Genomic DNA, 72089 nt, shown 5'->3' on the forward strand with positions numbered 1-72089 from the left:
AACCTCAATTGCAGAGAAGCAGAGAACAGAATTGGATCCTATTCATCAAATTGCTTCAGTGGCCAGGAGGTGGAGCATTAGTTCTGCAGCACCATCACCTGGGCCAGGTTCCCTGTCAGAAGCCATTAGATCACCATGTTTTCCAGCCCCATCCCTGAAACTGTCCAAAAGGATATGATGGTCTATGGCAGGGACAGTAAACTTTTTTTGCTGCTCTACAGGTTCCATAATCACTGAGCATTGGCCAAATTCATTGGGGCTGATGGGAGTTGGCATCCAGTATCTGGAGGGACACAGGTTCTGGTACCACAGGACTATGATACTGAAAGTTCAGAGAATTAATAGAGTGGCACTCCCTCTGTCCATCTCCCAGTGTATTTTGTCTACACAAGGTAGCTTCAATTATGGGCCAGGAATGTGAGTGATAATGATGTAGATAATCAGTAACTTCCAGGAAGACCTGGAGATAAGATGCCACTATGAACTCCATCATCTTGCTCGAGAATGGTAAATTGGAAAATGCCCAGTAGTTAGTCCTCCAGGATGCACTGAAAGCTTTTTCAAGCAAGATCATACAATGTCCTTCAAAGGGGCAACAATGGGCATCACAAGCTCTCCCTCCCAAGATGTCATTTCCACTCTGGCAGCTTTAACCAGCTAGGAAAGGCAAGAATCAAGAACATAATTACTTAATTTCACTCCATCAAGAATCCTATCTACATCCTCTGGTTGCAGATACTGCAAAGTATCCATAAGACGACAAGATGGAACCCTTGCCTAGGTACATTCAATGTTATCTTTTTCATTGTGGAGCCGAAGTCAGAATGGATACAACCAACTTTATCTGCCAAGTGTGCAGCAGACTGATCTTGGCATGTTACTGAGGTTTCCATTATCTCCCCAAACAGGCCAGAAGGAAACAGCTTTTCCAGATGACAAAGGAAATGCAATGAAGACACAGAAATAGAACCCCTTTGCCGCAGTCACTACCATGCAGTAGTATCCAGCAGCAGTTCTATATGCAGTCAGATACATCACAAGTTTTCTTTGACCTTCACTCGGGTCATTGGTGCAACTGTTTCAGAATCTTCAGATCCTCAGTAAATCAAGGAACCAAGCAGGCTTTGCTTAGGGGAGAGTGTCTAGAAACAATTGTTTCTAGTCATGATTACAGAGACTGACCACGGCATTAGCAAGACCACTAGTCCTATTCACAGAACCCTCTCCTCCCACAGTATTTTGTAGTTGCTGGTCAGATGCAACAAAAGGGAAAGAAATTATAGAAAGGCAAATTTTATGATAGGGGAATGGTGTTCAAGGAGATGTGATGTGTCTGTTTTAAATTGTAAGCTTCTCAGGGCCGGGATCCAGTTCTCTTCTCTTCAGCAAAGCACCATGCACACTAATGGCACTAAATAAGTACATGATAAGATCATCTGCCTGTGGCTCATCTCTGACACTTGGACACAGGCCAGTGCATTAAATTCCATTTATAGATGGCATTTCTGCCAAGAGACACAAAATAATCTAAAACTACAGTCATCAATAAAAATAATAAAACATCCATCATGATCAATAAAACAGCCAGTGAAACTCAGAGAGCACAGCCAGATATAAAAATTCATAACCAGAATAAAACAGCAGCAATTAAAGACATCCAGTTACACACACTCTGTATCTCTGTTCTCCAAAGGCTTTCTATGCTATATATAAACTTGCTCCATTGGAGGCAAAACCTACTTATGTTGATGCCAGGGAGGCGGATCTGAGATAACATCTAGGATTGTGTGTAAACTGTGATCTAGAATTTGCTCATCTGTCTGTGTGCAAATCTAAAAGAAGCATCATTGGTGGTACCCAGTCCACCTCCATGAAGATTCATCAGAATAACAGGACTTAGAGACCCCTATGGCAGAACAACTTTGGGAAAACTGACTCTTCTTCCATCTGTGGTGAAATTGCTACATGACCTAAATATTATTTGAAATGGCCTATATGAGCAAAGCTGCTTAAACAGCTGTGAGCAGAATCAAGGTGAGCACAACCTCCTACAGCCTTACCCCCCCCCCCACCACACACACACCTTGATCCTGGTCACACCCCTGTCTCCAGAAGAGAGGTTAAGGGACCAGGTGGAAGAGGGCTCCTTCAGAGATAGTAAAGGCCCACTACCTTCTCCTCTTTCCTGGATTGTAAGTAAAGCATTTACTGTTGGTGTTTAGGAGTTGAACTATAACAGAGTTTCTGAAAAGGAAAAATATAGCCGAATGTCATCATGCCAAATCTCCGTGGTTACATATAGATATTTAAAAGTGCTGGGTCAAGATGGGGCTTTGTAGCATCCCACAAATCAAACTCATGGGACACAGCAGCAATCATCCGATGATGCTGACTTACTAGATGAGGGTGGAGACCCTCCAAAGCCCAATCATCTCTAGAAGTCTAGAAACGTTTTCTACTGTATAACGAGAGTGGGAAATGTGTGTCTCCGCAGAGGTTGTTAAGACTCCAGTTTCCAGCAGCTGCAATCAACAAGGTCAGGGATTGTGGTAGTCCAAAAACATCTGGAGGGCTATGGCTTCCCCACCCCTGTTGAATAGATCACACACCATGAGGAGATCAAGGAAAATGAGCAGGGTCACCCTCCCCCCTAACAGATGAAAATAATCAATCATGGTAGCAAATATGATTTTGGTCTCAAACCCTATTCTTATTATACAAATATTTCATTCAGTCTACAAATTAAACCTTGGAGCCAGGATCTGAAATGTGGAAGGTTAATACTGAATAGGGATGAAGAACAACTCTTGGGTTGGGGTAACCGGCTAAAATGTTTGGGGTTTTTTTAAAATTAAATGGTTCTAATGGGATGCGGGTGGCGCTGTGGTCTAAACCACAGAGCCTAGGGCTTGCCGATCAGAAGGTTGGCGGTTCGAATCCCCGCGATGGGGTGAACTCCCGTTGTTCAGTACCTGCTCCTGCCAACCTAGCAGTTCAAAAGCACACAGTGCAAGTAGATAAATAGGTACCGCTCCGGTGAGAAGGTAAATGGTGTTTCCGTGTGCTGCTCTGGTTTTGCCAGAAGCGGCTTAGTCATGCTGGCCACATGACCCAGAAGCTGTACGCCGGCTCCCTCAGCCAATAAAGCGAGATGAGCACCGCAACCCCAGATTCGTCCGCGACTGGACCCAATGATCAGGGGCCCCTTTACCTTTACCTAATTTTGATTCCTCTGTTTTATTTTTGTTGGGTTGGGGTTGGTTAAATGTTTAGTTGGGGTTGGTGATTATTTTAATTTGGGTATCTGTAAACTGGATGTTGTTGTTTTCTATTGATTTATTGACTGGTTTGTTGCTTGTTTTGTTGTGTTTTTATATATGTTGTAAGCCACCCAGGGGGCTGGGGAATCCCAGCCAGATGGGCAGGATATAAATTTAAAAATTATCATCATCATCTTCAGATGCGCTTGATAAATGCTGTATTAGCAGATGTGCCACACCCTGAATAGCCATGCAGTCCAATCATGAGTCATTGTTCTGGAGATGATTTCTATCAAATGATACTAGGTTGACTCCTATTGTCCCTGGATGACATTCCAGACACTAACTCATTTCCCTTTGGCAGGACTCTTTTGGTTTGCATGCACTTGGATTCCTGAAACAGTTACTCCATCATATATATTTGCATTCCCATGGGAAATTCCTAGAGCTTTACATCATGTATCTCTTATTTAACGGTTTTAAATGTTTTAATCGCTTTTAATTTGCAGCACTTTAAATGGTGGTTGTTGTTTTTTATAATATTATATTATTTCATTATTTTATTTTTGCTTGGGGTGGGATAAGCACTGAGTCAGCACTATTGTTCCTTGCTTTGTTTTGTTTTGTTTTGTTTTGTTCTGTTCTGTTTTGTTTTATTATTATTATTATTCTGTTAAATTATTATATAGTTTGTATTTTGCCTTTTAAGGGGAAGGGTCATGGCTGCCTGGGAGTGGGCCTCAGCCAATAAATTGGGTGGGGCAGGTTCCACAGGGGGAGATGTATAGGGACACCCGATCTCAGTGATTACGGGCAGGAGGAGGAGTTATGCTAAGACCAGACCATGTCATTACCGAGGAGGCAGGTTTAGTCGTTGTTTGAGGACTATCCCTGCCTCCAGGTCTGGTCCTGACCGGAAGGATACAGTAATCAGCAAGGGAAACCCACATGACCTGAAAGTGTTGCTGTGCAATGCCAGGTCAATGATGAATAAAACCACTGCCATCCACGACCTGATTGTGGATGGAGGATTTGACCTGGCATGTGTGACAGAGACCTGGTTGGATGAAGCAGATGGGCCTGTCCTTGCCGCTGCTTGCCCACCAGGTTTCTCTTACGCACAGCAACCCAGGTCATGTGGGCGGGGAGGGGGGGTTGCAGTGATTTTTAGGAAGTCATTAGTCTGCACCAGGCGTCCTATTGGGAAGACCCAGTTTTCTGAGTGCATGTTCTGGAAGTTGGGCAATAGGGGCAGTACAGGATTCCTACTGGTGTACCGACCTCCCCGCTGCACCAAGGATTCCCTGCCCGAGCTGCTTCAGGTCGTGGCGGATATGCTCCTGGAGACACCTAGCTTGGTTGTCCTGGGGGATTTTAACATCCATGCCGACACGACCTTACAAGGGGCCGCTCGGGACTTCGTGGAAAGCATGGCCTCCATGGGGCTGTCCCTGAATAAGTCTGGCCCAACTCATAGCCACGGACATGCCTTAGACTTGGTGTTTACCTCTACGGATGTTGGTGATCTGACATTAACTAAAAGCGAAACAAAAGAAGTGCCATGGTCAGATCACTTCCTGGTGCAACTGGACTTCTCCGCAACCCTTCCCCTCTGCAGGGAGGTGGGACCGATTCGGATGGTCCGCCCCCGCCACTTAATGGATCCAATTGGCTTCCAGAGAGTGGTAGGGGATGCTTTATCCCAAGTTGATGGCCTTTCAGCTGATTCCCTGGTGGCACGCTGGAATGCGGAGCTAACCAGGGCAATTGACTGTCTGGCTCCGAAGCGCCCTCTCCGATTGCATGGAGCCCGGACAGCCCTTTGGTTTTCCCCGGAGCTGAGGGTGATGAAACAATCGTTGAGACGGCTAGAGCGCCGGTGGCGGAAAACTCATTCTGAATCAGACCGGACACGGGTTAGAGCTCAACGTCGAGCCTACCAAGTGGCAATGGCGACGGCGAAGAGGGCCTTCTTCGCCGCCTCCATTGCATCTGCAGAAAACAGCAGCAGGAGACTTTTTCAGGTGGTTCGCAGTTTATCGGAACCACCTGTACCACCGGGGCCTGGTAGGGACCCCAAGATCTCCTGCAATGCTTTTGCAAAGTTTTTTGCAGATAAAATCGCTCAGATTCAGAAGGAGGTAGACTCCACCGTGGGAGCAGGGCCAGGGCGGGAGAGTGCTAGAGTTCTGTCTGGTCCTGTTATATGGGATCAATTCCAATCTGTTACCTCCGAGGATGTGGACAGGCTGCTTGGACGAGTGAAACCGACCACCTGTCTCCTTGATCCTTGCCCATCCTGGCTGATAAAAGCGAGCCGGGAAGCGCTGGGCGATGGGCTCTGCGGGGTGGTGAATGCTTCCCTCTGTGAGGGAGCCTTCCCAGACCCGCTGAAAGAGGCGGTCATTAAACCGCTTCTTAAAAAAACATCTTTGGACCCGGCCAATTTGGCCAACTATCGCCCAGTCTCAAATCTGCCATTCTTGGGCAAGGTGATTGAGCGGGTGGTTGCTGAACAACTCCAAGCACGCCTGGAGGAAACGGACCATTTGCATCCTTCTGGACCGTCTAGAGGGGCTGGGAGCTGGGGGCACTGTCATACAGTGGTTCCGCTCCTTCCTCCTGGGCCGTGTCCAGAAAGTGGTGGTGGGGGGTGAGTGACCCCTGGGCTCTCACTTGTGGGGTGCCTCAGGGTTCTGTCCTCTCCCCCATGCTTTTTAATATCTATATGAAGCCGCTGGGAGAGATCATCAGGGGGTTTGGACTGGGTGTTCATCAGTATGCAGATGACACCCAGCTCTACCTCTCCTTTAAATCAGAACCAGTGAAGACGGTGAAGGTCCTGTGTGAGTGCCTGGAGGCGGTTGGAGGTTGGATGGCGGCTAACAGATTGAGGTTGAATCCTGACAAGACAGAAGTACTGTTTTTGGGGGACAGGAGGCGGGCAGGTGTGGAGGATTCCCTGGTCCTGAATGGGGTAACTGTGCCCCTGAAGGACCAGGTGCGCAGCCTGGGAGTCATTTTGGACTCACAGCTGTCCATGGAGGCACAGGTTAACTCTGTGTCCAGGGCAGCTGTCTACCAGCTCCACCTGGTACGCAGGCTAAGACCCTACCTCCCCGCGGACTGTCTCGCCAGAGTGGTGCATGCTCTAGTTATCTCACGCTTGGACTACTGCAACGCGCTCTACGTGGGGCTACCTTTGAAGGTGACCCGGAAACTGCAATTAATCCAGAATGCGGCAGCTAGACTGGTGACTGGGAGTGGCCGCCGGGACCACATAACACCGGTTTTGAGAGATCTGCACTGGCTCCCAGTACGTTTCCGAGCACGATTCAAAGTGTTGGTGCTGACCTTTAAAGCCCTAAACGGCCTCGGTCCTGTATACCTGAAGGAGCGTCTCCACCCCCATCGTTCAGCCCGGACACTGAGATCCAGCGCCGAGGGCCTTCTGGCGGTTCCCTCATTGCGAGAAGTGAGGCTACAGGGAACCAGACAGAGGGCCTTCTCGGTAGTGGCTCCCGCCCTGTGGAACGCCCTCCCATCAGATGTCAAAGAGATAAAGAATTTCCTGACATTCAGAAAACATCTTAAGGCAGCCCTGTTCAGGGAAGTTTTTAATATGTAATGCTGTACTGTTTTTAACACTGATTGGGAGCCGCCCAGAGTGGCTGGGGAAACTCAGCCAGATGGGCGGGGTATAAATAATAAATTATTATTATTATTATTATTATTATTATTATTATTATTATTATTATTATTATTATTATTATTATCTTGTCTCTCAAGGTCCTACTTGGAGAGCAGTTTTATACAGTGAACCCTGTGCAGGTTTTGGGCCTGAAAAGAGTTTTACTGTCCCTTAGGGATTTTTGAACAGGCCAGCCCCCTACACGAAGAGAGTGCTTGCCAGATGATTTCACAGGTGCATTTCTAACATAAATATCCTTCTAACGTCTGGGTGGGAAACCAGCCCAAGGGCCACATTCTCTTCTGGGGACCATAGGTTGTAGCCTGGGGAGAATCCCAAAGGTTAGACAGAGAGGCCTGGAGGATCATATTCAGCCCCTGTACACGAGGTTCTACGCCCGTGTTCTAAAATGTTACATACCCATTTGGTATATGACATATACCATAGCCCAAAGGGGGCATTATGGGGATATGGCAGGGGTGGGACATGACAAAGGAAGACTTGTTCCTTTTCCAAACCCATTCAGCTTGGCCATTTGACCTTGCAACCCAGCAGAAGTCACACTGGCAAAAACATTCAAACTTTTAAAGGCTCCCCCTGCCCCCCCGCAAGGTTTGAACTAATTCAGCTGACAGTAGCCTCACTTTTGAATGGAGTTTAAAACAGGGTAACTTGTACCAACATAATTTACTCTTGGTAAATGATGCTGACTTCCTTTAGTTTGGATTGTTTCGTGAATTGGATCCCCGCCTCCCCAGGAAAATTGTCAGAAACCTTCAAAGTTAGCACTGCTTCTGGACAGTGACTGGGTCAAAACAACTACTAAACTGATAGCCAAGACAGGATTTTCATTTGATTGTTTATTAATACAGGGAGCAAATAAAGCTTTGAACTTGGTGAATCAGCATACCTTGAGTTTAGATTTTCATGAATTGTTGGCAGAGATTAATATCCAACAAACGTTTTTCTCCTCCCCAAGAATGGATGTCAGGACTTTCCTTCCACCATCCAGAACAAAACCTGTTTCCTAAGTGCTAAGGAGGCATCATCGTGACAAGATAGAATAGTTTACCTTCTGCTGTTATGTTAGGAAAGTTTCAAGGGAATCTCCCGGAGGCAGGCTGATGCCAGTGTAGACAACCAAAAACGGAAACCTTGGAGCATATAGTGATGTAGTTCAGTCTATATAATTGCCCAAGACAGAAATTTATAGCAAAGTGGTTGGGAGTCAAAAGAGATTGAGCAGAAAAGGATGTATTGGTCCTTTGGCTGACAAACCAGACCTAGGATCAGATTTGACTTAGCTAGCTTTCTAGTTATGGTTTTGTCTATTACAAAGGAATGGGCCAAATCTCATATGATTGATTGCCAGCATGATTTAGAATAATGAAGGGGGATGAAGAATGCAGGGGACTGTCAACCCTATTGTTAAAGTGTTGAGCTAAATTGTAAAGGAGTAGGATCCTGGGGTATTTTTTTGGAATAAATAGGGCTTTTCCTACTATGGTAAAAGAAATCGGATATGCATTATGTTATTAGTTGATTTTGATCATATTTTGAGTTGAGTGCCATTTTTGGATTATTGTATGATTGATGATGGCAAAGCAATAAACATTAGTGATTTGTAATTACAGTGTATATTTTTGTTTCCATAATGCAGATGAATGGGCTGAGGCTTGTGACTTCATAGATAAGGTTAAATTTGAACCAGAGATTTCCTTGCTCCCAAGTCACATCCATAGTCACTGTGCTATGCACTACAGGTGTGCACCACCCATGAGATTCAATTTGGAGTCTGATTCTCAACTATTATGGAGATCATTAATTTTTTTACAAAACTGGATAAAATTTACAGGCATAGTAGTCCCTCCTGAATGGATAAAACTTGGCAAATTTTTAAAAAGTTGATAAACTTTGGAGGTTCCTGCTTCAGATTGAGATGCATCACAGAGATTCCAAGTCAGCTCAGATAAGCCCTAAACCTGTCCAAAGTGGTCCACTTCATTTTGGGATTTGCCCAAATCTGATGCATACCCCATTACACGCCACTTATGATTATGTATTGTGAGAGCTTTTCAAAGGTCATTTCCCCTCACTTCCTCATTGAAAAACTTTACCATGTAATTGCCAAACTGCATTTTGATTTTAAAGAGGAATTTGAAGAGTAAATTTGGGTTTCCTTCTACAAAGGTAACTTAGGCAAAATAAAAATAAATCAGATTAATCTGCAGAACATGTCTATGTATTCCTTTGATTATTGAGTACTGTTCCTGAACCTAGATCCCAAGAGACTATAAATAATACCATTGTATGCTGCTAAGATTCAGCTGAAGGATGTAGCCAAAGGGCTGAACAGCTAGACACAATAACAACACACACACAAATGCATCACAATGTAATAATCAATGTGTAATCCAAGCTGGGGGGTTAGTTAAATAAAATGTGAAGGCTGTATTAATGAAGCTTTTTGGTGTCCAACACAGCATTTCATTTTCTTTCACAGGCTGCATAATGCAGAGCCTGGGAATAAATTATAAATGAAATCCCCATCATATGTTTATAAATACACTAACATTAGCATTTTACTTCCTCATAAATCTACACTAAACATTCAGGCACAAGATCGAAAGCCCTGTAAAACAATGATATATTCTCGGCTCGCAAGCCTTGACTAGTGGCCCATTCATTTCTACCGCTGTTCTTCAAACATTACTTCTTTCGCTCATGCCCCCTCATTTAAAATCCATTTTAATTTAAAGATGCTCGGTGCCGTCCTAGTGGTACATTTACTCATCCTAGTTATACATCATGGAGCAGGGAAAAGAAAATTGTTTAATCTAGAGATACGGTTCAATGTGGTCACCACTGAACAGTGGAGTAATTACCAGATCAGCTCCGCTAAAAATGCACTCAGGGTGTTCTGTGACCTATCATCTTCTAATCTGCATAGTGAAGTATAGCTTCATAACTATAAATTGCTGACTTAATTAAAACCAGGACCTTTCTGTCATTTAATTACAGGGAGAAAGGTTATTGCTTAAATGCAATTTTCCAAATGTGATTTCTTAACAGTTATTAACTGCTTCACCATCATTTATTGTTTCAGATTTTTCAATTTGAAAATAGTCCCTGTGACAGAAGTAATGACTTCATGAAAAACTCAATCTAGATGGAGCTGAGTAGACCCATTTGTTTCTCGTAAGTGGAGCAGACAGAAAACTTGAAAATGTCACCAGAGGATCCTCTGATTGCTCTCAGTTTGCAGGAGTAATTAAAAACCAAGAGGCTGTATTAGAGGTGAAGGGAAGAGGTTTATGACAATTTCAGGGTTTTATCCCCCATTGCCAGAATATGGAGCTTGTATTAGCAACTCTTTCAGGGGAATGGATAGTTTCATAATTATTGATGGATATCAATTCAATATACATTACACGGAGAGTACCTAAGCCATGTTATAGATCTACTGGAGAAAAAGTGAAGTTTAAAAGGAAGAAAAAAGGGTTCTTTATAGTTCTCATGTTCCCTCAAGACTTTCTGTGCCCCAATAATTATGGTGTACAAGTTTTTAAAAAATATTCTTCGAAAGTGATTTTTTATTCCCTTTGGGGGGAAAGTTTTTTTTCTCCAAGCAGTTAATCAAATGATGGGAAAATCGCTTCAACCAAACCCCAAATTAGCTCTACTATCTTATTTTAAGCAGTGGAAGACAGGAGTGCCTGTCATGCTCTGGTCCATGGGGTCACGAAGAGTTGGACGCGACTAAACAACAACAATCTTATTTTACTCCTCAGGTTAAGAACATAACCAATAAAGACCTTATCCTCTATTTATTAACTGCAGGTAGATTAGGATTGGGGAAAAAATTGGAAATTTTAAAATGCAAATATTTTTGAAGCCTGGATTTCATGTGTATGGGACATCACGATTATGGACAAATTGACCATTTCACAAAAGAAATATCAAGTTGGGAGGGGAAAGATTCACCCCTTCTCTATGTTTTGTTACTTGAAATTAATGATTCTGGATGTAGGAGCAAAAGCACCTCTAATTCCCACCTCCCTGAGCTGTTCTGGAAGGATAGTTTGTTCAACAGTATCAAAAGGTCATGCTTCTGAGGTCCTCATCTGAAGACTCCCACGCAGAACCCTCACTGAAGCCACATTTCCCCCTGCACCCTTAGAGCCAATGGCTTCTGTAGCAGGCGAGGCCTCTTTAAGTGGAAGAAATTGATCCAAGGAGAAGCATGGTTAACCAATCAGACTGGGTTGCATCCCAGTTTAGGTCTCAGTCTGGGCTGTCAGTGTCTTAAGCTGCTTGTATGAATCTCCAGCTCAAGCGCCTCTTGAACTTTGTCTTTTTGTGACTTACTGGAAACTGAACATTGACACGCTTTGCTTGCCTGGACAGAATTCAAACTTTTGCCTAGAACCCCCAGCTGGAATCTCATCTGACAGAGATCACCTCCACAGAATATCTTGCAGACCCAGGCATTGCCAAAGTGCTCAACCTTTGTGGAACAGAAAGAAGCTCACAATTTCTCAGGCACAATTTTAATATAGTTTCGCACAATGCAATTTCAATATAGTTACCTACATACAACTGTATGCAGAGAACAAACCCTTCTTTGTTCTGGTCTTCATCTGCATCTGGTCATGAGCATCATGAGTTGATTGATTCAGGTAAGTATAGTTGTCACAGAACTGTTTGAGAAGGCCTTGAATTTCAATGGTATAGAGATGTGCTTAATTCCACTCCAGGAGTTGAGAGGGCTTTGATTATTTCTTCCCAGGAGTGCTCATGCTCAGAGTAGAGAGCATATCTCTGAAATTAAGATCAGTTGGGGGAAGATAATTCATAGTTGCAGCCTTTAGGAGTCAGGAAAGAGAGGCCATCCAAGATGGAATTCAAGGGTGGAACTTTGTGCTTTGAAACTACAAATTAACAAGCCCAACTCCCGACAATCCAAAATGATACAGTAAATAAAGTAAAACCACTTTAAAACCATGGATTGGAGCCTAACCTTTTGTTTTGTGAATGGAAGAAACTTCTATTCATGGAAGGACCCATCCTGTGGGTATAACGCTTCTTCCTTAATTGGAAGCTCCTTCCATTCCTAAAATCCAAACTCATTTTTAAAGGAGGGGAGAGGAGGGGTAAATAATTCATGCCGAAGAGAATAAAAGATGTATCTCTTCCAATATCACTTGGAGAACCCACATGACTTTCCAAACTTGTAAATGTATGGCAACAGTTTCCCTTTAACCTAATCTTATAGCAGGGATTACAAACCTCAGGCCCAGAAACCAATGGTATCAAACCTCATTTTGTTTAGCTAGCCCCAGGACTCTGAGGTCACCCCTCCCTGTGCCACACCCTTTACCCGAGCTAAAATGTGTTCTTGAACTACGATAACACCTATTGTTTGCCTGGACAGAGGATACAGAGATGTGTGTGTGTGTGAGTCCTTTGAATTTTTAGTAGCTGGGATGTAGCCTACTGTACAAAGGTAAGTCAGATGAGTTGCTCTGTCCTTTTTTCCACCTGGCCCCACCTACTTTATTCCTCTGATCCTGCTCAACCACTGGCACACATCCTCCATAGGTTGCTCATGAATGAATGTGGCTTAAAAAAAGACTTCCCTATATTTTGCACATTGCCTTGTGACATGTATGGAAGGCTGTTTAGATCGATCGATCGATGAAATAATACCTTGTCTTCTGTGACTGAATGTATGGAATGGGTGTATGGCAATAAACCTTTCCAATTTCACTGCAGAGAATACAAACATGGCCTGTGTCATTATTTTCAAAGCAAAAATTGAAGGATGGAAAGAAAGAAATGACTGGGATCTTAACTAGGCTTCTGGAAGTTTCACTCAGCTCGTGCTCCCACCAGCAGAAGGGAGAGGTGATTTTCACTGATCCCCTTTTTCCTCTGCAGTCCTTTTTGCCCCTCCTAAATCTGCTCTGGAGGGTTGGGGTGGCCCCTTGGAGCAGCACAACGGGTAGCATAGGGGGATGCGGGGGTAAGGAGGAATAAACTAAAATGGTCTTCCCACTTCTGCTGAGATTCTTTCGTGGGTCTTGGTCATCTCCATGAACAACAGGAGTCTTTCCATTTGCAGATGGCTACTTAGGATCCAGGTAAGAATTTCAAAGACTCCATCAAGAGAGAGAGAGAGAGAGAGAGAGAGAGAGAGAGAGAGAGAATGAATTATGCCTGCTTTTCACAAATGAATCCAATTTGAATAGACAGCTGAGGTTTGGTAATGTGATACAGGAGTGTGTGTTTACAGATTGGCAGACTGTGTTGCACTCCTGAGCTTTTCCATGTGCATAATGTACAAAAATACATGCCTATCACATGAGCAACTCATGGGTTGCTGACCACATTGTACGACATTCAGGTTAATAGCCTGAAAAATATAGCAAACCTTGTTCTGGTTTGTTCTTTTGATAAACTGTGACAAGTCAATTGTCATGCGAGATTATTCTGAAGTCTGTAGTCCCAGTTATTTAATGTCTTCCAGAAGCGGTTTTGGAGACTTCAAGAACTTAACATTCTAACGGCAAGTCCCTGACACCATTGTCTCTTCCCACAATTCTAATTCTATGTTCTGATAATAAAATTTCATTAGTGTCTGCACATTCCCTTCCATACCTTTGAAGGACTGTCTTGTGCTGAAACAATTAGCAGTACTTTTACGTCCTATCACTTGACTGTTTGACAAGCACTGTGAGTGAACTAAATTGTGAGGAATTAAAATTTCTGACAATTCCCATTACTTCTAAATTGCTGATAAATTAAAGGATATTTACTTCTACAAATATTAAAGGTTGTTTAAAATTTAAACTGACTTTATTTTATCAGGAGGTTCTACAATGTGCTAATTCAAAATGACTACACGCCTTTATTTGAATAAATTACCAAGTCATATTCCAAACGCCAAGGACATTTCCTCCAGGCAGAGTTTTCTTTTTTTCTCCCCTCTTTTTTTTTACTGTTTGTGTTCAGTATTTAAAAAGAAAACAGAAATACATATGAAGATTTCTGGATAGAAGGTTGATGAGGAGCTTCCTTGTTTTTAGTTCAGGAGAATAATGCTGAAGATTATTAGCATACATCTAATATTTAAGGGACCAACCCTATACACAAGAAGCTGGTGTAAAACAAGGTGTATGTTAAGCAAGTACCAAGTTACACTAGAGCCAAACTCTGTTCAGCAGTGTGGCTACCACTGGCTGAGTCGGCCTAAGTCTGGCAGAAGGAAAACAAGCCTTTAAAATAGTGTTTCAGCCACATCATCCTTTTTGATAGCTTAACCATCAAGCCCCCCTCCCCACCTGTGGAACACCCTTTTTTCAGGGCTTATGCCATACAGTGGTACCTCAGGTTACATACACTTCAGGTTACAGACTCCGCTAACCCAGAAATAGTACCTCGAGTTAAGAACTTTGCTTCAGGATGAGAACAGAAATTGTGCGGTGGTGGCAGGAGGCCCCATTAGCTAAAGTGGTACCTCAGGTCAAGAACAGTTTCAGGTTAAGAACGGACCTCCAGAACAGATTAAGTTCTTAACCTGAGGTACCACTGTACTAAGCTCATACCCCCCAACTGTCCTGTTTTAAGTGGGACACCCCACGATCACAGAAATCAATACCGGCTTTTATTCTTTGGTAGATTTACAAAAAGATAAACACGCACCAATAAATAAATTTTAGAAAGGGGAAAGATTTTTTAAAAATCAGGACTCCTTGTGCTCTGCTCTGCTCAGCTTCCCCTTTCTTCCCGCCCAGGGTGTCCCTGCCTTCTGCCTGCCCCTCAGAGCTGGTGCACACACGAGGCTGGGGCTCAGTGGTGGCAGCTTCCCCCCTTCCTTGCCTGCTCTCCAGCAGCCGCTATCAGCTGCCCAAGAGAGAAGGGTGGCAGCAGTGCCCCTTGAAAAGCCTTGGAGACACAACGGGATGCTTCCTCGCTGCTGTCACTCAGGACAAGTGCCGGCTCATCCTCCTCCCTGAGCTCAGTGGCAGCAGCACTAGCAGGGCAAATAGGGACATTCCAGGATCAAATCAGAGGCCAGGATGGCTTTCATAATTCTGGGACTGTCCCTGGAAAATCAGGACACTTGGAGGGGTTGGGGTCATTACTGAACTCTACATATCTTGATTTAGACTGGACTCACTCTTTTCAGGCAGAGAATTCACATAAGAATATTGGACTTATTTGGAGAATTCCCCTCCAAGCTCAGAAATACCCAGCAACCTGCTGAAAATAACAATGAGGAAAGTGTTGCCTCCTTCCCCTTTTCTGTTGAGGACTAGAATCTTCCCCAGAAGCTATCCCTCCCTCTCCCTAGGAAGACTCCTCCCATGCTTTTTGATATTGAGCTAAGTGATGCTGCCCATGCATTAATGGTGGTTCCTGGCAATGTAAAGGGACATTTTTCTATAGCCATTTGGCCTCTGGAGCACACACACACACACATCTTCCCATCTCAGTTCTTTATCATTTAGCAAAGTACATTTTAGATCATAAAAGCACTGGAAGACAAACTCTGGGATGAAAAAGTACTCCCAGAGAGCAAATGATTCTTAACTTATTATGCTAGCTTCTGTTCAAGGCTCTTTTATATGAAGTCCGTGTTTTGAATGAGGGAGTGCAGGGGAGCTTTTACATTGCTGCTTTATTGCTTTAAAACACACACAAGCCAATGACTTCTGCAGCTTGCATTTGTTTGGAGTCATCATACATATTCTAAATGCTAAAAAGGGAGAAAGAATAGCATGTCTGCGTGTGAATAAAGGGTGATTTATATCACGGAAAAGCAAGCAAGCCAAAGTTCCATTGTTGAAAGAGCGCATACGCCAAGAGACAGATATTCAAATATAGAAACTTTAAAAAGTTTGAAGCATTCTGATTAAATGGAGGCCTTCATGAATAATGTAAATAGTGTAAGAAATCTTGAGGCAAGGCTTGATGAGAGGCTCTTAAAGGAGGACGATTACAATGTTGTTGATGCCTTTTTGTTGCTGTTGTTTTGAGCAAAGAAGAGCAGTTGGAGTGCTGGCAAGTGGAACTTGCTCCAGACACCACTGTCAGGGCTCATTTATTCTCTTTAAGAGGTGTTCATGCACTAAACATACCAATTCACAGTAAGCAGTTCCCTGGTGGAGATGTTGGGGAACCAGTCAAACATTTTGCACAAAAATAAGGGTTAAAGCAGTGAAATACCCGGCTTACTGGGACCTCTTGATGCTATAATCTTCAGGATAAATTAATTTTCTATCATGTATCAAATTACATTCATATAATTTTGTTTCTATACCATATGTTGCTATGCCCTGTGCTTCTTGGATTATTGATTATATGGTATATTAGAAATCCTGGATGATTCTGTTTCCCTTTTTCTTTTATTTTGTTAAGCTAGGCTATGTTTATTTTTATAGTCTCTTTCATAAAGCTGTAAAGTGGTACCTCGGGTTACAGACGCTTCAGGTTACAGATGCTTCAGGTTACAGACTCTGCTAACCCAGAAATAGTACCTTGGGTTAAGAACTTTGCTTTAGGATGAGAAAGAAATTGTGCGGCGGCAGTGCAGCGGCAGTGGGAGGCCCCATTAGCTAAAGTGGTACCTCAGGTTAAGAACAGTTTCAGGTTAAGAACGGACCTCTGGAACGAATGAAGTTCTTAACCTGAGGTACCACTGTAATTGGTGTTTAGTTAATTCAGAATTAGTTTATTCCCTTTTGGATTTGTTTTTTTGGAAAACATTATTGTCGATGGGAGACCCACCATGTCTTCTGTCGCCTATTACATTTTAAATCTTAATGGGAATAAATTTTCAGGATTTTGTTCAGCACTCCACAAGGACATCATACCTGCCAACAAGGGTGCCAACTCTAGGGGACCCTGGGCACCCACAACCTTTTTGCTGTGGGGGCCCATCCTCCACTTCCTGCCGTGCGCGGCCACCCCCACCTGCCCACCCAACAATTTTTTTGCTGCAGGTGCCCAGCCTCTGTCCCCTGTCATTGTGTGCGGCTGGCTGTGTGCCATTACTCTGCCCTACTTAGGCTAATCTTGGGATCCCCCTGGCTTTTTTCCTAAACTTGTTTATAATTCTGCAAACCTTGGTGTTTCCTCAAAAGTCCTGATACCTCCCTCTTGTGCACAGATGGCGATATTTTTGCTGCATAAGGATCCACACATGGAAAGGATCCACACATTTCAAGAAACTGCACCATATACAGTGGACAGCTGGTGTGCATGTTACCATTGCAGAATCACAGAAGTGTAGAGTTGCAAAGGACCACAAGGATTCCCTTGGCCAATTCCTTGCAGTGCTGGAATCTTTGACCCAACCAAGAGGTGTTCCAATTAACCCTTATGCATAATGTTCTTTTATGATGCACAAACCTGTTAACATCGCAAGTGCTTGTATTTAATGCTGTGGTAGCCTGAGCCAAATGATGTGCCTGCATTGCCACAGCTAACTTGGTACTTCTGCTTGGCAGATGATACAGAGCTGCCCAACGATTTTCCTCCTGCGTTACTTAATGGCCCTCACAAACATCAGCTCTGTCTTGTTCCCAGCAGACACAAAGGCAGAGACAATAATCATGCTAAGGTCTGTTGCTGCTCTGTAGTCTGTCCGGCCCCAAATCTAGTGTAAGGGTATGTATTATGCTCTAATCAGGCCTGATTTAAAGTGTCTGGCAGCAAAATCCTGATCACATGACCTAATAACACACGTATGGAATGAAGTTGTAATCAGTGGGCTTTTGTTCCTGTTATTGGTTTCGGATCAATACAAGTTTCTTGAATAGCATGTAGCTTGAACTGCATATGCTGAAATTACTTCATAATCTTTATTCATTGCTATTGTCATCAGAAAACCCTACAAAGTTAATAAATATTCTTGCTCTTTTATGTATTAGGCATTGAGGTCACCAGCATGTTCTGGGCTCAGCTGGCTTTTAAACTAATGTCTCAGCTTCCTAGCTAACCATGCAGTGAAAGATCATGCACACAGACATTTTTGAAATATTTTTTTTTCTTATTGCAGATTAACCTGATGCAACAAGGGAGATCTGTACACAGAAAGAGGCATTTATATGTTCTGCTAATAGGAGTACAGATGTACATATGGATTCCAGGTGTGTGGCTAATGTGGGTACAGATCTGTAGCACTCATCTGAACCCATTGAAAAGGATGGATGCTCCCTTTGATGTAAATGGGATTTTACACTGCTTTCTGAGGACACAAGCTGGATGTAACTAGGGTAACTAGAGTTATAATGCAGTTGAGGAAACTGGGGGTTTTCTACAGGGGGTGGTGTTTGGTTCCACATATTTTCATGAAGTGCAGAGTTGGGCCCTTGAGGAACACATAGTTAGAAGTGCTCTCTCCAGACACAAAAATTGTTTTAATTTGTTCCAATTTGTACAATGCATTCAAGTGACTTGACACAATTGCAAATATAGCTTGTTAATTACACACTTGAAGATGTTATAGGAGTGTGTATATATATCAGAAATGTTTCCACCTCCAAATAATTATTTTTTATATTTAATATTACCATGCTTATGCAGAAGGGAGAGACTGAAAAACCTTGAAGGAATAACTTCATAAAAAGTGATTGCTTGATAGTATCTTTTGCTCCCTAAAACATCCAAAACGAACAGTAGAAGTTGTTCTTTTACATTTCCTCCAGCAGGTGGAGCTGCAGCAGTTGTCAATAGTTGAGAATAACTGGCCTTTGCAATTTGTATTTATGTATAGTAATTTTAGCCTCCAGGTAAATGTTTCTCTTTAAAAAGAGGATACAGGTCCAAAATGCTAAAATTAAGGCAAAAATCTCTTAAAGGTCAGAGTATAGCATATATTTAAATAAGAGTGGTTTAGGCTACAACCCTGTGCACCCTTATCTGGAAGTAAGCCACATTACAGCTGCGTAGCTCTACACAGAATTGCACTTCATATATTCAAAGAAGACCCATCTGTGTCTTATTGCTGTGCCATGAGATTTAGGTGTTTGGCATCTCTTTAGTTACTTTTATATGGATTTAGGAGAATGTCAGTCAAAGAGACCCGAAAGGATTGGCAAGCTCAAATATGGAAATGAGGCAGAGCAATCCAGTGCTTTTGCTTATTATGGTGTCTTCCCCTTTTTCTGGGGGAAAACAGAAAAATGAGAATATTTCATTTAAAAAAAAATGCTGAAATTTGCTTTCAATATGCAGTGTGGTTGGTAGCCTACATGCTAGAGCAGTAGTGGCCAAACTTGGCCCTCCAGCTATTTTTGGACTACAGCTCCTTTCACCCCTAGCTAACAGGACTAGTGGCCAGGGATGATGAGAATTGCAGTCCCAAAACAGCTGGAGGGCCAAGTTTGGCCACCACTGTGCTAGAGGATTATGAGCCCAAGAAACACATAGATATATTCTTACTTATGAAGATGCAGCTATGCTAAAGGTAAAGTTAAAGGGTCCAATTGCGGATGACTCTGGGGTTGTGGTGCTCATCTCTCTTTATTGGCCGAGGGAGCCAGTGTACAGCTTCCGGGTCATGTGGCCAGCATGACTAAGCTGCTTCTGGCGAACCAGAGCAGTGAACGGAAACGCCGTTTACCTTTCCGCAGGAGCAGCAGGCCTCTGCTGCTACCGACTCCTCCCACACAGTCCTTTGATACCTATGACTGCTGTTTGTTCTCCCTCCTTCTTCAAATTCTCCATTCCTTCATACTTTCCAGCTGTCTCCCTACGGCCTTCATCACTGCTGCTACTTTTTAAAGATTCTCAATGCACACAGTTTTTGCTTCTCAATCCATCTTTCCAATGTGCGTACCTTCCTATTGGTACTTAGCATGGTGTATGGTTCTGAAGGATCTTCATGGGTTGCTCTTTGCCCTCTTCTCACAGGTCTGGCTTGCGCCTTTGCAGCAGTGCTAAGAACTTCGTGTTAAACACTGCAAGGTGCGCTTTCAGCAAAAACAGATCATGGTTCCTAAGCTCAGGACATGGCACATAAAATTAAATCTAAGAAATCAGGTTTAGGGGGCGGGAATTATCTGATCATGACAAATACAAACCCACACCAATCCAAGGTCAGTCTGTTCACAAGCTGACGAAAGAGGATAAAAACATGATTTTTGAAAGGTAGAAAGTGGAAGGCAGTGCAGTTGTTGGAGGGCGGAACAGCAAGGAGGGAAGAGATGTCCTAAAGGAGGGATAAAGGGGAGAAAGTCCATTAAGCAAGTTCAAGGAAAACAGAAGGAAGGATAATCAGTGGTTAGCTATCTGCATGTTGCCCTGTTTGTGAGACTCCAGCCTTTGCTAACCTGTGACTTACAGATGGTCCTGCTGGCTGTATCTGATGGGGACTGTAGTCCAAAACATCTTGAGGACACAAAGTTGGTGAAGGCAGCTCCAGAGCACCTGCCCTGTCTCTGTTGAAAACAGAAATGCTGAATGAATCTCAGCCAGTGATTACTTTACTTTATGAAGTAAGGATTACAAAAGTAAAAGGAAAGGTACAGATCCAAAGGAGTGTTTCATTTTTCTTGTATATTACTCACTCTGTCTGGAAATGTCCCCATACTGTTATTACTCCTCCAGCCTCCATCCATCCCATCCCATCCCACTTTGTCTCTTGTCGTTTTTTTAAAACTCCAATCCTGGCCCATTGGTGGATTTTCCAGTAGCACTTTTTCTGATGCCTGTCAGGGCTCTCCAGTGTCAAATATGATTTTGTCTTGCTGCTTTTGATGATAAATCTCTTATGATCTAATGTTTTTTTCTTGCACTTCCTCATTTTTTGGACATTGAAACAGTACTTGTCTCTCTCTTTCAATCTCTTCTCTGTCATGTTGCTTATACATATTTTCCCTTCCCGCGATTTGCTCGCTCTGACTTCTGCCATGAATTTATGATCACCAGTATTATCTGTCGTAGGGCCCTGTTTTAGTTTTGCACATTTAACAAAGTATCTATGTGCACATACTTTGCAACATCCTACCCACTGTCTTGTGGGACATCTTCGGGAGAAGAAAAGGCTAAGGGGTAAACAAATCTGGAGTGGAGTCCCTAAGATGGTTGGACGGTGCCTTCTACACCTCCTTCCAGCAACTCCTGCAGCCAAGCTAGTGCCAAATGTATTCCACTGCTTTCCTTTGGACCACATCAGTGAGGCTGAGAGGAGGATCTTCTTGTGTGGGCAGCCCAGGATCTCCAAACACAGTGTCCAGGCTTGCATCCCAAGCAGATGACTTTGGCACTGCCAATGCAGCACTCTGACTTCACCCCTGGAGGCTTACTCCATTGTCTCTTGAGACAGATGGACGCAACAAAAAATGTGCATATGCAGTCTGGAATCTTTGCACTGATCTCTAGGCTGGGAGCTGGGAATGGGTGCCCTTGTCTTGGGGTAGTAGGTAGGCTACTAGCTGGTAGTTTTGGTTTCTCCAGCTGTATGGTTGTATTTTTTATTTTCTATTTTCCTTAGAGTGAAAATAAGATACAGTGGTACCTCTACTTACGGACGCAATCTGTTCCGGGGTGCCATTTGCACCCCAAAAAGTCCGTAAGTAGAGCACCACTTCTGCACGTGCGTGTGACACGACAGAGTGCTCCTGTGCATGCGCCAAGTGGCAAACCCGGAAGTAAACACTTCCAAGTTTGCCACGTTCGTAACCTGAAGCAAACACAACTTGAAGTATGAATGTAATACAATTATGACAAGCATGAACTGCATGCTGACATTGAGTCTTAAACCCCTGCCCAGTTTTGAAAACTAGAAATGGGGGAAATTGGCATATATATAAAAAACATATTCTCTCTCTCTATTAAGTTTTTCTATTTTACATTTTAGAATATTCTTTTAAACAACCTTAAAATATCAATGACTTCCCTTCTTCTCTTTCCATGTTTCATTTTGCATAACATAAATCCCTGCATATTTTACATGAACTAAACCATTCAGTATTCCGTTATTACATCCATCAAAACTTATTTACACTGTGGAATTTATCTTAATGCTGCCAACGTTTTCAAATGTACACAATTTTCACCCATATAGTCAATAAACACTTTCCAATCTTCATTAAACGTATCTTCTTCTTGTTCTGTGTCCTGTTTCATCGCTCACGTTGAAATGGGAAGTGCTGCCCTGCCACTGCCATTGCCACTGCTGCCATACCTGCCACTGCTGCCTTGTCCTGTGCTTTCTAGGAATGGGTTTGAGTGGTTTTGCATTTGCTCCACAGCTTTCCCCCGGAAAATGGGCTATTTACTGCTGAATTAGAGCACATCCCCCCCCCCCCCGAAAACCTGATTGCTGTTTGGTCCAATTTCAGCGGTAAACTGTGGGTTTCCCTGGGGGAAAGAGGCAAACGGAGGTGTGGATAAGCGAAGTGAGACAAAGCAGGTATGTTGTTGTTCTTACCTGGCAGAAAGTTCCTAAGTGGTGGGTGATGGATGCTTCTGATCATATACCTTTCAAACCTTCAACTCCAAAATGCAGGACTACATGAAATGAAATTGGAAGGAGAATTAAAATGGAAGGCAGGGTGTAACACTGAGACTGAGGAGGAGAAAGAGGAGGAAGAGGACAGGCTGTGCCACTCCCTGGACCAGTTGCAAGTGAGAAAGGAGGCAGGTGGGGGCTGGCTGAAGGCAGACTGAGGGGGCTGGGGCAGTGTTCCATTTTAATAAAGCAACAACAATAAGAGGGGGGGGATGTTTAACTATTCTCCACAGAACTGCTTCTCTGATCCAAATCCCTCCTCCTGAGGCTGTTATCAGCTTCTGTGCCTGATTTTATTTATTTATTATTATTATTATTGCTGTGGACACCTACAGAGATAAGTTAGATTAGAGAAATTGCACAAAGGGAAAAGGTGAAAAAATCCTTTCCCCAGTGCCACTACCCCAATGATAACTGCTCCCCCACCCCCGCAAAGGGAGGGGAGACTTAAATTCACTGAGGTAGATTTACACTGTCCTACCCTTCGACTGCATTGTTGAACATCCTCACCTGCGCGAGAAAAATGACAAGCAAAATCTCCTTATTGTTCTTGAAATAGCTCTGTACATACATCAGGAAAGAAAAGCATCTGCAAAGCTGAACCTTTTACATTTCACATTATTTAAATTTGCAGGGCTGTTTAATGCTCACCACACTCTCAATCCTTAAAGTGTAAGCAATTTTCTTTCAGTAGGCTTCCTCCCCCGACCCCCACTTTAGTTTTAACAAGGAAAACTGCCCCTCCAAATAGAAAGGCTGCTTGTTATTTTGAGGCAGTGAGGCAAAACATGCAACATGAAGACTACATTTGGCTTGCCGAGCAGATGTCTACAGATCACTTGATGTTAATTTCAACATAAAAGCTATTATATTCCTGGCCTTGCCCTATTAGTTGTTAAATAATTATTTATGGTTGGCGCATGAAATCTTAGGACCTTAAAGAAGGCCCATCAACACTGCTAAGCTAACTGTGTTTGACATAAAGAGTTTTCTGTCACAAATCGGCCTCAGTGTAATGTTTATTTCATATACAATTCCATTTTGCAAACTAAAAAGTAATTTGGCACTTATATTTTCAGAAAACCTGTGCTTAATGTGACCACTAACACTACCTCAGTGGTAAGGCATTAGACGGTCTAGTTCACTGACATTTACAAAAGTGTACTATAGGTATCCAATTACTCAGTATATCATCATAATCCTCGTCTCACTTCACAGCTCTGTTGTTTGTTAATATGTTTTAAGTTTAGCTTTTGTGGTCTTGGTTAACTCTATGTGGGATTTAATCAAGTCTGGTTGGCTGATACAACGCAACAATAACTAGAAATTGCTGACTGATAATTTACAGATTCAACTATCAGGTTGTGTGTGCGTACGCAGATACAGAAATGGAGGCATTTAATACAGTGACTTCCGTCACCGTCTGCTTAACTGAATTAAACGCCAATCTTATACAAAACTTAGCAAACTTGAATGCGTGCTAACAAGAGTTAAATGTACAAGGCATTGTATGAACATTCTCGAAACAAATCTCTGGCTTTTCATATGCTGCTGTCGGAAGCCCTTTTGATGATTTGCCTCATCTCATGAGCATGCCCTTTTTTGTGTCTAATTAAAGTTTTGCATCTCTAACAGTCAAGCTAGAATTTTAGAAAGTTGAAGGACAAAGATTCTGAATGTGGCATTAGACACAATTCAGTTGAGCTGCCTACTTCAATTGCGCTTGTCTCTTAGGAGAAGCACTGTCTCTCCATTAAAATAGATATTATGGCTGTGTTTTTAGAGGGCTTCCCCGCCCCCTTGTTTATTATTTGTTTGCAATGTCCACTCAAATAAAATGTAGAAACCCAAAATAAGGGAGTCAATGAATTCAAGTGCAGAATTTACACTTTAGTATATTCTTGGCTTCCTGTCCCAAACTGCCAATCCAGGGTTGCTAGGCCGAGAATCTGTGCAGGAATTATTATACTGAAGCAGACAATTGAGCCTTAGTTAGAATAACAAATAGGAGACAAAAAAGCCCCTGCAAGAACTCTGTGAGATAGGTCATTATTATTTCTAGTTTCGAAATGGGGAATGGAGGCTGACAGAAAATGACTTGCCCAATCAATGGTGGAGTTACGATTGGAGCCCAGGTCATCAGCAGATCAAATTTAAAGCAAAACCAGAGGTTTATGCTTCTTTCTTCAGTTTTCTAGTTTGCAAGCACAAATAGCTGAGTGCAGCCAAGGTCTCGATGGGTCCCAAAGACAATTCCCTCCCGCGTTTTCTGACTCCCCGTCTTGAAAGCCCCCTTCCTTGTTGGGTGCTGTGAATTTCACCCTTGGTCTGAGCATTTGAGTAGGTTGGAGGGGCCTGGAGAGGGTTTAATGTCTGCTTTCATGAGGGAAAGGCTGAGACCAAGGAAAAGATTTTGTCATATGATTGGTTTTACAATTATTATTAATGACAGAACCATTTCTCTCTGCAGGTGTCTGCTGTCTGTGATAAATGCAACGTTTCCTTGAACATTATGGCATAAAATAAACTAGCAGAGGGAAGCAACCACCCAGGCAGAAACGGCAAGAAGGAGGCAAAGTAGCAAAACTCATTTACATCCATCTTTATTTATCAAACTTAGCAGCTTTTTGACACGCTTCAACTGGAGGTAATTTTAAAGATCTCTGGTAAAGTATGTCTCTTTTGCTAAATGTTGCATGCAATTAAACTTTTGGGAGGTTAGTGATGGGCTGGCAAGCTCCTCCCTGTTCGTCTTGTCAATGAAAATGACACAAAAAGTCGTGTAGAGAATAGGCAGCCTCACATAGCACCAAGTACAAAGACTTGCCTTCAGTTCCGTTTCAATCAATGTAATGTGGAAACTAAATGGACTACACACCCATATATGCCATCAGGTCCTTATCCTTCCAGAAGCTTCAGCCTTGGTTCTGAAACCTGAGCTCCTAACTTGCATTCTGGTCCAGGCCTGTATTTTGCTATAAAATGCTGCACCGGTGAGCTACCGAACCCACTGGTGCTAATACTATTATTATTTATTACACTTATTACACTTAAAAGATCTCCAAGTGACTTACATTTAAAACCATGGAGAAATTTTCATAGAAAACAATAACATTTCCATGCAACATTCAGAACACAGCCCTCACCTCCAAAACAGTCATAGGAGGCTTTGGCAGCACATTAACAAAACAACAGATTCTGCTTACTCCATCAAAGGCCTGCGGGGGAAAGGCAAGTCTCTATGAGGCAGCAAAAAGATGTCAGCAAAGGGGCATGACGGACCTTTGCACACCCTGGGATACAAAGCTCTAAACAGATTGAGATCAAAGTCCTTAAAAGAGGGCTTCTCCCAATATCAACCATTTTGACTTTGTGATCAGTAGGGGAGGCCATGTTGGTGCTGCTGCCATTGGATGCTTCCTGATTGGTACTGATATGTGGTAGGGCCTTCTGGGTGGTGAGATGTGTGTATGTCCCTCAGAACATGAACATCTGAGTAGAATTTAGAAACATTCTGGTTCATCCAGGCGTTTATTGGTTAAAAGATACTGGTCCTGGCAATCTTGAAATTATTAGCTGTGATGGTATGTAGCTGTTTTTAGAGGTGCTTAATGTTTTAGGTCAGAGGTTTTCAACCTTTTTGAGTCCATGACTCCCTTGACTAACTACATTCTTTCTGCAGAACCCCTGTGGGGCTCAGAAACCCAGTTATGTCATTCCTTGCCTTCAGAGCTGGCAGCCTCTCACCCTTTCCCAAAGACCCTCCCTTGTGGAGTGTTCCCTCAGTCTCTTCTCCTTTCCCCTCTCCTCTGGGCAGCTGCAGCTGCCACCCCTGGTCTCTGAGCTGGCCCCCCTGCCCCAAAGAGAGGTGCCTCCTCACACTGTACCACAGGAGCCTGGGAAGCATCCCCTGGCCAGCCCCAGAGGCACCATTTGCCTGGGGAGCTAATAGCCAGGGCCACTACAACAAACAGCTGTGCAAGCCTTTGGGAGGCAGAGATTCAAGAGGGCATCAGAGGAGATGGGGGGGGGAGAGGAACAGAGGCCCGCTATCATTCAAGGAGCTGAAGGCACTGTACATTCTTTCTTCCCCCACTTCTCATTTTATTCTCACAAGAACCCTGTGAGGTAAGTTAGATCGCGACTGCACCATTGTCATGCACTCTCAATGGGTTATTTATTTTTTATGAGTTTTAATACTCTCCATTCCTCCAGATCAGAGCAAAGGGTGGCTTACAACACAACATACATTATAGACAGTATGTAAATATATGTTGTGCATATAATAAAACACAACTGCAACATTATGCCTCAACTACAACCAGCATCAACAACAGTAGCTTTCAGTAGCTTGGACAAATAAATAGACTTTCACCTGCCACCTAAATATAGCCTGCATGAAGGATTACACTATTTCAGTTGGGAGGAAGTTCCAGTAAAGCTAACCACTACAGCGCCCTGGCTCTCAGGTTCCCATGACATTTCCAGGTCCAAATGTACCAAGCTTTGCAAGCCAATTTTCATACATCTTGCTATACCCTCAATGCATCTTTCTGCTATTAACATGCAGTATTTTGGGGAGTCAGCTTGGATTCTCACAGGGAAGCAGCAGCAGCAGCCTGCCTCTGGCTGTGCTCTTGAGAGATGGAGTTGGTGAAGCAGCGATGGCAGAGATGCTGCTGCTGGCTCTGGGCCCAAAGTTGCTTCTGAGCTGTTCCTTTTGGACTGCCACTCTTAACTGTTATGGTAGAATCTGTGGACTAAGGAAAGGCAGGCAACTCCTGGCAGCATGTGAAAGTGCAGCAATAGTGACCTCCCATTGTCAATTCCAGCTGTCTGGCTGGGAGGGTTGAGATGTTCCTTCCAGTCTCAAAATCGAACAGAATTGTGAATGCTCAGCTTTTGTTAAAGAGAACACACAACATGTGCTTGCTCATGGCTCACACCTTTCTCAGTGGAGACTGGTGCCCATTGAGACTGGTGGGGCGGAAGGCTGGGAGCCCAACAGTAGGTGGAGCCAGAGCCAAGGACAGAGCCAGCTAATTCTACTTTTGCCCCCATCCTCCTCCCATGTTGCATTCTACAGGGCAACACTGGGAATGAGGAGGAGGAAGGGGACAGGCTGTGCTGCTCCCTGGGCCAGTTGCAAGTGAGAAAGAAGGTAGGCAGGGGCCACTGGTGGATGAAGGTGGGGGGCGGTTCGCCCCAGGTGCCATCTCGGGGGTACCATCGCAGCCACCCCTGTCCCCCAGGGCGCTCAGGGCGCATCCCCGGGATGCCTGCTGCTTGCCGCGCAACCTCTCCGAGGCACATGCCCCTGGGGCACATGCCAGCCATGCCCTGGATGTACGCCGCCCCCGGTGATGGAGCAGGTAGCTTCACCACTGGCGGGGGCAGGCTGAGGGAAGAATGAGATGGCTGGGACAGTGCTCCATTTGCTTTAATGGACCAGCCAGCACTACCTGCGTCACTTCCTTTCTAACCAGTGTTCTTAATTAGGGAAATGGGAGGAGACTGAGAAGAATGTGGTTCCTGATACCATGGAAGTAGATCAGTTAGAGGTATTGTAATAGAAAGCAGGCTGCTTCTTCTATCATTGATTGCGACCTATGTGATCAGAAGATCTATTCTGCAGTTATGCAAATATGTTACTCGGTAAAGCAAGCCCCACCATTAGGCAGAGTAATATTCTGTTTTAGGTTTCTGGTGGTTGCATGCATCTGCTTCTGCAATCTTACGAATCTGCTCCACCTGCAGATTTTTGAACTCTTAGTTATAATTTCCTGTTCTCCATCCTGTAAGAAAACAGTCCTGGGTACAGAAAACACAAAACATTGTTCAGTGTCAACCATAAAATGCCTTCACTAAACCCATCAGGAAAGAAGAAGCAAATAAGTGGGGATATTAAAAGGATGGGAAATAAATATAGTTAGAAACAGAAGGAGAAAGTTGCAAAAAGTAAGCAATACTCTCTTATCGGCACTGTTTTCCGCCCCATAAACTCTTAAATACACCAGTTTCCCATTAAAAGTTTATATACGTCTCCATTTTCTGACGGCTGCTTCAGCCTATCACCACCAAAATTGCAGCCTATGTTGCAGACCAATTTTTTGAAATGTTTTACGCAACACTTGCGTGTGCATGCAACTCAGATGAGTCATTTAGCAGAACTGTAGATTAGGAAAAGAATTTTTTTCACTGAACATGGGTGAACAATATTTACAATTTAACTGCTATGAATATCTCGCAGCCAACATTGTGCATAAGCATATTCATTAAAGTATTTGAAAAGCACCAATTACTATGGTTGCTTCAGTGCTAGATTGCCCTGCCGAAACATTGCTCTTCTACAATTAGATGGAAGTGGAATTAAAATTCCACCTGGGAATGCTGGAGAGGACAATGAAGAGGCAATGTGAGAACCGTCTTCAAATATGTGAACCACTGTCACATAGATGGAGCAAACTTGCTTTCTGTTGCTCCAGAGGGTAGGACTTGAATATCCAGTGACTAAGACCAAACATAAGGAAAACATTCCAGATGGTATTAACTACTTGACAGTGGAACAGGCTGTTTCAGAAGTTTTAAGCTGGGTGTGATGAATATTTGGCCTTCCTGATGCTGCTGAACTCCAGCTCCCATCAGCCCTGACAAGCATGGCCAATGCCAGGGATGATGGGAGCTGCAGTTCAGCAACACCTGAAGGGCCAAAGGTTCCCCCCACCCCCCCAATTTAAGCTGTGGCTGCTGGAAGTCCCATCTACCAGGATACTGTAATTTTTTTGCATTGAAAGAGGGTTGGCCTACATGAACTTTCTGCATCTGGTTCGCATGCAACAGAGAAGAACATTTAAAGCATCCTTAACTGCTGCAGATCTTTTTTTTTAGTTATCAGTGTGAACAAAGGGAATATTCCACAATGAAGTATATTAGGAGAAGTTTCCTAACTCCTAAACCTTAGGAGAAATGGCAGGAAGAATGGGAAGAGCTGCACAGCAGTGAAACACTCCCTGAGGAAGTGGCTGGCTCTCCTTGGCTTGGAAGTATTTAAGAAGGTAGCCATATGCCACAAATTCTATACATAGTTGCAAGACACCAACTTGGGGAGGGGGGCCTGGAGTATAAGACTTCTAAGGTACTGTAACTCCCAACTCTAACCTCCTATGAAAATAACCCTTCCATATACTAATACACACTGTATATTTCCTTTCTTCAGAGCCCAGAATTTGCCTGTGCTCTAGAAACCAGTGATTTACTGTGTTTTAAAGAAAAGAACAAAAGGAGACTATCTACAAGACAATACAGTGACTTCATTGCTGCATAAGCGTCTATGAAAACCCTTCTGTCATTGCTTCAGTCTAGCCAGTCTTCCTGTGCAGGTAAACTCAGGCAAATTTCTGAACAAGAAAGCTTTCTTGCAATTTGCATTCGGTTTGCAATTGGCAAACCAGTGCTTATGTGTTGGGGATGGATACTGAAGGACAGCAATCTTTTTGCCTAACTTTGTTAATTAGCAGTAAAACGCCATACAAGTCTACTCAGAAGAAAGTCCCGTTGAGCTCCGTGGGGCTTACTGCATAGCAAGTGGGAAGAGGATTGTGGCAACGCGGATTAGGCAGTGGGAGGTCATGGGTTTAACATGGCTTTATACCAGGCCAGGCAAATTGTCTTTCTAACCCAGCACTGTCAGTGGTTCTGTAGAGCAGGTATGGGGGGCCTCTGGCTCTACAAATATTGCTGAACTACCGATCTTGTACATGTTTACTGGGCAACAAGTCCTCTTGAACTCACTGCCTCCCATGCAAACATACATAGGTCTAGGATATCCATTTCGCGCAAAGCCACCAGCAAACCCACACCACGTCGGAGTCGGGAACTCCCCCTGGGACCTTTTCCACGTTGCAGCCCGTCCCCTCCCGCTCTCTTTCTCTGCTGGCTCCCGCCGGAGAAACCCGACCCGCCTTGCAAACGTGGCGGCCCATCGGCCTCTTCTCGGCGCCGCCCACAGAGACGCTCCCGTCCAATGGCAAGAGGCGTAATATCTTGGAAGGGCACGGGAGATCAACCGTTTGCGACCGCACTCCTGACTGGCTGGGAAGGGGGGATTCCATCGGCCGGCCCAAATTAGGTCACCCCTGTGCGTTCCTAAAAGCAACACTTTTCCAGCCGGCCTTGTGCAATTGGGGGTGGGATCGGGGGCAGGAGTGCGATCCCACGTTGAATCTTTTTTAAGTGCATGAGGGGAGGGAGAGAGAGAGAGAAGGCGAGGGGGCACGTTTGCTGGTGCTGCTGGGCTGGGAACTCCGCTTAAGCACGTGGCAGGCTTTTGCAGAGAGAGGAGCCCGCAAAGAGGCGACTTGACCCTGCACCGCCTGCTAGAAAGTTGCAAGTTTCTGCTTCTTCGGTTCTTTGCAGTGCCCCGACGTTGCCGCGCTCCCCCCCCCCCCTGCACGCCAGATCGCCCTTTGCCCGGTGCACACAATGGGCTCTGAAGCCCCTCTCCGCTACCTCGCGGCGGGGCTGCTGCTGACGCTTTGCACCCGGGGGTCTTTGGGCGTCCCCACTTTCAGAAAGGAGAGGGGAGTTCACCCGGAGCCCGAGCTCAGCGATCGGCAGCACGAAGACAACCAGAGCTTCCAGTACGACCACGAGGCCTTCCTGGGTAAAGAAGAAGCTAAAACTTTCGACCAGCTCACCCCAGAGGAGAGCAAAGAAAGGCTGGGGTAAGACCGACCTCCTCCTAGTCCCGTCCTCCCCACATAAGTTACTTGACCCGGTGAAAGTTCCTTCGCTTTATTCCTCTCCCACCCATCTTCATCTTCCCAAAGTGGAAAAATAAAAAAAGGCGCGCCTCTGGAGTTTAAAACCAAAAGCAAAACCACGCTCTACGTAAAAAAAAAAGTTTTCACTATGTCAGGTTGTCACTTTTAGCCCCAGGGAGTGTATTATGAGTTCGACAGAGGGTGCTAGGTTGGGCAGAGACGGGAGAGCTCCCAGGATTTGCTGATAACGTGGCAGAGGGGAGCCCGCCCCCCCGAAGCTGCTTGGAATGGAGGGAGCGCGGAAGGGAGGGGAGAGAGAGATGGTTTCATTCTGGGAAAGTGCACTTGTGCGGGAAAGGAAAGGCGCTTTCGGATTCTGATCGTTCCCCACTTTGTGCAGTCGATTAAAAGCCGGTGGCGGCTCTTTTGAGAGATCACTTGGCCATAGCCGCTATGGGGAAAATGGTGATCAGGAACGATGGCACTTGTTGCAGAAAAACAAACAAGCAAGCAAGCCAAAGGGTCCTTTGTCATCTTAAGAGAGCAATAATGTTATTGCATCTTAAAAGACTAAGAATGTTACTAGGCTTTCGTGGACCGGAACCCACCTCCTCCTATGCATGGAGTGTAAAGTTACAGACAGAAAGTGTGTATGGGGGGGTTATTACTATAAAGAATCAGATTCAAACAAGGTCTGGTGACAAGGTTAAAAGAAACCCTAATCCAAGCAGGTGTGCCCCATTCCCTACTCAGTTATATTGTACTGATAATGAATGGGCAAAATTTCATTTAAAAACCCCCAAAACTATCTGTTAGAAATCAGTAGGGATGCTTTTCGGTCCCTCTTGAAGTTTAGTAACTGGCTTGAAAGTTGTCATACTAAAGCCAAAATGGTTTAAAGGAAGACTGATGAGTTGGAGTTTATAGATGAGTTGGGCACTATTGGACTTGGGTGATCAGAGTCTGAGAGTGCTCAGATCACTACAGAAAACATTTGCCCCTTTTTAAGGTTCATTTAATTGCTCTACTTTGCCAATCTAGTATCAGTTTGGGTGTGCATATCGACTAGAACAATTCCCCCTGCAATCCTATTGATTTATTTTATTATTATACTTCTGCTTTTTCCTCTAAGGAGCTCAAGCCTGCATCATGTTTATCTGCAAATCAATCCTTTGAGTGACTGGATTGACTGGCCCAAGATCATATACAGTGGTACCTTGGGTTACATACGCTTCAGGTTACATACACTTCAGGTTACACACTCCGCTAACCCAGAAATAGTGCTTCAGGTTAAGAACTTTGCTTCAGGATAAGTACAGAAATCCGGCTCCGGCGGCAAGACGGCAGCAGGAGGCCCCATTAGCTAAAGTGGTGCTTCAGGTTAAGAACAGTTTCAGGTTAAGAACAGACCTCCAGTACGAATAAAGTACTTAACCCGAGGTACCACTGTAACGTGTTTCGCAGCAAAGTGGAGATTTGAACCTGGGTCTTCCCAGGCCTAGTCCACCACTCTAACCATTACACCACACTAGCTCAGAGCTGGGATGGAAGGTAGAGGAGTGTAGGTTTCCCTTAATGATGAGTGAGCGCTCCAGGCTCAGAATGCAGTTGGCACACAGGTGCAAAGTGGGGCTCTGCTTCTGTCTACCTCTGGGTTGTTGGGGGGTAGGGTGGGGGTTTCTTCTGTTTCCCCTTCCCAACTCTGGGTTTAGGGGTAGAAAGAGGAATAGATTTCCCTCCTGACCTAACGGTGCATTTGGGGAAATAACGGGAATGATATCTGCAGTAAAGTGGTAAAAATCGGTGTGAAAAGCATAGGCACAATAAAACGCTATTCATTCTTCACTGCTAAATCCCTTAAAACAGGGGCCGGGAAGCCATTAGGGTGTTCCCAGTACAAACAACCAGGGCAAAATCTGGTCAACTGATGCCATTGTGATTGAGAGGTTGGTGGTGCTACCCACCTGTCAGGCTGGGGTTGCAGATCCAGTTCCCTACCTGTGCCTTTCTTAAAAGGAAAAAAAACATCCTTAATTTGTTCGGCACCAGTTTGCAAACTTGGAACACAGAGTAGGACAATGGAAGGAAGAGTTCATTATGCTGTGTAATTTCTCCTGCATTATTCTTGCCATTTTGTATTTAGGCAATTTTATTGGCCCCATGGGATAAACATTACAGTGGTACCTCAGGTTAAGTACTTAATTCGTTCCGGAGGTCCGTTCTTAACCTGAAACACCATTTTAGCTAATGGAGCCTCCTGCTGCCGCCGCGCCACCAGAGCCCGATTTCTGTTTTTATCCTGAAGCAAAGTTCTTAACCTGAAGTACTATTTCTGGGTTAGCAGAGTGTGTAACCTGAAGCGTATGTAACCTGAAGCGTATGTAACCCGAGGTACCACTGTGTAGTGCATAGATTGGTCATTAGAGCTTCAACTTCCAGTCCCTCTGAAAAAGTTTGTGGGAAATTGTTGCAAGCACTTATCATCGTATTGGCTTTGGTAGCTTGTTTCTCACAACATGACTGTCCATAAGCACTGAAAGTTGGAAATTAAGATTTCTTCAACAGTCCAGCAATCTTTCATTCCACTATCATTTATTTGAAACCAGTGTCTCCAGCTTTTTGCTGTTGCTTTCTATGTCTGATCTGATCTTTGCGGCCTAATTCAAATGGTGGTCCCATGTTAACTGTACAGTGGTACCTCAGGTTACATACGCTTCAGGTTACAGGTGCTTCAGGTTACAGACTTCGCTAACCCAGAAATAGTACCTCAGGTTAAGAATTTTGCTTCAGGATGAGAACAGAAATCGTGTGGCGGTGGCAGGAGGCCCCATTAGCTAACGTGGTACCTCGGGTTAAGAACAGTTTCAGGTTAAGAACAGACCTCTGGAACGAATTAAGTTCTTGACCCGAGGTACCACTGTACTACCTCAGACTGCAAGTGGGAACTTAAATAACTGAATGCTCTTCCATTAAAAAAAGATATCCCTGCAAATAAACATCTAGATATCAGGGAGAAACCTAAGCTAGAATGCCCCTCCCTGGCATCTAATTTTGTGCATGGAAGTTAGTTTGTTTTAGAGTTTTTATTAACATAATTTTAATAGGACAGAACAATCCTGCCCTCATCTCCTAGAGGAGACAAGGAGAGTCTAAGGTAAAAAAACAAAACAAAACTAGCAAACAATCTATAAGTAAGCATCAGAAAGTATCAAAATTCAAGTTTACAATGTTCATAGCAGCCAGAAAGTTTTGTATGCTGCTGGGAGATGCATTTTATCTTTGCTTGCATAAACAATAAAACAGTGCTAGTCTGCCTCAAAATAATCTTTATAGTTTGTTTCTCCAGCCAGATGTGGATTATTTGTTAATTTTTCCAAACTCTCCAAACTGTCTTCTACCAATTATTTATTGGTATTTTTATGTTGTGAGTGACCCTGTGATCTTCAGATGAAGGGGAAGATCATAGCAACACATAGGAAGTTGTCTTATTTAGGGTCTAAGTTTAGACCTTTGGTCCATCTAGTTCTAGTTCAATATTGTCTATGCTGACTGTCAATGGTTTCCCAGGTCTTCAGATGGATTTTAGCCCTACTTGTAGCCTACCACTGAGCAACGGTAGGCTGGAGAAGATTTAAACACCGTGCTGACTGCAATTTGTAATACAGTAGTGTCATTTTGCTACAGTAAGCAGAGAAGGGAAGCTGGCATGCATATTGCATTTCTAAGCAGAACATTCTTCTCTAATGATAAATGTTTCTGTGGTTTTCTTTCTCCTACTGACAGTGGGAAAATGTCACATTTTCCAGCAAGTGTGGAAACGCAGTTCCACATGCTTGATCAACAATATTCCATTAGAAGAGTTTTTGACAGAGAATGACAAGGACAATCCAACTGTGACTGAGAATACGTTGTTGGCTACATGAAACTCCTTCTTTCTCCAACACACTTTCTGAGAGATAGTAGAGAACAAATATTCCAAATACCCACCTTGAAAGGCCCTGGGAGTGTTCTTGGAAGATAAAAACCTGTGAAAAAACTTCTTCTGACTCCTACTGATCTGTCTTTAAATTCAAAACTTCTAATCTGTGGCTGGCAACCAGTGTTACTCTGAGTGTTACTTAGAATAAACCCACTGAAATTGATGAACATAACTAGGTCCATTTGCGGGAGGCAGTGGAAGACAGGAGTGCCTGGCATACTCTGGTCCATGGGGTCATGAAGAGTCAGACATGACTAAACAACAACAACAACAACTAGGTCCATTAATTTCAATGTGTCTACTCCTAAGTACTCAACTTAGTTGAGTACCACACTATGTCATTTATTCAGAAATGGGTCATCATAGGTGCCATTTAGAAGCCCTGTCTCTCGCAAACATAGTTGTTCAAGAGAACCCTGCAGAAATATTTCAGTTTCTTATCATCCATTTTACTTTTTCCATTACTGCAGGAAAATTGTTAATCGAATTGATGATAACAAAGATGGCTTCGTCACCACAGAGGAACTGAAAAACTGGATTAAGCGAGTGCAGAAACGCTACATCTTCGAAAACGTGGCAAAAGTCTGGAAGGATTATGACCTCAACAAAGACAACAAAATTTCTTGGGAAGAATACAAACAAGCCACATATGGCTATTACCTCGGTGAGTAAATTTGAGAGACAAAATTGAACCGGCATACTTGGGAATCCCAGAGTGATAGCCAACATGTTTGCCCACCTGTCCTAGGATGTCAGGAAATCACAGTTCAATGGAAGAATCAGAAGCAAATTCATGGTTTGCTCCTGATTCTTCACTTTCAGCTGCAGATGTGAAAGGAGAATCTTGCACTGCTTCCCATGCCTAAAGCAAAGCTTATATATATAGCGCTGAAAGTAAGCCCTGCTTGTGGCAGGATTCACCTGCAGTTAGGGACTCCTGAGTGGAACCAGTTCTGGCAGAACTTTTATTTGGCAGAGGCAGGGGGAAATGATTTCTGATGCGCTTAACCAGGCCTGTGGGGCCAGATGTTCCTCACCTGTAATCTGAGTACTAGCTGTGCATGTCGGGGGCACAAACTCACTTTGCTTAGAAAAAAGAGAGACTACTTTACTTCTTTTGGTATTATTTCTGGAGTCATTATGACATAGCATGTGTTCTCTCCCTATGTTTTTATTAGCTTTGAAAGGGGTTAGACAAATTTGTGGAGATTAAGGCTACTAATCACAATCACGGGACGCGGGTGGCACTGTGCTTTAAACCACAGAGCCTAGGACTTGCCGATCAGAAGGTCAGCGGTTCAAATCCCCGCAACGGGGTGAGCTCCTGTTGCTCGGTCCCTGCTCCTGCCAACCTAGCAGTTCAAAAGCACGTCAAGGTGCAAGTAGATAAATAGGTACCGCTCCGGCAGGAAGGTAAACAGCTTTTCCGTGCGCTGCTCTGGTTTTGCCAGAAGCGGCTTAGTCATGCTGGCCATATGACCCGGAAGCTGTACGCTGGCTCCCTCGGCCAATAAAGCGAGATGAGCGCCGCAACCCCAGAGTCGGTGACAACTGGACCTAATAGTCAGGGGTCCCTTTACCTTAGCCACAATCACTATATAGTACGTCCAGATTCAAAGGGAGGATGGCTCTGGATACTAGTTGCTAGGAAGCGACAGCAGGAGCCGTGTATTTCACTGAAGACTTGCTGTGGGGCTTCACAGAGGCATCTTCTTGGAAGCACAGTGCTGCATGAGATAGACCTTTGGTCTAATTTATTCCTTCTAGAAGGGTTCAGGTCAGATTCAAGTTACATGTCATCTATAGGCATCACTCAGGCCTTTGTTACATACTCACCAGTCCTGTTTGTCTCCATCTTGTCTTATTATTCTGGTTTTCTAGAAAACCCAGCTGAGTTTGAAGATGCAACAGAGCAGCACAATTTCAAAAAAATGATGCCCAGGGATGAAAGAAGATTCAAAAGAGCTGACCTGGATGGTGATTCCGAAGTCACTCGCGAGGAGTTCACAGCTTTCCTTCACCCAGAGGAATTTGAGCATATGAAAGACATTGTTGTTCTAGTAAGCAGCAGAAAAGCCAATCTCCTTTCTTTTGGTTTCCGTTTATTAAAGAGGTTTGAAAGCTGGCTTCCTCATCTTTCAGGGCAAGGTTTCCCAGACAATAGTCGCCAGCTATTTCAACAGGAAGGAAAGCTGTTTAAATAATCCTGCTTTGGTTATTTAAACGTGACCTGCTTGGTGACCTCCCTAATATGTTGATCAATATCACATGAATAGCTAGAAAGCTTGGAAGCAAAGTGATAGGTTAGGCCTGAACCAGTTTTGCCCGGAATGTTGTCATCTTTAAGTGTGCTGCTGAGCACTTCCATCAGACAAGCAACCTGATTTTATCATACTACATTGGCTGACACTACAGTGTGGGGAAAATTTTTTAAACTGATTTTGTAGCTAATGCAGCATCCTGTGTAAGTCAATGCAACCAGAACTGCACATTTCTGTTGCACCTGCCTTTGGTAAACCCTTTCAGCCTCCTGGATTTTACAGGCACACCACTGCTTCAGCAAGACAACGCAGGTCCATTGTAGTGGCCTATGAGATGAGGTTTACAGAGTTGCCTATGCCCCATCACCACCTCGCTCTTCCTCAGATGTCCCTTATTCAGGGACTTGCTAGGACACAAAGTTTCTGGACCAGGTATGGTGAACCTGTGGCCCTCCAGATGTTCTTGGACTCCCCCATAATATGGCTAATGGGCAGGGATAATAGGAGCAACATCTGGAGGACAAGAGGTTCCCCATCCCTGGTCTGCACTGACTGGAAGCAGCTCTCAAGGGTATCAAGACAAGAGTCTTTCCCAGCCCTGCATGGATATGCCATGGAGTTAACCCAACACCTAATGCATGTAAAGCATGTTCTCGGTTACTAAGCTACAGCCCTTTCTTAGTTGTAGGGACTGGGTACATCATTCCTGATTTAGATGACAGAATAGAATTCTTTTATTCTAGACCTTTGTTTTTTAATTTTATGTTGTGAACCACCCTGAGATCTATGGGCATAGGGTGGTAAACAAAATAAATAAAGAAACAATAGATTAAAAATTTATTTTATTATTAAGCTTAGAATAAGCTTTTCTTTAATTTCATAAGATATTAATTCATTTATAGCAGTCCCTATCGCTTATCAAGGTTTATTGTGAAGATATCTCTCTCTATATATATATCTGCATGACAAGTTCTATTTTAGTAGTTTGGCGGATTTTTAAATGAATACACTTTTATGAGTTTGGGGGTTTACTTTTGGGGGATTTTTTTTAAGCTTAGGGATAATATTTTCTCTTTGTCAATATTATATCATTATTGATATTTCCGTGTGTGTGTGTGTGTGTGTGTGTGTGTGTGTGTGTGTGTTAAGACTTTACCCTTGATGTAAAGTGACAGCTCAGAATGAAATGGTTTTATAATCAGTTTGGGCAACAAATACACACCTCTGCAATGACAGCTTTTTTCCCTTATTGTGACAGGAAACCCTGGAGGACATAGACAAAAATGAGGATGGATTTGTGGATCAAGATGAATACATTGGTAAGCTGCAGCAAGGGGATTTCCAATATTTATTATTTTATTTTAAAAGTTTTATTATGCCTAGTTTGGACAGTCTTCTTCCCAAGTCAAGGGGAGAAAGAGGCATGCGACATTTGTCATGTCTAGTTTGGACCTCAGATTACCAAAGTACATGGCACCCTCTGTGGTTCTCTCAGTGGAAGTGGGCGCCTTTGGAGTGCTGGTTGTGTCAACCCCATATATTACAAAAAGGGATCTTCTGGATGCATAACAATGAAGCAGGCCCCTGTTGATTCCCCTCATGTTCTTCCATTTTCAAAGCACCATTGGCATTTGCCGCAGAGTGCTTAATGTTGTTCAGTACTAAGGAGTTAATATGAGAGAAGTAATTCTTGGGGCACCGAGGCTTCCCTCCCACCCCCCAAGTCTCTCTAAAAGCCATCCAGTTTCATGTAGATGATTTTTGTTTCCCCAAGTTTCCTTCTGCCTTTTATTCCCTTTCCCACTATTGCTCGTTTGATTCTGATGTTATTCACACAGACACTTGCTGGCAGAGACAAGATGCAATGTTGCTCTGGGTCCTTTTTCTTCCCATACTTCTGAACCTAGCATAAAAGATTGTGATTGCGTCGTAAGAGGGGATCTTGAAAGAGTTGTGACTTTTCCAGCCTTAGAAGAAACCTACTGAGTGAAAGGCATTAGGGCCAAAGTTCTCCTTTACATTTTATTTTTAAAAAATATACGTTTCTCCATCAGGATGAATAACAAAAGGTGATAAAGCAACATGGAACCTTATCAAAATGCCACATAGATAGCATAACAAATACAACTCTAATAGTAAAAACCAAAATAGAGATGCAGTTTTTTGTCTTTGTAGAAAAAGAGGGTGGGGGGCTTTTGCTGAGGGTGCTTATAACTATTTGAGCCATTGAAGGCAAGAACCTGGGTCAGTTGCTCGTGAGCATGAGAAACGAGGAGTGAGTGGACAATCCCTGGTGTGAGACAGAATGCAAAATGTTGCTGAGCCCATTTCATTGTTTTAGTAATCTATATGTCCTTATTCACTTTGCCCAGGTATTTGACTAAACTAGAAATTCCAATTGTAGTTTAACTTGTTTTATGATGGAGCCCTTAGTCTGCTTAGTCTATTCATTGGACTGGTTTTGATGAATTCTCTTAATTTTTGTACATTGGGAGGAACATTATGATCATTTGTCTGCACAAACACTTCTGCTTGCTAAACGGAGCAATCTTTCTCGGGGTTCCAACCTCCCCCAGAGCCCATAGGGTGTGGCCCACACAGGAAGAGAAGAGGGATGGAAAGCCTGCTGCAATAGCAGGACTCGTTGTGCTAGCTCACACTAGTGCAATTGCTTAGTTGAAACTGGCCCATTTCTATAAATTTTTTCCTGTATATTTTTATTATTTTATTATTCCCTGTTCTGGGATTGAAATATTCAGTGAAGAGCGGGTTATAAAATCTTAGATAGATGATAGATAGATAGATAGATAGATAGATAGATAGATAGATAGATAGATAGAGATAGATGATAGATAGACAGACAGACAGACAGCACATGGAAGAGATAAAGAGAGTAAGTAGCAGGTAGGATCTTATTTTTTCTACTTGAGAAGTATAGTCAGACTTCCATAAAAGTTATGGATAGCATATGGCTAGTTTCCAATACCTGTGTGGATGACAACAGTAATTCAATGGACGAACAGGAATACAGTGGTACCTTGGGTTACAGATGCTTCAGTTTATAGATGCTTCAGGTTACAGACTCTGCTAACTCAGAAATAGTACCTCGGGTTAAGAACTTTGCTTCAGAAATCGCGCGGTGGCGGCAGCAGGAGGTCCTATTAGCTAAAGTGGTGTCTCAGGTTAAGAACAGTTCCAGGTTAAGAACAGACCTCCAAAACGAATTAAGTTCTTAACCTGAGGTACCACTGTATGCCTTTTTCTACACTGTGTGCAATGCAGTGTGTGATGTGCACTCTCCACAAATGGAAGCCCTCACTAATGGCTGACTACTTCACATGATTTCTCTTTCCTCATGAGAAATTATGAGATTCCACCTTCCTTGTCCACAGAACCACTGTCATTCTTATACATGTGTGGAGGAGAGGAGAGGATACTCCTCCTTTGTGCAAAGACTCTTGCCACTTCGGCCAGCAGCCGGACTGGGCCTAGATATTGGTTCGTTTGGGGGTTTTTTTGTATTAACTTTCAACAGCACTAAGGCTGTATAAGCTTGCCAATGGCCAGGGGAATAATCCCCATGTAGATCTCAAAGTCTGACAGATACCATCAGCCTCTGACAGATACCATCAGCCTCATTACCACCATCGTATGGCTTAATTGAGCATTACAAATACGTTGACAAAAGTTAAAAGCCCACATCACTTTTTACTAGACTGCCCAGCAACAAAAATCCTGATGTAAATCATTTGTGGTATATCAGCAGCATGAAACAAACAAACAAACTCTGTACATGTAGAAGATGTTTGTGCCTGCTTATCTGGAGGCAGTTCTCATTCTTTATAGGTGAGCAGTGATATTCAAAGCCAAGTTAATTGTGCCCAAAGTAGATGGTATGATGGGAATGCAGCTTTTCTTCAGGTGTTTGGCTGGAGCATTGCTCTCCATCTTTTCTGGCAGGTCTTGATAAGTTAATGCAGAAGTGAGCAAGCCCAGGCCTGGTACCTAATGTGGCCTTTTAGGCCTCCTTATCCATATAAGTTCCATCCCCTGGAACTTTCCTTAGGCCACACCCCTCACTTAGCCTTGCTTTTCACCCTGAATGCTGTTCCCTGGCTGGAATATGTCCTTGAACTTTGCTAATGCCTCTTGCTTGTCTAGATGGAGGAGAGGGAGGCCTGATGAGCTGGAAAAGCTTCCCCTCCCTTGAGGTAGCAGAACAGTTATTGAATGGTATGGGCGTAGTGATAACAGGGAAGGTACTAGGCTGATAAGTCATAATTCAATAGGTAACTCATAGCAGTGTTCCATCTGTCTTCACGAGGGTAATTTACGCAGTCAATAGCTGGAAAATGACACCTCTTTCTAATACACCATATATAATGACTTGTATCTTCAAAGATGCACTCAAAATTACCTACTAAGTTGTACTTATTGGCCTTGCATCACCTTACATTATTTCCTGCTCTTCATGTGGCCTACTGCTTTGTTGTGGAGAGGAAATTGCAGATCAGAGTAGCAGATCTAGCTTCTAGGAAAGGGGAAAATGTATATATGTTGTGTGAGATATTTAAGCTTGTGGGGGTTGCCTCCTTATGGCGGTGATTGGCATTATTACCCTGAGAGCAGCTGGCACAGTAAAATGCAGAATGAAGATAAAGACAAGATGGGCCTACCACCAAGCAAACATAGAATAGGCATAGAGAGCAGGTCATCATTGTGAAAGTATTTAGAGTGAAGCCTCCCCTCCCCAGGATTTATAACCTCCTGGTTATAAATTAAGAATGGAAGAAAGTGTAACAAATAACAATAAATAATAAACATGACACTGTTTCAGCTGATATGTTTGCGCATGAAGATGGTGGTCCAGAACCTGACTGGGTAATAACTGAACGGGAGCAGTTTGCAGATTTTCGGGATCTCAACAAGGATGGGAAGATGGATAAAGAGGAGATACGGCACTGGATTCTCCCACAAGACTATGATCATGCACAAGCTGAAGCCAGGCACTTAGTATATGAGTCGGATGTCGACAAGGTACTTAGTTCTTTCACAGAGTTCATGAATGGTAGATTATTGGTTTACTTGCTGCCTTTTTATATAATGTCAGCCTACCAAGAGTCAAACCTGAAGGACTATGTAAGGAGATCACTAAAAAAATTGATATAAATATGATAACGTTAATGCCACCCACTGATCATTCAGGAAACACAGAAAATTTATGGTGGAAGTGGTAGAGATCCAAATGTTAGACCCAAATGATAAGAGTTTACATTAAGTGTTCTAATTCTGAGATCAATGTGTGGTCATATTTGCATCAAATTCTGTGTGCTGTATTAACTTTTCATATCAGTGGAAGTGTGCAAATAAATTCCACAGAACTTTCAATGCCTACAAATCATGATACCTATGTGCTACCTCCATATATGCCTTTGGATTACCAGTTATTGGTGAGCGGCAGCAGAAAAATGTTGGTGAACCACATGGGCCTTTTATATGATCCAGCAGGGCTCTTTTTCCATGTTGTAATCCTGCCATTGTAATGAACGGGGAAACATTTTATGCTGGAGGAGCCCAGATATTCACATCAAACTCCATAATACAGAAGGGAACTGGGCTTGATTAGTTCAGAGACACTCCCCACTCTGCAACTAGAAATATGAAAGATAGTGGTGTAGGCTGTGTTATTTGATTGATATGTTTATATTCCCTGCCTTCTCCCACATCCATGCCTATCCAGCATATAAGAGAAACAGATTCTAGCAATGAAACTTGATAAAGTAAAATCTTTATAAACTTTATAAATTTATAAAGTTAAATCCTACAAATACAAAGCTAATATGTTTAAAAAATCCAAGGGCAGCCTAAAATTGACATAAGATAGCCCAGGGTAATAGACCAGCCTCCACTACAAATTTCAAAAGAGTGCTCTTGTTTAGTGTTCCAGTCAGTCCCCCTCCAGGACACTATTCCATCTTCGTTTTTTTGGCCAACAGTCTGTCAGCATTCTGAGGACACATAGTCTTCATTTATATAATTTTGGCGGGGATGGGTGTGTGTGTGTGACTAGATACTTTTATACTTTGGTAAACCTCAGAGCTCTACTGACATTTGGTTAAACACAAAGAGTGCTTATGTTGCCCACTCTTTGAGTAAATACAGCTTATGAGTATATTGCCTCATGCCATGAGGGTCTTTTCTTAGTGAATCACAGAGCAGAATAAAGTTCTGTTGTTTTTAGACACAGCACTCAAACCCTTTAATAGAAGCTCAGTTTAGATTATACTAAAGATTTTCATTTCCACCCCCTCCAGGACCACATGTTAACCAAAGAAGAGATTTTGGACAACTGGAATATGTTTGTTGGAAGCCAAGCAACAAATTATGGAGAAGACCTCACAAAAAACCATGATGAGCTATGATGTTTTTTGAGAAGCAAATACACTAGAGACTTGGGTCATGTTTTCCTGTATATAACCAAAGTAATAGCGGCTATTTTAGCAGATTATATTTTTAATAAGGCTGTTTTTAGCATTGTTGAATATACAATAGGTTTACCACTTTTTTAATTGCACATTTTTATTATACATTTCAGTATAATTTTGAGGATGCACTTTTTAGTTATAGCTTTTGATACACTTTCACCTCAGCCATAAATACTCAGACTTGGAATTCTCACTGACATTGGTGAGACTTAGCTTGTAAAATGTAGTATGGAAGATGAGTAGCCTCACAGGATACCTTTGTATGTTGTTGACTCACACTGCAAGTGTGTGTGTGGCAGGTTGCTAATGGTTCAGTGCTCCCTCATAACACATTAAAAAATGTCAGGCTGCAATTCTGTACACATCTAGCTGGGAGTAACTCCTGTTAAAGTCAGTGGGACTTCTGAGTAGACGTATACAGGATTGCACAATAGGTAGGATAGTCTTCCTGACATGCTGGCTTCCTTTGATAGAGGAGACTTTTTCATAAGGACAGAAGAAGAACTGTACTGAATCAGGCCATCTGTTCCAGCATCCTGTTCTTGCAGAGGCTAAGAGATGCCTATGGGAAGCCTTGAAGCAGGACCTAAATGCAACAGCACTTTCCTCCCTTGGGATTTCCATGTGTACAGAGTTTGGGCTTCCCATCCACTTCCATGGCAGTGGTGGCTTTCACGTTCCCTTGCAGATGGAGAAGCCCTGGGTGGAGGGAACTATATGAATGGTTGGAAGCTCCTGCCTTGGCTTAAAGACATCGTCCTAAATTAGAACCAATAAATGTCATTGGCATTTGAAAGACATCATTGCCACACGGTGTGATGTTTCTGTTCAAACGGCAGAGCTGCTGCTTTCTACACTTTCCCTGTGTTTGGTAGAGTGATCCACTTCATATTTATGAAGTGGGTTTTACTGAATATTATGGGTGGATAGCAGTCATTTCACAGTGGAAATGAAGACACACCGCATTTCCAAACTGGGCCTTTTGTGAGCATTCATGAGCCTTTGGACTTTGTATTGAATTTCCAGAGAGGCTATACAGCACAAGAGTCTGAGTTTGTTGTATGTGTGTATATACATATGCATTGCCACTTTAAGGAGGTTTTATGCTATCAGCTAATAAAAGCTTTTAATTTAGGGGCTTAGAGAGGAGCTGTATTTCAGAATGCATATGAGCTGTTGCATATGATACAATTGCATTTTTGCCTGTATTGACTTGAAGATACGAACGATAAAAAATATTACATCTTTTGGATAATAAAGGTCTTAAAGTGGGAATGAAGAAGGGATTCATACAAAATCTTAAAATGCTAGTTTGCTCATGTCCTGATGAAATTTTCCTGCCTGTGATATCAAGTGGGGAGGGAAACATACAGCATAAGAATGTTAACATGCAATGTAATTTATATATCAAGGGGCAGGGTTTATCCCTTGCTCATCCCTGAGAGCTGTTTACTGAGAGCTGTGTAAGAGTAAAACTTTTTCCCATTTCTCCCCCCCCCATCTGCAACCTAGACAAAGAATGCCTCTTTCAAAAATGGCACAAAGCTGCATTTTGTGAAATGCATTGTTAGTGACATGAAGGTGAGAAGTGGAATCGCTGCAAACACCACTGCTCCCCCCCCCCCAAGCTGCAAGAAACTCACATTTTTTTTCTGGGCAATGGGTACAATAAGGGGATACACTCTGTGGAAGTGAGAAAGCTGAAGATTACTAGCTAGGCAAACCAATGAATGCTTACCAAGCCCAACCACAATTTGTGGAATCTTGCTGGGGATCCTTAATTTGGCTGTAGCTCCCTGATGTAGGTCCCATATATGTTTGGAGATGCTCAAAGCAACTGTATAGAGTAGAAAGAGGGTTTTTAGAGAGGGCTCACTGACAGATTCTTGTTTGAGCCTTAAGTAAGGTGATGCTTACTTAATTTTAGCAATAAAATAGCCTCATGGATTTATTTACTAGAAGAAGAGTTTGGATTTGATATCCCGCTTTATCACTACCCGAAGGAGTCTCAAAGCGGCTAACAATCTCCTTTCCCTTCCTCCCCCACAACAAACACTCTGTGAGGTGAGTGGGGCTGAGAGACTTCAGAGAAGTGTGACTGGCCCAAGGTCACCCAGCAGCTGCATGTGGAGGAGCGGAGACGCGAACCCGGTTCACCAGATTACAAATCCACCGCTCTTAACCACTACACCACGCTGGCGCTAGACCATTCTCTCCACAATAGGTGCTAGGCCTGCTGGAGTTTTCCATTGCCCTGGCCTACCAGATCCCCATGTGTTCAGCCCCCACCCCTCAAATGTGCATGCCCCTGAAGATTGGTGTAAGGAACTGCCACCAGAAGATCCGAAAAAGGCAGTGGGGAAAAAATCCAATTAATTTTGGATTTTAATCACTTCGGTAACACATTGGAGCCTTGGTTATAGTGTAAGGTGATTTTTTTTTTAAGGAGTAAATCACATTTCCTAATTGGACTAACCTTGAAATATTTTGGTAATCCATATTTAGGCACAATCTGTTTCAACTGGAAACTAGCACTGGTGACCCACAAAGCAATAAACAGGCAGGCAGCTGTTACTACTGCATGCTTTCTGCAACTTCAGTAACAGTGAATATGTGCAGTGTACTAAATTCTCCTTTCAAGCTCAATGCACCGAGCAAGAGTAACTCTAAAAGAGACTAGGGCTCCTGGGTTTAAATTTAACACTATTTAAGGAAAGCAAACCTTTGCTAGGGGACATAGCTGTTAACATTGTGATTTTTCAAGCATTAGGGTTCTAATGGGGTTTGACTGTTCCAGAGATAACATATTTTTTTCTAGGTAACATATATCAAGTCCGATTACGAGCAAAAGCTACAAAATTTTACTGTAATGTGAAATACTGTAATGTCAGATAGCATTATTTATCTGCTTAATATGACAAAAAGCATTAATTGCTGGGAGCCATGATTCAGTCCAGCAATATGGAAATCCCATTTTGTGCCTATCTCATCAGTTGTTGCAGAGTTTTCCTAATGAATTGTGATGTGAGATTCTGCTGGGAAATGTGTTTGTCTCTCCCCCCCACCCCCACTTGCAGGTTCAGTGTGCTCACTGTTGTGACATAGATCCTCCATTAACTAAATGTTTTCATTAAGGTAGTGCCACGACACATCACGGGCGCATCTCTTTCCTCTTCGATATCTGGAATAGCCGTAATCATTACTCCACATGCAGTTTTAATTATTAGGATTTACCAAACGGACTAAGTGGCTAATGTTCATTGTTTTAAAAGTCCCTCTTAACTATTCAATCAGATTAAATGTGTCATCCATTTCCAATCGAGGTGGTATGCATATATCCCACAGGAAAGGGAAAATGCAGCACAATCTGATCTAATGACTTTTACATAAAGGTTGCCTTAATGCTTTACATTTTGCAACACACAAACTGATCTTAATTCCCACTGAAGTCAGTCGTAAGTTTCTCATAAAATTGAGGATAGGAGCAGAAACCACACCTTCTTCCTGGTTAATAGTGATCATTGACTATAAGAAAAACTAATTTTACACACATACGTTTGACCTCAAGTGCATTCACCCCTGTCCATGGTAGTAGGCTTGTGCATGCAGATGCATCTGGATACATATGATCACAATGCTCACGTAGACCCCATTAACTGGACGCATATTTTGATGTGGATGCCTGGAGGTGGTGGTCTCGACCACTTTGGCCACACCTGCCACTGGCATATGACTCCAAGAGGGTTGGTAAAAAGACAGTAGCAGCCAATGTGGTGGGACAGAATTCCCCTTCACTCACACCAGTATTGCTGCAGCTTACCTGGTGATGTAGGAGCCAACTCCTAGAGGCCAAAGGGGCGTCATCCCTCCAATAACATATTTGAAGAGGCTGTCCCCCTCCCCATGATGATGGGCATTGCCATTCAAATGGTGTATGTGCACCACACCATGTGATTGATTATGTGGGGTGGGACTTACCTGTCCCTCAATACTTTATTCAAATTGCACCTCCTGCCTGGTGTGGGGGGTGGCGTTGCACTTGTAATAATAATAATAATAATAATAATAAATTTATTATTTATACCCCGCCCATCTGGCTGGGTTTCCCCAGCCACTCTGGGCGGCTTCCAACTGAATATTAAAAACAGTACAGCACCAGACATTAAAAACTTCCCTAAAGAGGGCTGCCTTCAGTTGTCTTTTAAAAGTAAAATAGTTGTTAATTGCTTTGACATCTGCTGGGAGGGCGTTCCACAGGGCAGGCGCCACTACTGAGAAGGCCCTCTGCCTGGTTCCCTGTAAGGAGCTCCTTGTAGGAGTCTTCCACCAGGGTACTGGCCACTTCTCACCTCACCACCACTCTGCCCAGCCTATAGCAACCAGGTTAGATGTAGCAACACCAATCAGGAGGCTGGCACAGCTTATGCCCTACCACATGGGGGACTACTGCTAAGAGGAATTTAAAAGGTTCCCTGCATTATACAGCCAGCGAAGTGATATTCTTTGTCGTATCATTAGTTTTCTTAAAAATGATTTCTGCTATCCAGAGCTTTCGATCGGCCCTATCCACCCCCTTTGCAAAGAATGTCAACCATGGGATAGAGGTGCCTCTCATCCATGCGGACAATGGTCATAATTATGCACCCGTGTTAGAGGTTACCTTTAACGCCCTTTGCGATCTGGCTGTATGAGTGGGATGGATTGTTACAGCCCAGAGAGTCACCAAATCTTGCACAGGAAGGATGAATGGTTTGATTCCAAATAGCATGAAGTGACTTTGTAGACAAACTGCAGAAGCTTGCCCTCCTAAGGGTCAAACTAGGTGTTATGTTAACACAGTGTTTTAAATTGTATATTTAGGATTCATCACATCTCTCTTGCAGGAAAAAACCAAGCTATGTGGGCCTCTAATCTGGATCAGAAGTGCAATGTTGGAAGTGAGGTTCCTTCCCACGCTATTTTCCTGTTCAAAACTATCCCTGAAGCTTCCCCCAAAGCAGTATGGTTAAGAAAAGTATATTGTATTGCTTTTCCTTGTAGATAAATGGAATCTGTTGGTCTTTAGCCACTGAATTGGAAGTGGAGAGGAGGGTAAATTAGCATCCCATCAGAAAGATTAGATTGTAGGACAGGTAAACGTAACTAAATTAGAATTACCAGATTCTTTCTGGCTACAGAAGTCAAGTGGATACAGAATCTAGTGCAACAACTGAGGATGACCCTCAGACGCTAATTCTGAATGGCTGCATGCAGATTAAATGGATATTTTTAAAAACAGTATTTTTACATTTTGCAAGATAAGTCACATATCAATGTGGCCGAATAAACACAAATGCATCAGACATGTTAGGCAAGCATATGCAAACAGTATTTGACATTGTGCTATTTTGGGTGTTTGTTTCCCGGGAAAGAATTGGCAATATACTTCTCGGTGGCATTGTATTTTACATGCTCCCTTTTGCAAGATATATTAGCTACTCAAATCAGAATGCTACATTAACCACACATTTAAACCAAAATATTCATAATAGACCTAAAAAAAAAAAGAGCGGAGAGGCCAAATCACAACAGTGCAACAGATTAACCCATATTTTGCTCTTCACTCTGGTTTTACACTGGCACAGCTAAAAAGTTTATAAATTGGACGGGGGGGGGGGGGATGCAGGCTAAGTAGGTGTAGGTGTAGGGAATGTAGCCTGTAGGTGTGCTTGCTGTGGATAAACCAAGTCAACTACCATGTGCATATGTCATTCTGCAAGGAAGCTGTTAGGGAGAGCCAAAATTAGAATGGCCTTTTCCAATAAGAGAAGGAAATGAAGGTAAGGAAAACAGCAATTCTTAATAGAGCACAGTTGCTTTCTTAAAGAGAGCGAGGGAGTTACAATCTGATCCCTTAAGCCTTTGCTCCTGGCAATTATGTGCTTGATCAATTGCTATATACAGCATCTAGAAAGCATTTTGACAACCACAGACGATGCCAGTGAAACTTAAGCAGGGCTTCAGCTTAGAGATCTGTTTTTAGTCTAGGGCTCGATCCTGGAATATGTGCAGAGGATAGGACCTCGGAACTATGTGTAGAAGACTCTTCTATCATAAATGAATTCCCTTTCTCTCACACATGACGAAGTACAGGAACCACTGTCCTGTAGTGCTATCCTACAGTTCTAAGTAGTAGGTATATGAATGAATGAATCCATATGTCATATTTTTGTATACTGTATAGACATTTTTAAATGTTAAGCAGTGTAGATATGTGTTTCAATAAATAAATAAAGTTAATTACTGGACTCTGTGCTTCCCAAGTTTTATTATGCTGAGACACTGAAATGCTGTAAGTTTCACCAGAGCTATTGTTGTCTACATTTTACACAAGCTTTCAGCTGGTGATGGAAATTATTCTCGTTCCTAAGCAATGCTTAGGCCTTGTGGTCCAATGCATTTCAGAGATGACAAATATGAATTAAAGATCACCTCACAGAAAGGTAAACTGTGAAAGTTCATGGCTCTTTCCCTGTTAGAATTATTGAAATGGCAATGTGAAATTTGAAAAGATTGGCAATTTTTGAGGGGGGAAATCGTAGAAGGCTATTATTGCTTATAATAATTTGTATATACTTTTAAGTCACTTGCATTCAAGCTTCTGACTTACGTCTTTGAAAGGCTTGTGACAGTCTAGAATGAATTTGCTACTGAGCTGTAATTCAGTGCAGATTTCCTATTGCTGCAAAAGAGAAAATGGATTTCTCCAGCTCCTATTCAGCTGTAGCCTTTCTCCCTGTCCCTGTTGAGCATGAAAGAGAAAAGTAACAGCCTCACAGCAGCTGCTTCTCTCTTTGCATTGTGGCCCTCAATTCAGGTAACTGGTGCAGAGGCAAAAGGGGAGTGGGAGTTGCTCTCTTGTTCCCTGTACAGGCAGTATAAATCATCCCATGGTGGAGTCCTAAGGAAGCCTGGAGACCAGATGTCATCTATGCAAGAGCACAAAAAGAAAGTGGGAATGGAAATGTAGAGAAGTCTTCATTGACATCCTACAAGTTCACATAGTTCAAGAAAGATCCCCACAGACAAGAGAGAGACAATTATATTGCCATTAGTTCAGAAACACTGTGGGAAACAGAAAGCGTATGAGGGAGAAAAGATTTTTAAAGAAATAGTTCAGGAGACCAAGTTGCAGAGGTGGCGGGAAGAAGTCTTTAAGCAGGCACAGCAGATAAAATATTTAAACAGCCAGCACATTCTTAGGCATTCTGTTCCTATGCATGTTGCCTTTGAAATGACTAAAGGGGCTAACTTCTGCCATTTAGTGTGCAGCCTTAAAGTATTACTTTTGGGATAGGCTTCCAACAAAAGATTAAAAACACATTAAAGCACCAGACATTAAAAACTTCCCTAAACAGGGCTGCCTTCAGATGTCTTCTGAACGCCAGATAGTTGTTTATATCTTTGACATCTGATAGGAGGGCGTTCCACAGAAGGGGTGGAAGGTGGGAAGACCTGGTCTAGAAAGATATTCTGAAGTTTTAAACTGCAGTGTCCACATGTCATTGTCAACATTGAAATGCCATTTTATATTCTTCTCATATTAATCCAGATTTCTGCTTTCCATAGAAACACACACACACACACACACACACACACACACACACACACACAGTCATCAATGACATGCTTGTGCTATCTGAATAAGCTGTTTGCAACATCAAGTTCTTGTCTGAGAGCTTCCCTGGAGAATAAATTTCTATGGCTACAACCTTACCCACCTGCTCCTTATGCTGATCCGGGTGTGTGTGAATTGAGTGTTGGTATCTGTCTGCTCACTTCTTCAGCCGGCTTCCCACCTGAGTGATGGTCTTCTGCCTGCTGAAAAGCGTGGATGGAATGCCCACCAGTGGTACCTGCACTAGAGAAAACCAGTGGGAAATCCTGCCCAAGGCAGAACCAGGCCTGAAATAGCCTTCAATCCGCTGGATCCAAGCCACTCTTAACGGCCAGAACTGGCCTGCATCAGGCCTGATCTGCACGAAGCTAGATATTAGACAAAAAAGAGTCTCAAATGGAATTGGGAATATGGTACACTCTGAGAGGGGTGTTTGCTATTCTTAAGGAATATCAGCTCTCTCCCTCAGCAGCTATTATTATTGGCCTTGGGAGGGTGGGTAAATCAAGTACTGCAAGGGGCCAGTCTCTTCTCTGCAAGCCCATTGCATAGCTTTTTTGGAGGGGGGGTGCCACACCCTTGAGGAGAACTCAGCATTTTCACACACACACACCCCAACCTCAATACTTTCTGCAAACTCTTCCTGTTGGCCCCAAAGACTGAACTCCAAGGTATTACCAAAATGGCCCTCTAGATTCCAATGGGAATTGAATAAAGCCATTCCATTGCAATTTACTTCACCCCCACTCCAGATCCCAATCGTACAACAAGTCATTTAGGATAACTTTAGTTGCTGGTTATTCCCACCACTACCACTTAGTGTGCAACGTAAGCACCTCTGAGATGTGCCATACAGAAAAGGCCTCCAAATAGCGAAATCTCCATGGGGAGGGACTGAAGTTAATATAGAAAATTCTGTATGAAGTTAACAAAATATGCATTACTTTGTTGCCTGTGATGAGGGCTCTTAACGCAACTCAGGGGACTCAGTCCTAGGCTGATGGAAATCGACATGCCTCCATTAGCTTCAATTCTTAATTGGCTTAATTGAATTCCGTTGGAATTTGATGGGTTTTTCGAAGCTGCTAATATCGTATGTTACAGGAACTGGGGCTGGTGTATAAAGCATCATCTCAATCTCTCCAGCAAAGGAACTAACCTGATTTCTGCTGTAGAAATGGCAGATGCCCAAAAGCTTGTTGATGGAACACTTACTGGTCCAACTGTATTTTTAACACACTTCCTCAAGAGTCACAAGAGAGCCCTGCTTCCCACCTTACTCTTGATGTCTCCACAGGGGCAGGGGAAAGCAGCATGCTAAATTGGTCAGGAGAATATCTCCCATATCCCTCTTCCCACCCTTTCCTCCCCCTTCTGTTCAGTCAAGTGACTTGAGCTCCAAAGTTCATATAATTTGCCCGAATGGAGAATGCTGGAGGCTAGATATGGGGAAAGGGCACATAGACTTTCCTTTCTCTGCAACAGCCCATCATTCTTATTGTGAACATGGGAAATGGGTGCAAAAGAAACCCAACTGGGATTCCTCCATATCAGGGATGCTGTGGCAGTGGATTTCCTTTGTCGGCCCGGGCGGGTGCAGACCTAGGTGAGCTTTGGGAACCCTTCCAATGCTTTGATTCTTTGAGTCCTATACAAAGTCTGCAGCTGTGCTGGGAAGGATCATGCCCTAAGTATTAGTTTAGAAAGGTAATCTTCTAATGGCATTTAAAAATCAGTGAATACCTCTTCAAAAATTGCAGCTACTATTCAAGAAACATTTACTGACATTAACTATAGAAGACGTATAGCTTTCTGTAATTAGTGTGCACCCTTTAGATGTGGCTAATTACCTCTTATCAATTAATTTTTTCTCATTAGAAAAAAAAATGAGACTGTAGTCATGAGAGAGAAACGAGAGGTCCGGACCCATACGGCAGCAGAAAATTCAGCTAGATAATGTCTCCGATTTGGTTAATTCCAGGTGACTATCGGGTTATTCAACCTAGGAGAATTTAATGATTCTGGACAGTTCGTGCAATGAATGTCCCTGTAAATCATTCATAATTACAAACATAAAAATTAAAAATCAGTCTGAGGAGAAAGATAACATAATATTAATGATGGAGGGCAATAAGCTAGAAATGGACGGCTTGGCCTTTTAATCAAGGACACACTGATGGGAGACCTGTAAACCTTATAGGATTGTATTGGAAATTCAGAACTATATAATTTAATCAAATTAAGTCATTAACTAAAGGTAGATCCCATATTTTTCTCCACAAATAAGTGGGCTTTTCCTACTGTCAAGGAGAGTCTAATCTGTTCTAATAGTTTAGTTTTGCTTCTGTTCTTCTTGAAAACTGGGATCATTGAGTTGAGAGGAGCTACATACCCTTTAAAAGGACCTAGGGTCAATTGAAACTCTATGGAAAAATCCAGGGTAAAATTTCTTAACTTATGCCTTCAGCTCATAGGTTATTCTGTTCGTCTGTATGGCTGATAACAAACTTTGTCCAGAAATCTACATCACAAATTCTGTGTCCTTGAGCTGAAGCTGCACCAGCCAACCAAGTAGGCTCTTGTCTGAACGCAGAGGAGAAAGAGAATCCAAGTGCTACAAAACTGTAATAACTCATTAGTTATATACTAATGTATTCCAGACATCCAGTATGACACAAAGTGGGCTTTGGCTATAATAAAGCTTATTCTGAACTTGACAAAAGATGGGATATTTTATATTTACAGTAGAAAAATCAGGTGGCTATGGTCTAGTTCACACAATGGTATTTACATGCCTCCAGAAGCCTCCAGATGCCTGTAACAGTAATAGGTGTCCCCCATACAGGCAGCCACCAACTTGCAGTTTAGTGCACATTTACTGTACCATTGTAGAGGTGCCATCAATAGGCTGGTTGGTTGGTAGGGGATGTAATGCAACCCCTAGTAGAACAACTGTATGTTCATCACTTCCAGTCCTTGCAGAGCTCTGTTCAGCCCACATTTCAGCGCATCCATTTGGTTGTGTGTATTAGGGCTATGCACTGAATCTAGCTGAACGCCAGATCCTTTTAAATTTTTTTTATTTATATCCAAAGGCCAGGTTCTGAATTGAAATGGGCTGATCTGAGCAAATCCAGGCTTTGACTGGATCGGATTAGTGCCAGGTCCGATCAGGCAACCTAGGAAGGGGAATAGGTGAACAGCCCTAGCATGAATCTTCTCCACATACAACCTATTAAGTGATCAGTTTTCAAGGGGGTTAAACACGTAAGACATATTCTAGTTTTAAAATTCCCAACACAGAAATGCCCCCAAAGTAGTACCTGTAGGCTTTAATTGCCACTTGGGTGCTTTTGATGCCATTCTCAGTGACCAAACTGTGTCTCCTCCTTGCCAATTGAAAACATGTCTCCTTCCATCTGAAACATAAAACTATTGAAATCTTTCTGCTGTAGCATATTTATAGGATATCGGTCTTTGTTTTACCCTGTAAAATAGTCAAGTGTAGTCACATTAGCACATTTCATTGTAAGTTAGTAAAAATGAAAGTTAATATGACCTGATCATAATCATCCATGACAGAAAGTTCCTAATACAATAAAACTTTCATATCATATTAGAAGGGAAAAAAGTCTGTTCCTGCCTGTTCCAGGTCACTTTCAATGTTGCCCTTGAGCGTCAAATAATTGCACACATTTGTCTCTCTGTATAAAAAGAAGTCCCTTACAGAATTCAATGGAAAACTGAAGATATTATACTGCACATCACCTTTTGCATTCTCAGAATAATTATCCCTGTACTAAATTATCAACAATTCATTAATTAGGTTTAATTTCCCTGGGATTTGAATACATATCAGACATATCAGCTTCATGTTTCCCACTTGCAAAAACATCAGCAGGAAGCAAGGGTCTCTGCTTATTTTACTTATCTCCTCAGAAAGAGCTCCTCCCTTCGTGGCTCAGGGTCCAGTTGATCATGAGAGCTCCTGAGAAGATTATCTTGGCTTGAGGTCATTATCAGTGGAGTCATTAACCAGAAGTTTGTGTGCTGGGTTCCACCGCTTTACTGTTTTGTATTTAATACTGATCAGAATTTCACTGAATAAACATTTTAATAAATTTTAATTTTTACATATGCACTTTTCATATTTGCTGTTCAGATTGAAACAAAAGAGAGAAAAGAGGAGGAGGGAGTATGAAAAGAAACGGCCAGGTTACAAAGAAAGAAAGAAAGAAGAAGTGCCCATTTCAACGGTATCGTTGCCTGTGAAATATTACGAATGCAAAATGTAATTACCTTAATGCTATTTTTGATATCATATCAGCAAATTGCACCGAGTCCCCACTGTGACACTTATATTAGGGTAAGAATTATCCTGTTGTGAGTGTCGATCCCAAGGGAAAATGAGGCAGCACAAATGACTGTGATGCTCCAGCAATTAGCTACCTCAAGACAGCAACCACTTTCAATCTTTTTTTAAAAAAAAGATACTTATGGAATGTTTAACCTGTAAACATCTAGAGCGTCCCTTTCCAGTTTGTTTTGATATTTTAAAGCAATTAATTCTCTAGAGGTTTTCATGCTACATGTATATCTTCTTTAGCTTTCTTACCCTTCTTCCTTCCCCATTTGTCTCTCTCTCTCTCTCTCTCTCCCCCGCCACTTTTTAATAAGAATAAAAATCCCTCACTGCTCTTGAAATACACACTGTGGAAATGTGGACGCTTGCAACAAGCATGCCTTATCATTAACACTAATGCCATAATGCCATAAGACAACAATGTAATGTGCTGGAGGATTATATAACTTCATGTTGAGCAAACAAAAATTAGACCTGCTACAACCCTTTTGATGTGTTTTTTTTTAAAAAGCTTTCGAGGATTAGGAAGCAGAGACGAAAGAGATGCTTATAGCATTACCTTTCCTGGCTAATGCTTTATACTTTGTCTTGGTCTGTGGGAGATGCCAGCATGGACATCAGAATAAGGTTTAAGTCCCAAAAGCTACAGAACTGTCTACTGATTTATAACCACGCAGGGCCTGAGGAAAGCATTGCATTGAAGATGCCATTCAGAATTCAGCAGTATCTTGTACAGTCCATTATTAACACAGCATGCGGGTCTCATATTTTATCTCATTGTCAGTCTCTTAAACAGCCTGGCTAGTCTCTAAGGCTGCCACCTGCCCGTTATTTTATGGGATACCCCTTGACTCAAAAACATTGCAGCCCATAGAAAGTAACCAATGTCCCCTTTTTGTGTTTCACATAGTGTAGAGCCTGTACATTGTTAATGCTAGGGACAAACAAAGGCTATGTTCTATGGTGTCCTGTGCTGTCCCATGTTGTTCCATGGGATCTAGCACTGCAGTGTTCTTCCACAAAATGTGCCATATTTCTGCATTTCCATATGATACCATACATGCCCGCCATACAACCATCCCCAAATAGCCCATTTCCCCAAAAAATCTTTTTCTAGCCTTTTTAGCCTCTTTTAATTAGGCTTTGCACATTTGCCTCTGTCTCAGTCCCAATGAACACAAAGGGACTTACTTGTGAGAAAACATGCCATGTTTGTAACTGATTGAAATAAATATTGCAGCACCTTAATATAGGGTATTTTGGGAAGATATTTGGTGGTGGTTGCTATTTCTGACATCTAAACAACATAACACTGTGTGGTCATTTGTTGTTGGATAAAGAATCACAAAAGCTTGGCTGAAACAGCTGCTAAGACAGAACTTTGCTGTAATGTCAGTGAAACCCATTAACAGTTTTTATGGACTTCTTGCCTTAGAACTGGATTTCACATCATTCTCAGCCAGAATTTTGAAAATACTGTCTTTACACCAACAAATCTGGGCACAACATTTGTACCAGTTGCCAACTTTCAGCATAAACAGATTCACATTAGCAGAAAGCAAAGACTTGAGTATCATTCCTTTCAAAATTCATACAAAGTTAGGTTGATACAATAAGGATCTTTTAAGGAAGTTGTGAGGAATCCTTTTAAGCCCAAGGGCAGCATCCCATTATGAGCCACCTTCCATGGGGCGCTTGCCAGTGCTGGGCAGAGCAACAAATGCCTGTTTTAGGTGTGTATAGTTGGTTAGTTTCTACATACACTCCTCTCTGTCCTTCTCCCAAGCAAATAAAAAGCATTGTTGATAAAGGTCACATTTCGGTCAGGCAAAACCACTTGAGGGTGTGAAGCAGGACCAGCAAGGAGCATTGGTTGGGGAGAGGATGTGTGGCATGGGGAGACTCCTGAGGGCCAGATAGAGAGACTGGAGGGCCACATTTTACCCCTGGGCCAGAGGCTCCCAATCTCCATTTTAAGGACATTTATGAGTTCTAGTAAACAAACAATATCTCAGGATCAGCCATGCCTCTTCTGAATAAGGAAATTTAAGTGGAGTACTGAAAACATTGTGATAACCTTACCATGGAGAGATTTTGGAACTGAAACATAATCGGAAATGTTAACAAGAGCAATAGATTTCCACATCAAGAATTGTAATTAGATATGCCCTTCTTATGGACTAAGGACATCTTAGAAAGACAAATGCTTGAAGTGTTCAGCCATTGGACCATCTAGGCTGAGGTACTGCTTCCCCTTTCAGTACATCTAACTCATTATCTGTGGTTAGGACAGCAAGAGACCAAGTGGTGTGGAATAATCCCACCGCTTCTCAGAGGAAAAATAACAAACAAGAACATTTCACCCTTCCAATAATATTCACTGACTGTAAAAGTGGATAAATGATTCACAGCCTGATCCTATGGATGGGCCTTTGCTGTCATGATGCAAGCAATATAGTTTGCCTGGCTACAATAAATATAATATCGCTTTTCTGGAAAGTGGCACATAAGCTAGCTTAGACTTCTTTGTCTCAGGAGAGACAAATTAAGTCTGTTGAGGGTTGTGGGGCACAATAGCCAGTTTTGTCCTGTGAAATTGGAACTTAAAGACCTTAGTTCTAATCCCATTATATTATCTGTTGTCTCAGAGGCTTGTACCGCACTAGGATATAAAGAGAGATGTTGACCCTTCTTTGCTTGCTTGCTTCTTCAAGTCTGTACCACCAGCGTTGTCATATCTTGACGCTTGGATCTTCCTGCCAGGCCATGGAATGCCAGACTTGAACCAGTGGTTCATTGGAGCTGTCCAAAAGTTGCAAAAGAAACTATATCCAAAGAGCAAGTGGCCTTTATTTCATAAAATTGTACAATGCCTGCTCTGGGAGTAGAGCAACATACTTTCTGTGTCTTCAGAAAAGGAAGCTATTGTTTCTTGTCTAGATGCCTCTCATCTAGCAGAAAAATGGAATATATCATTCTCCATCCATGCATTAGTGATCTGTTGATCCTAAGAGCCTCTCTCTTGTTCCTCTCCTCTGTAGAAACACACTGTACATGATAGCTCTCTCCTATAATCTATACTTGAGGCTATTAATGTCAATCTAATGCTAAGTCTATGCCAGTCTAATCTCCACCAAAGACAATGAGTATAATTATTAATGTTATATGCTCTGCCTATGTGTGTGAAGAAAGAAGCAGGGCAATAAATAGAAGTGAAATAGCCTGTTATGTGCATAGCTGTACAAAGGATTCTTACTTAAAAGATTTACCCTTCCATAATAGAGTGCATATGTCACATACTCCTTCAATGAACATCTAAGCTTATTTCTCCCCCTATACGGTATATGGTCTTCCCTCAACCCTCATAATGGGTTAGGATGTAGATAGCGTCTTGCTTAGGATTTCAACAGAGTTGTCTACTTCTCACTCTGTGGAAAGTGTCCTGCAGTGCTACAGATAGAGTGCGCCATTTTCTAAAAATGATGATCAGGATGATGAAAGGGGTCTGTGCAATAGTGAAAGGACTGCTGCAAACAGAGCAGGCAGGTTTGGAAGCAGCAAGTAGCTTGCACCTTTGCACAACCGCAGGTGAACCCTATTGATTGGAGTGAATCTTATATACCCACGGCTTCAACACCACAGTAATGGCCGAGTCAACATGATTCATCCAGAAGAAGTGAGTGATGGGTTGTGGCCTTAGAATGGCAGGAAAGGAATTCTGATTGGACATTTTGATTGCATAAAACAACTCATATGCACTTTAAAAATGTTCATAAATACATTCACACAACTGCAAAAGAGGCATTTTGTAGCATAAGTGGGGGTGGGGGGGCGTAAATATGGTTACTTGGGGAGAGGCCATCGCTCAGTGGTAGAGTACATCCTTTGTGCACAGAAGGTCCTAGGCTTATCTACAACATCTCTAGTTAAAACTACCAGGTGACAGCTGATGGGAAAGACCTCCTGCCTGAGACTTGGCAGAACTGCTGCCAGTCAGAATAGACTAGATCAGAGAAGAGATGTGTTCCCTTTTATACAGTGGTACCTCTGGTTACGTACTTAATTTGTTCTGGAGGTCCGTTCTTAACCTGAAACTGTTCTTAACCTGAAGCACCACTTTAGCTAATGGGGCCTCCCGCTGCCGCCGCACGATTTCTGTTCTCATCCTGAAGCAAAGTTCTTATCCCGAGGTACTATTTCTGGGTTAGTGGAGTCTGTAACCTGAAGCGTATGTAACCCAAGGTACCACTGTATTCCGAATGAAGATTCAACTCCAACTTTTTTCTTCTTGTGATACATGGTTAGCATATTTTACATACATATTTTAGCATATATCACAACTCAACCAATACTCTTGCAAGTTCACATACTTTTTAAATATAGACTTATGATATAGCAATGTTTAACACCTCCTTTTCATATTAGTCCAACATACCATAAGTTAGCCTTCTGTGCAATTTTACATTGTTATAATTTACTATGTGGACAGGCAAATGTATGATGATAAGTACAGGAATACATCACACTCGGTATAACTTTTGTGCTGAACATAATCTACATCTCAATTAATGATCCTTCCTCTGGGGAAGAAAACTACTGAATTAAAGAAACTGACATGCTTAGGATACAATATTCTGATGAATTATAACAAATTTGAATAGTTCAATGAATTTCAGTATTACTGCTTTTTAATCATATGTGATAACCAAACAAATGTGAATTCTTCCATGCATTTTTGACCATTTACCTGTCAATCAGGATGACGCTGATGTTTCTTTTTTGGTACTTGAATGCTTTGGCAGCAGAAACTAATGAGATAAGCCAAATATAACTACAGTGACAGGGTTTGCCTTGTCCTGCTGTGAATGTTCATATCAGGGTAAATGTTACTGTAACTTCTGGCAATGGACACTGAGATTTATAACATGAGTGGCAAGAGTGTTCTAAAGGGATTAAAACTACTTCTGTTATTTATCCTGAATGTCTCCATGCTTGTCTCCATCCTTCAAACCAAAGGGCAGTTTGGGGTTGGAGGAAACCTGAACATAAGTATCGAAGCCTGCATATACTTGGGAATAAGCCCTATTATACTCAGGGGGGCTTATTTCTGTAGCTCTCTGAATCACAAATCTCTCCATGGCTGTGTACTAAGCACTACTTGCCTCACTTTTATCCCTTCCTCTCCCGCCATCTTTCTATTTTTATGTCAGTTAAGGGTTGTTCAAGAGGAGAGGAGGCAGGTATTGCTGAGAGTCTGTTTTGCACTGTTGCACTCACAAAAACGTAGTGTTCATCTTTACTTTGCAAATGCATGTGCTTGAGTTCACCCTCCTGCCCTTCCCCTTGGTAAATGCTTGCCTTTTGGTTTGTCCCTATCTTATTTCTTACGAGTGAAATGACAAGAACGTGAACCGATATGAATGCTCCAGATCTGCTGCACCCATTGAGCTCCCTTCACTTTCCGCGACATCAAGAGCAATCATTTTGACCTGTATATTTGGGTAAGCACTTGCTGAACACAATTCTTTCTGGCAACATCCTTTGCCTCTGAATACCCAGGAGTTATGGGAAATCCCTGCAGCAAATCTCTGCTGGAAGCTTTTCCTCATTGTGCCCCAGGGATGCAGGCAGACTAACCTTGCTGTATGTGATAGCTGATGGAGCTTGTGGCTTTTTTGCAAAGAACTTTTCAACTTTTAAAGGCTGCAGTAGCCAAAGCAAGTCCCCACTGAATGCCAGCCAAAGTAGACTGCCAACCTGAGACATGAAAGTGCTTGATTATGGCCATACATTGAATTGAAGACACAATGGACAGATCTTTGCTCTGATCCCCTCCATCCAGATTCCAAAGTGATGCCCGCACTTTACCAAAGTAACTTTTCTGTCCTCGGTCATATATATATATATATATATAGATGAATGTCTTTTTAATTGCAGTCAGAGTTCACGTCCCCTGAAATCAATGAGGTCATAAGACACATAAGATTTCAGAACCATTTTGGTGCCATTTTAGCACCATTAAAATAAAATTAAAAATCCAGCAAATGTTCTATGCATTTGGAAAACACACACAAACCCTTAGTGGAGAAGAAAAAAAGATTCACACAAATCTCACGGAGCGAAGCATGTTAAGTAATGTTTGAGATCAGATCACCTAAATGTGGTTCATTTGGGCTTCTTAAAGAGGTTTTGAGAAATATTCAGCTAAAATTAATGAACGCAACCACAGCTTAGTGACAACTGAGTCTCATTAAAAAGAATGGCGTAGGAAGTTCCCTTAATTTCAATGGGATGTAGTCATGAGTAACTGTTGCTAGATTATTCCCCAATGACTACAATTCAACACAGAATTAGGCATGCTTCCACTCTCTGAAATCAATGGCCTTAGATACTCTGGGCAGAATCACAAACAAGCACCCCAACCCAAGAGCAGGAATCATGCCCCGGGCCAGATGATGCATGCATGTTCCCCCACATTCGCAAGCCAAATCTCTCACTTGATCCTTGTATATAAATATCCTGCTAAAAACAAATAAATGCCCTCTCAGACAATTTCCTCATCTCTAATAGCATATTCTGTTGATTCTTTTTATTCAAAATCGCTAGGAAGACCCCTTGTGTTACACTTAGCTCTTTATTTGTCACATGGGGTTCTGTGTTCCTAATGAACTGTTAAAAAGCCGTTAATTAGTTATGTAAATTAGAGAAAGAGAGCACTGTAGAATTAATGGAACTCGGGAATTATTCCGCTCAGCTTTCCGCCCAGTCCAAGCTACTGCTTGACACGGCAGAATTGCTAAAAGCTCATAAGAACAAGATCACTATAACCCAGATTTTAAGAACCAACTACTCTCTCTATATTTTTTTAAAAAGAACTAGGGTTGGGGTAGACTCCACTGGCAAATTATCCTGCACAAGCTGTACTGAAATGAAGATATATCTGGTGCAGTCTGCCCTTAATATAGAGCAAGGGTGGTAAGTTCTACATTCTTGTACTCTCGGGGGTGGGAGATCACTGTATATCTAGGTCAGGGTAGCCAATAGGGTGCCCTTCAGATGTTGGTGGACTACAATTCCCATCATCCTTGACTATTGGCCAGGCTGACTGGGGCTGATGGTCCATCTAATCATGTTGACTGCCTTCACTCTGGGTTACGAACTGGGAGCGAAAGTGCATTTGTGCAAAATATTGAAAATATGGGCTGTTGTGCACATGTGCTCAAAGTGGGAAGGGGTGGCATGGGTTAGCCCCTAATGCAGCGCACCTCCTCACGAAGTAGAGCATAAAGGACAAGTGAATTAGAGGGGGAGAAGAAGCTGCTGTTCCTTCTTCTGCAGCTTTGCTAGCTATATAAGTATGACTGCTGTTTACTAATGGTTTCCTGGCCAAAGAGTTAGTGTAGTTAGAATGCTGGACTAGGGTGGAATCTATGCTCATATAAAAAACACTGTGAAAATGTTTTTTGTTTAAAAGTTTTAAAATAGATATATATTGAATTTGCCATTAGCTCACCATTGCCATCTAGTGTCACATTTGTATAATGCACTTAAAATTTTATGTTCGCAGCTATATGGCTGAGTCCCAAGTTCAAATCCCTCCTCAGCCAGGAAGCTCTCTGGGTGACCTCGGGCCAGTCACTTTTCTCAGCCTAAACTACTTTACAGGGTTGCTGTGAGGATAAAATGGATGGAGGGGCAAGAATCGTGTGGCTTGCCTTGAAATCGTTGGTGGACATATAGCGGGACATGTACTTTCTATGCTATCGTGGCATGATTGATGCACAACTGTGCAGGTCATGAGGAACTGTCCAGGAGAAAGGCTGTGATTGGCTGGGGAACTGTTCAGTTCCTTTGGCTTCTACCAGAGCAGTTGTTGCAGTCATGTTATTATTCACAGTGATGTGAATGACGATATGATGCAGACTCTCTTGCAGTAGTGGACCCAGGGGCTGCTATCTTATCAGGACTGTAAAAATTGACTAGCAGAAAGGACTGAGAAATATAAATGTACACATAAGCAACATGTGCATACAAGCAACTGTTTAAGGATGGTCCAATCAATGACTTCACTCCAGTGTTCAATTTATTGGGAGGTGGGAGTAGGGAGCAAAGGGTCCAGTTACTGAAAGCCAAAAGTCCCATCACTTGACTCTTCCAAATGGTAGCCAAAGCAAGACTCCCCTGTAGTCTTTGAAACAGGGACATCACAAAATCGGATTAGAGCCCTTTCCTAGCATATAATTCAAGCGCTGTTTCATTCTTCACCATGGAAGCATACAGGATACTCATACAACATAGAATTCATCAGCTGCTGTACTTAGTCAAAGCACCTTTTGCAAATACACAACGTAGGAACAGTCAGGTAGGTTTACGATTGGAATGCATGAACTCCATAAGTTATTAACATTTCCAATTTGTACGTCAGGCTCACATTTTGTCCTCTGGTGTGCATTGTTAACTCCTTATCAAGGAATGCACAATAAGAACTCAGGTATCAAAGGGAGGCAACAGCTCTAGTCTCAAGCAGAACTCAGTTATTCCTATGAAAATCCCTACTATTAAAGAGCTTGTTTTCAATGTTCCTGTACAACGATGGCATCAAAACACAATGAATGACTAGGACCATCTGCCATTAAGCATCTGCTGCACCTGAGCTCAATGGGAACTTTAGTAACAATTCTTTTAAGCAAATCAGTATAACCCTTAAGTATGGCACTTTTGCAGGGACACTCAAGATTCCTCATTTTCAAGGGTAAATTACAACATGCAGGATGAAGGAAGCACTTACGAGTTGTGTCACACAAGTGTTAATATAATGCTCACATCATCAGCACTGTGGCTTTTTAATTTAAAGTGTGTATTCCCTGTGAGAATAACTATTATCTCTCTCTCTCTTTTGCACTCTACCTATTTCATTATACCATTCTTTTCATGGATCTTAACTGTCATGGCATCTGAAAAGAAGCTTTCTCTACCCCCAGCCAGAAGCCCTTTAAAAGGACCCACAGGGGAAAGTCAGCACATGAATTACTGTAGCTTTCAATGCGCCTTTTTAATAAACGTAGCTTTAAGCGTTCTTTTCTATATTTTCTCCATGCACATTGTCAGTTATTTAACAGTAAATATACACTGGAGACTGCAGACACTTTCTTTACAGAAGTTATAACTAAGTTAAAAACATAAGAGCCGGCTGGATCAGGCCAAGGGCCCATCTAGTCTAGAATCCTGCTCTCACAGATGTCTGTGGAAAAGCTGCAAGCAGGAACCTGAGCACCTGAGCACTCCCTAGCCTGCGGTTTCATCTATATCTCTATATCTGCACCCCTATTGCAAATTCAGATTTGAACTTGCCACACTTTCTCTCTCCCCGTTTTTCTGAAAATCCATTTCTGTGGCACTTGTGCCTTGTGTGGAAGAGGCTGCTCTAGCTGCTGCCGCTCTTCACTTCTGCAGCATCAGCTAAGGGCAGTGGAGTTCATAGCTATTCACCATCTACTTGCCCTAAAAGCCCTGGCAGGACTGGAGGGTAACATGGGGAGGATCTTCTGGGGAGCCAGCACCATTTTAGATTCTGTGCGTGAGCCCACCATATGAAACACTACTAGTCAGAAAGTTCCTTCTCGTTATTCAATTACGAACTTCTGTTTTAAAAAAACACTGGAACTTTATTATGTGAAAAGTGGGGGAAGGGGATCAGAGGCACCAAGCGCCACAGACTTGGGGGCCTCAAGTCCTGGGTCCGCATCCCACCCTCAGCAAGGGGCCCCACTTTCATCTTTCATTGTATGTTAGCAGCCCACCCTGAAAAGTTTTTGTAACCAGATGATTCTCAAATCATCATGATCATGCATGCATGAGCTGTGCATGCAAGCGCTGTTGGGGGGAGCAAAAGGAAATGATGGAAGAACCCTCTTCCTCATTTTCCTCCTTGCATAGTGGGACGAATGCCCTTCCTCCTCTGCTCACCTGTTCTGCTGCCATTTTGGGATACGTGTCAGCCTGTTGTCAGTGCCACCAGGCCCAGGAAAGCAGCCAGCACACACAGCAGCAGCAACCATGCCCCTATTGCCACTAGACTTCAAACAGCCATGGCTTCCCCCAAAGAACTTTGGGAGTTATAGTTTGTTAGGAGACTCCCCTATTCCCCTGACAGAACTACAGTTTCCAGAGTTCCCTAGGAAGAGGGATTGGATACTGTCAGACTACTCTGAAAACTTTAGCTCCGTCAGGAGAATCAGAGTCTCCTAATAACTCTCAGTACTCTTAACAGACTTAGCAGGATTCTTCGGAGAAAGCCACGACTGTTCAAAGTGGTATGGTTCCACTTTAAATGTACTGTGCCCCTCCCTTTCTCCTTCCAGGTAAGCAACAGCAACTCACCTGTCAGGAAGCTAGCATAATAGCGATGCCACACCTGGTGAACAGCTTCTGCCACAAAGCTTCATAGGAGTCCACTTCAGTACATAAACAGAAAGAGTTGAGTACAGAATAGGAACAGGGTTGGGCAGCCTTCTTCAGGCTAATGACCACACCATGAAGGACATTTAGCTTTTGCACAGTTGGCCAATTTCTACCCATACTCACACTACCTCTCTCTGTCTCCCATCCAGGCAAGCAAGTGTTATCAGGGTCCAAGGATACATTCCAACAGGGTAAAAACACTCAAGAAAAGAGTGAAGCAGGACCAGTGTGGGGTGTGGCCTGGAAACAATTTCAAGGGCCGATGGAGGGGCCTAATAGACCTCATTTTGCCTCCAGGCCTAAGGTCCCCCAACCCCGAATTAGACAAACAGTGGAGGCAGCAAACAATATTTTAAAGTGGCAACTACTATTGTGAGTTCTCTATCATAGGAATGACCAGTATTCTCAGACAGACGGACCTCTTCCCAAAAATTATTCTGAAATGTTACAGCCGAAGTCAAATATGCAAAAGCAAACAAAAGTGTTGAAAACTGCTCCCACCCTACATTTAACCATAAAGTTAAATTGCAAGGTCAATCAAGATTTAACCACAATGCTTGATTAAAGCTTGATAGGTACACCGGGTGGCAGATAAATTTTGTACATGGACTGGGTCCATTCTACAAAGCTACCAGTAGGCTATCTGCCCTCTAACATGCAGTACCATCCATATGTGAGGAGGTTGCCCCTTATCTCCTCCTGGCTCACCCTAATTTGAAATTAATCTGGAAAGATGGTGAACCAGAGTGCTTGAATGAGTCCACACACCCAGCCACCATAACACCCTCTGCCAAAGCATCCCTAATTTCAGTATCTCAGTAGTTCCTCTGAATTATTTAGCAAAAGGTATTTTCAATTGGAGACCTAAAAGATTATGTTTGAGAAAAGGGAAAGATGAACCTCAGCTCCTGATCTAACAAATCAAGCCTATATTTGGTCACAATACAGTAATCCTCCTTAAAGCTCTCTCTCTCCACACCCTCCCCCTCTCAAAGCCATCACAATAGGGTTTTTAATATATTATTTGTGGCTACCTTATGCCCTCTAGTGGGCAACAGAGGCATGTTGCTTTCCTTCTCTGACAGCGGGCTTCACAAATGCTATTGTCAGCCCCCCAACAAATCCTCCTTATAACATCATGAATTTTGATAAGCCCATTAGCCAGCCAAGCAACCAGGAGGAGAATGCCTTTCTCACTTGATGAGTACACAATGAGGAGTAATATATTTTAATTTAAACACCATAAACCTATTGAGTGCTTAATTAACTTTAACCGTCTTTAGGGGAATGAAGCCAATTTGAGGGGGTCAAAAGGAGTTGTTTCAATATCAAACAGTTTTACATAGTCAATCCATTCATTCGGCCTACAGCTACTGATTAACACACAAAATTAACATGTTAGTAAAAATTCATATTCCAGCCTCTGGGGAAATTAAGATGCACATGCACAGAGCATGATTAGCACAACTATTGTTTTTCCCCAACAATATAATTTAATGGGGTTTTAGAATTACAGAAAGGGAGCCTCAGTGCTGGTTTGAGTTGATTATTCACCACAGAGCTTTGAAATATAGAAAAGATAGAAAACATTGCGAGCCAAGAGGGGCTGGCAAGGAAGCGAGGCGAGAACAGGGATCCCGCATTTTGAAGGGATGTGGTTTCGGCGACAGAACAAATAGCAAGACGCGCCTCCACTGTGCATCAGAGTCTCACAAGGCATGTAACAGGCCTCTCCCAGGAGCAGCCAGCCTTTCTTCTGGGTTTTGGCTGCTTCCTCCACTCCCTCCTCCTCCCCCCTCACCTCAATATAGCATCAGAGAATAATTCCTCATTGTCTTACTCATCCTAAGGGGGCAACTCACATCTCGTTGAAATACATGGCACAACTCCAATGGATTAGAGCATTTTAGGATTGCACCCTGTGAGAGAAGGAACACTTTTCAGCCTTCGTAATGCTGGGGGGGGGGACACATGCTACCCGAATGGGGCTCTATAAACAGCAACAGTGAGCAGATGTGGAAATGAAGCGAGCGGAGAAAGAGGAGGGAAAATGAAGAAGGGAATTAAAGTCATTTGAGCTTATTGCTAGGTTCTGCAGCCTGAGCTGCAATCCAGTTAGGTAGATGAAGAAGATGGGTGGAAGTACATCGGAATCCCATCAGAGTCGGATGAAAGAAATTGGCTTAAATCCAAGCACATTGTGTTCTGCTGGATTATGGACTGAGCTGTTTGCTACTCAGGGGGGTTGCTTAAGACTGTGCTTCAGTTGTTGGATGGGGGCAGGCACAGGTTGCTGAACAGCATCTGAAGATTCCTAAGGCATTGCTCTTCTAGGAGAGGTGTATTTTGGTGCCATTCTCCAGCCTGAGATTTTGTCCTGCGCATTTTTCGGTGGAGACACCTAGGAGAACTAATGGATTTTGGGTGGTTGTACAGACTGCTGGTCCCATGTTCAGCGTCTCTTAACTTGTTCTTCTCCCCACTCCACCCACCCACCCACCCACCCACACACACACAGACAATGGAATTACAAGGGTAGCCCTCTTCTTGCTCTCAGACTCTGCTTCTGGAGAATTTGCATGCTGTGAACCAATCCAGGCTCAAAGCTGTCATTGGAAATGAGTCACAACAGTCCCATAAAGAAGTATAGTAGTAGTGCTCTAAGGTAGTTTTGGGGGTAGCAGTCAGCCAAACTGGGCACTGGCCAGTAGTCCCAGTGCTTTGAATGGCTTCTCACTGGCCCAGCTGTGCTGCACCACTGCCTTTCCTGCTGGCCTCTCAGGTGTTTTTTGGCAATGGGGCAGTGGTCTCACTTACGGTACCTCACATCAATAATAGCCTTCTGCCATTTTAAGCTACCCAAAACGTAATGCCCTGACCCATAGATCTATGAAATACATTGATTTCATATATCTATAATTTAGATAAGGCTGGGTTCAGCCCTGGGCACCATTAGGTTAGAAAGTACTTCTTCAAAGAGTGTACTTGCTCCCATAGGCGGCAGAGATGGCCACCAACTTGGATGGTTTTAAAATAGGATTAGATAAAAATTCATGCAGGAGGGGGCTGTTGATTGCTACTAGCCACAATGGCTGTGCTCTGCCACCACTGCAGTAATGCTTCTGAATACCTGTTGCTGGAAACCACAAGAGGGGAGAGAGCTCTTGTGCCCAAGATCTGCTTGCTGGTTCTCCACAGGCATCTAGTTGGCCACTGTGAGAACAGGATGCTGGACTAGATGGGTCATTGGCACAGTACAGCAGGCTCTTCTTATGTTTTTTAAAACTCAGAAAAATTAGGGCAGGGAAATGTCCTGCTCCCCTCCCCCCCCCAAAAAAAACCCCTTGGATGTAAGACTACAGTGATTTCCATCCTATCATGGGTTCATCACAACCAGTGCTGTTTCTGTTCCGCTTCAGTTAGGTTACCACTAAAACCTACGTTGCTCATCTCACAATCCACTATGGCTGAAACCATATATAGTCAGATAATTATGTAATTAATTCCAGGGCATTTCAATGGAAGGAAATAACATAATTATGTAACATTTGCAGACTAAAAAAACAATGATAGCAAATAGTGTGCATATTTGCTCGTGGGATATCCATTCCTGATCTCCGGTGAACATGCAAATTGCAGGAATTTCTACTCCCATTTCCACCAAATTCTCCAACATCCCTAGTTCCAAGAGGCTTTAAAATAGGTCCCATAAAGTTCCTTAGCGAGATAAGCCATTCAAGGAATTGTTCGAAGTTGTTCACATAGAAGCAAATGGAAATATCTTATGTGCTAGATGAGAACCTCATAGATCTTCTGTAAAAACGTTGGATCTTTTATCCACAAATGGTTACAGCTGTATGTCCATAATTCTAGCCTTTAAGGAGGAGCGCTATGTTCCTTGGACAAGGATCATGGAGCTTTACATTTTTACATTGGAAGGCGGGATACCAGGATATATTCTAAAAAATAAAAATCAAGATTACAGTGTTAAAGGAGAGTGTCAAAAAGGATGTGCAGGAAGGAGGTGGAAGGAATATAACCAAATCGAAAGAAACAAGCCAGCTCTGCTTTAGTATGTAGAAGGCAGCCTATGGGAGAGCGAGCGTGACAGTTAAATCAGCAGGGTGTAAACAGGACAATCGATGAGGATAAAGAGATTGCAGAGAAAGAAAATGATTTCTTCCCATTGGTATTCACTACAGGAGGAGAACCACCTTAATGCTAATCTCTGTGGCTACTGAAAAAGAGACCACAAAAAAAGAAAAGGAGCTCAGAACACAGAGACAAAGGGGGAATCCTGCAGGATCAGGCCAAAGGCCCATCTAGTCCAGCATTCTGTGCTCACAATGGCTAATCAGATGCCTGCAGGAACCCCACAAACAGGACCTGATCACAATAAGACCTGAGCACAAAACAGCACTCTCCTGTGTTTCACAGCATATACCTTCTGGTAATGGACGACTGGCGGTCACTGAGAGCCCTATCTTCCATGAATTTCTCTAATTCCCTTTGAAAGCTGTCCAAGTGGGCAGCTCTCAAGCCCCTATTGAATAGAAGGCAGGGTTACTTGCTTTTTAAAGGCCTTGAATAGGAGGATATTTACTTAACACAACTGCAAAGGACAATAAAAGCACAAGTACCTGCTTAAATAAGGATGGGGAACTTGCTGCCCATGGGCCTATCTATTTGAAGTGAGCTTTCTCACTAAAGTGCATTGCAGCAGGTTGGACTAGATGACCCCCAGGGTCCCTTCCGACTCCACAATTATATGGTTCAAAATTTGTGGCACTGAATTGACTTAAAGCGTGTCCCTTGTGGCTTACTCCCAAATAAATGTGTTTAGGATTTCAGCCATAGGCTTTTAAAAGACCCACTTTGAAAATGGCATTGTTCCTTAGCTGCCAATACATTTGAAGTACAGAGCAGGCTTAAAGTTACATAGGCTAAGGCAAATTTCAGTGTAACGCTAAGAAGATTTTCTAACAGTGCAAGCATTTTTGCTTGCCTGACGGAACTATCTCCCCTCTTCTCTCCCTCCCCCCCCCCCCCGGGTGCCAACTTGAATAAAATATTGTGGGGTTCCAGGTCAGTCTCACCCCACATAATCGATCACATGACACAGTGCACACACACTATTTGAATAGAAATGACCATCAACTTTATGGGGGCCCAGCCTAGGAGTTGGCCCCTATGCCCCCCATGGTGTCCTGGGGGTTCTCCTGACCCTCCAGAGCAGATTTGGGGTAGGCTTGGGGAGAAAGCATGGGGGAAGAGCCCCATTGTGCTAGCGGGAGTCCTTGCAGTGGCTTCCGCTAGCAAAACAAGGTAGCTGAATCTGCCCCCTAAAGCTTACATTGATGTTTTGCTCTGAATCTAAATGTGTCAGTCCTAAATTTCACTAAGTTCAGCAGGATTCATTTCTAAGTAAGTGCACTTAGGATTGTAGCCTCCAACACACTACTTGAGAAAATCCTTTTTGGAATCCATGGGACATTTCCAGAAATTTGTCAACGTAAAGTGCCATCAATATGCTAACTACAAGACTTTTCCTCCTTTTCATTTCAGTCAGGTGAGCTGAATCAATGTCCTGCAAAGACTGCAGGACAGCCTACTAAATGATGCTCAATCCTGACAATACGTAGACACT

At 42.8% G+C, this 72089-nt stretch overlaps 1 protein-coding gene across 1 annotated transcript; it reads left to right on the forward strand.

Annotated features, from left to right (window-relative positions):
* Positions 1 to 30752: 30752 nt before the first annotated feature.
* RCN1 (reticulocalbin 1) lies at positions 30753 to 45095 on the forward strand. The gene is made up of 6 exons (XM_081883072.1): positions 30753 to 31197; positions 35686 to 35879; positions 37097 to 37275; positions 38735 to 38795; positions 42314 to 42513; positions 43791 to 45095. Exons 1-6 carry the CDS (start codon positions 30956 to 30958, stop codon positions 43896 to 43898), a joined length of 984 nt encoding a protein of 327 aa, XP_081739198.1. The 5' UTR covers positions 30753 to 30955; the 3' UTR covers positions 43899 to 45095.
* Positions 45096 to 72089: the final 26994 nt, after the last annotated feature.

This window comes from Podarcis melisellensis, assembly GCF_964234715.1.
Source record: "Podarcis melisellensis genome assembly, chromosome: 1".
Classification (NCBI taxonomy): Eukaryota; Metazoa; Chordata; class Lepidosauria; order Squamata; family Lacertidae; genus Podarcis; species Podarcis melisellensis.

Coding starts and splice junctions, on each gene's coding strand:
- RCN1 (XM_081883072.1), top strand. CDS start 30,956: ATGGGCTCTGAAGCCCCTCTCCGCTACCTCGCGGCGGGGCTGCTGCTG. Junction 38,796..42,313: donor GGATCAAGATGAATACATTG/GTAAGCTGCAGC, acceptor ACACTGTTTCAG/CTGATATGTTTGCGCATGAA. Junction 42,514..43,790: donor ATGAGTCGGATGTCGACAAG/GTACTTAGTTCT, acceptor CACCCCCTCCAG/GACCACATGTTAACCAAAGA.